Source organism: Thalassophryne amazonica, chromosome 13, assembly GCF_902500255.1.
Source record: "Thalassophryne amazonica chromosome 13, fThaAma1.1, whole genome shotgun sequence".
In the NCBI taxonomy this organism is placed as follows: domain Eukaryota; kingdom Metazoa; phylum Chordata; class Actinopteri; order Batrachoidiformes; family Batrachoididae; genus Thalassophryne; species Thalassophryne amazonica.
This window is the reverse complement of record NC_047115.1, coordinates 30,082,987-30,155,075: the sequence shown is the minus strand read 5'-3', so window position 1 is coordinate 30,155,075 and position 72,089 is coordinate 30,082,987. Positions and strand designations below refer to the sequence as shown.

General features: G+C 40.8%; 1 protein-coding gene and 1 long non-coding RNA gene across 2 annotated transcripts; one reads left to right on the top strand and one right to left on the bottom strand.

Annotated features, from left to right (window-relative positions):
- Window positions 1-13,914: 13,914 nt before the first annotated feature.
- Window positions 13,915-21,587, bottom strand: LOC117523384. Its single transcript, XR_004564489.1, has 3 exons — window positions 21,346-21,587; window positions 15,180-15,181; window positions 13,915-13,925 (listed from the first exon to the last, which is right to left on the bottom strand). It is a non-coding gene; the product is annotated as an uncharacterized LOC117523384 (long non-coding RNA).
- Window positions 20,665-60,490, top strand: add3b (adducin 3 (gamma) b). Its single transcript, XM_034184890.1, is given in 15 exon segments — window positions 20,665-20,886; window positions 23,592-23,819; window positions 25,840-25,990; window positions 29,863-30,014; window positions 34,473-34,553; window positions 41,450-41,599; window positions 41,894-42,037; window positions 44,463-44,561; window positions 47,187-47,360; window positions 49,993-50,253; window positions 50,429-50,545; window positions 54,467-54,556; window positions 55,976-56,099; window positions 56,816-56,923; window positions 59,229-60,490. Coding segments are annotated over 14 exon segments (2,094 nt in total). The 5' UTR covers window positions 20,665-20,886; window positions 23,592-23,618; the 3' UTR covers window positions 59,471-60,490.
- Window positions 60,491-72,089: the final 11,599 nt, after the last annotated feature.

Below are 72,089 nucleotides of genomic sequence, written 5' to 3'. Positions count from 1 at the left end.
AAAGGCAAAAAGGTAAGAATCAGTAGTAGTATCCAAATCATGAGACAAACTCAAGGTCCAAAAACAGGCAAAAGGTTCAAAAACACAATGTGGCAATAATGAGAAACAAAGACTGTGAAAAGGCTGATAGCAAAGACACGATACAACAAACTGGCAAAGACAGAAGAGAAAACAAAGGGCTTAAATAACACAGGTGATGAGGGGAAAATTAGGAACAGGTGTGAGAAAACATTCAGGAAGGAGGCGTGGCAAACAGAAGGGAAAAGACACACCCAGACCCAACCCCAGACACAAGACAAGAGTGTGCAATAAGAAAAATACAAGGCAAAACAAACCTGAACACTAAGCAATGAAAAAAACACAAACATGAACATAAAGCAGCACAAAACCCCAAACATGAATACAAAGAAAAGACAAAACCCCAAACATGAACATAGTCCCACATTTCATACATACGAGGTCTGTTAGAAAAGTATCCGACCTTTTAATTTTTTTCAAAAACCTGATGGATTTGAATCACGTGTGCTTGCATGAGCCAACCTTGAACCTTCGTGCGCATACGTGATTTTTTTCATGCATGTCGGTTGCGTCATTTGCTTGTAAGCAGCCTTTGTGCGATGGGTGTAGTCTCATCGTTTTTTCTTTGCAAGGAAATGGCGGAACGAGTGGAGCAGCACGACTGCATCAAATTTTGCCGGAAACTGGGCGACAGCCAGGTGGAAACCATTCAGATTATTCAGACGGCTTACGGTGACGATCCTATGGGCATCACACAGATTAAGGAGTGGTACAACTGGTTTAAAGACGGCCGCACAACGGTGGAGAGCGCGCCGCGCTCCGGTCGGCCATCAACATGCTGAAATGACCGGATCATTTCCAAAGTGAACGCTGTGATGATGTGGGACCGTCGTGTGACTATCCGAGAAATTGCAGAAGAGGTGGACATCAGCACTTTTTCAGCACATTCCACTGTGACAGAAGATTTTGCCATGAAAAGAGCTGCAGCGAAATTCATCATCACGAAGCTGATGGCGCAGCAAAAGCGCCTTCGTGTTGAAGCCTCACAGGACAGGTTGTGACATGCCCACCTCGTCCACAATTTCTCGGATAGTCACATGACTGAAAAGCCACTGAAACCCGTCTGAATCTTCCGAATGGTGGAAGAGCTGGGCATGTCACAACATGTCCTGTGAGGCTTCAACACGAAGGCGCTTTTGCTGCGCCATCAGCTTCGTGCCGGTGAATTTCGCGGCAACTCTTTTCATGGCCAAATCTTCTGTCACAGTGGAATGTGCCGAAAAAGTGCTGATGTCCACCTCTTCTGCAATTTCTCAGACAGTCACACGACGGTCCCACATCACCACAGCATTCACTTTGGAAATGATCTGGTCATTTCAGCATGTTGATGGCCGCCCGGAGTGCGGCACGCTCTCCACCGTTGTGCGGACGTCTTTAAACTGGTTGTACTGCTCCTTAATCTGTGTGATGCCCAGAGGATCATCACCGTAAGCTGTCTGAATAATCCGAATGGTTTCCACCTGGCTGTCACCCAGTTTCTGGCAAAATTTGATGCACTCGTGCTGCTCCAGTCGTTCCGCCATTTCCTTGCAAAGAAAAAACGATGAGAGACTCCACCCATCCTCACACAAAGGCTACTTACAAGCAAATGACGAAACCGACAGGCATGAAAAAAATCACGCATGCGCACCAAGGTTCAAGGTTTGCTCATGCAAGCACACGTGATTCAAATCCATCAGGTTTTTGAAAAAAAAAATAAAAAGGTTGGATATTTTTCTAACAGACCTCATACTATGTCCTGGTAGTCAGGAGGATGTGTGTGTGTGTGTGTGTGTGTGTGTGTGTGTGTGTGTGTGTGTGTGTGTGTGTGTGTGTGTGTGTGTGTGTGTGTGTGTGTGTGTGTGTGTGTGTGTGTGTGTGTGTGTGTGTGTCACTGTCCAGTTACTTATGCACCTGACGATAGATAGATAGATAGATAGATAGATAGATAGATAGATAGATAGATAGATAGATAGATAGATAGATAGATAGACAGAAATGCTTCTAGAAACAATCTCCTCAACAATCTAACTCTTAATTGGGGAACTGATGCCAACACCTTGCGTTCCACTGTGCTGGCATTATGCTACTCTGCAGCAAAATACTGCTCTCCGGTGTGGGAAAGGTCTTGCCACACAGGGAAATTGGATGAAATACCTCTTGCCATTTTATTGCAGGAGTGCTGAAACCTACATCCCTTCCATCACTATACTGGCTAGCAAGTATTGCACCACCTCCCATCCATCAAGACGTTCACTCCAGGATATAGAAAGTTCTACAAGAACAAGACCCAAGACATTCTCTATTCCATTACCAAGAGATATAAGAAGAAGACTCAAGTCCAGAATGCGTTTCATGGTTGTACAGAACCTGAACCCTAAGGACTCTGCCAAATATCAACTAGACCGATGGAAAACTCTGAAATGGGGATGGGTGAACTCAGCCAAGTGCCCACGTGACCAGATAGATAGATAGATAGATAGATAGATAGATAGATAGATAGATAGATAGATAGATAGATAGATAGAGAGAGAGAGAGAGAGAGAGAGAGAGAGAGAGAGAGAGAGAGAGAGAGAGAGAGAGAGAGGTAGGGTTTGTAGTGGTTCCATTTGTTTCCAGTCCAGTCACATCTGCTGCTCCTTTATCTCTAGAACCTCCTCTGGCTGGGTTTCTTTCTTTCCTGCAGGCAGGCTGTGAGAACAGACAGCCGCTGTCACCGAGGAACTGAGGGACTTTTGCAGAACAGACGAAAACTGGGAGATATTTCTCTTCTGGGAAAACAGATGACCCTCCTCAAAGTGATAATGTAAACAGATATCTCACAAGTGGTGGAAAGTGGGAGTTTGAGCTAAATTGTGACAGGTTCTCCTTCAGGAACTGTGCTAAACCCACCAATATTTTAAGTTTTATTGCTTTAAAAGATTTTTTTTTTTTTTTTTAATCTGTCAAGCCAGGCTTACACTGGAGCTGAGATCAAAGCCTAATGAGTTGTCTGGCATGGTTAGATTTAATAATGTGTTGAGCTTTTAAACTTTCGGATGCTGATATGCGATAAAAGAGCAGCTTAGGATCAACGGGAATAGGTTTTGGCAACACATTTTCCACATTTCAATGTAAAACAATTTTGATTGATAATATAAAATGGCAAGTAACGGCTGAGGGAATGGAGCCTCTTTTTCATTCAAACTCCTCTCTGTGTTGTTTGTGGCTCTCGATCCCAGTAGATCTGGCCTGTCTGACCAGTTTCAGCTATCCACAGCTGCTTTCCATTAATGTCAGCCTCTCGAAACATTACACTGAACAAGCATTTGTTGATTTTAGATGTGGGCAGGGGCACGCAGGATTTCATCATGTGTGTACTTCGGGATGTGAGTTATACACAGCCATACAACTGAAAACACAGGTCATGACCCAAACCGTTTCACCCATGAAATGGTTGTTCCTGTTATCTTTCACAATTGGTGTTGTTTTATGGTTATTACATATGATTAAGTTTTATCTTGCCGACCCATTAAACGGCATTACTTTACTGCACTAAGCCCAATACTAAATGCAATGTGGATACTTTTCTTCTGTTTATAACCTCAACAAAAATTATAAATGCAACACTTTTATCTTCATTCCTATGGTGGAAACCAGCAGCTTAGGCACCTTTGTTGGTTTCATAGGTTTACTGATCTTGCGTTTGCTGACTATGATGTGCTCTTTGCAGAACCAATGCAATCATGGATAGCATGATTGCAGAGCACTTGACAAACTGAGCGAGGAGTTGTTGTGTCTGGGTTACAGACTCTCCTGGACCAAGACTACGATCTAGACTTTCAACGATTTTCTGGATTCACCATCAGAAAAGTATCTGTATGCGGTGAAAGTGTTGAACGTGTGGAGACAATAACTCATGTTGTGGCACAAACATTTGCGTCTCTGGGTGCTTGGCCTCTGAGATTGGAAGAAGCCGAGGAAAAGTTTAATGAGTCATGAGGTCTGTGGACAAAGGTGTTTGATGATCTTTTTACAGGAAAATGAAAACCCTATCTTTAGGGTCCTGGTGCTTTCTGTCCTACAGGGTGGTTTGTGAGACCTGGATGCTAACAAGTAATGACTGAATGTCAGTGGTGGTGAGTCTCTTTGGAGGATACTTAAGCACTGCTGGAATAGTTTTCTATCAGATGGAGTATTATTTGTATTGTGAGGGAACGCCACCTATGATATTTTAGACATGTGGCACATTTCTCTGTGCAATGATCCAGCACATAGGTGCCTCAGTGTTCCAGATATCAGCAGCTGAAGATCATCAGGAACCCCCGTTTCAGTTAGTTGTTACTTTTGCAAAGTGGGAATGGACTAGTTGACTTTTTGGGCACTTGCCATCTGGGACTTGGGTTGGTTCTATGTTGTGGTGTACGCGTCAATGCATGGCGTCAATGCATGCTCCTAGACTTGACTAAAATGTCCAGTTTTATCCAACTCAGTCTCACGGTGGTTCGGGGCAGCATTACGAAAAGTATGTTAATCTATGGGTTCGTGATGGCGGCATGAAAATTGGCTGCTTTTCGTGACTGGTGCACGAATTGTGGGGTGACGGGGATCTGGGTTATGGTTAGGGTGAGGGGAGGATAGACACCTAGGGGAGGATTATAAATAGCAAAATTTTAAAAACCATGTCACGAAAATCGGGCGCTTTTCATGACGAGGGCATGAAAAAACATGTGAGACTGGGCTGGTTTTATCACACAACACAATGCACAATGAGGGAGTTTGCAATTGACGTGTTGACTGCAGGAATGTCCACCAGAGTTACTGCCCTTAAACTCAATGTTCATTTCAAAAGCCATCTCCAGCATTGTCAGCGGGCCCAAGCACCGCCACATCCAGATTCTTTACCTGATAAAGTAATTTTTTTCAAGGTTGCCTTCACATTTTAGAGTTTTAATGAAAAATCAGCACAGAAACAAAAGTGTTGCTTTTATGTTTTTTGTCGAGTCATGAAAGTTGGTAATATGAGGTTTTGGTGTAACAACCATTGGATCTGTTTATCAGACCACAGAGTTAAGGCAAACTGCACACTAACCCTTGTTCTTCGGCATGCAGGTCTTCCAAAAACAACAGCTACACAAAGCCCGCCTCTTACCAGACGATGAAAATGTGTGCACTGATGTACTGGTGTACTTCTACAAATATCCAAATGCTGGGAAGGAACTGTTCCACTTGTGATGATGTCAGTTGTTTCAGCTATTTGTGTTGTTGCCTCCCACCCTGCTGTGAGCCCATATTTAGCAAAATGAGGATTAACGCATTCCGTCTGAAGTTATCAAAACACTGCCATTGTTTTGGAGCCAAATTAAAACCTCTGTGTGACGATTTCTCTTTTGTCTCCAACCTGTCTTCAAATTCAAAGTCAAAGGTTTGAATGAAAACTTGGCTGGATACAAATAGAACACGTAGATATTTCAGTGCATAGTAGAAGTGTCAAACTAGTAGTCCGAGGGCCACACACAGGACACCAGCTGAAATATTATGGGCTGCAAAAAAAGTGAAACTTTGAATCAACACTGAAAAAAATAATCCATGATTTACATTTACATGTAATCAGAATGTGTCCATATAACATAATTTTCTTAAGTTCTCTCAATTACAAACATGAGTAAACTGTGTTATTTGTACACATTCTGGTCATGTGCAAGCAATGTACCTATTTAAATTATATAAATCCAACAGACTTGTTTTTCAGTGTATGTTTGTAAATGAGAAAACATAAGAAAATTATGTTATTTAGACACATTCTGATCACATGTAAATGTAAATCATGGATTTTTTTTTGTGAACTTTAAAAATTACTGCAATTTGTTACACCTAAATTTATTGTTTTTTTCTCAAAGTATATTATCTTGAAACCTTTAAGTTTAAATTTACTTTAGACTTAAAGGGGAAAAAAATTACAATACGATATGAAAACTTTATTATCCGCTATATAAATTTGCCTTTAGTTTCAGCATAAAAACGTGTAAAAAATAGTGCCTTACATCATTACAGCAAAGAGCCATGACGTTATATCTAAATAAGAGTTCATACTCAACCAGCTCAATCATAAAATAATGTTTTTAAAACCCTTTTCACACTGGGCCAACGTAGAGTTGCATAATGCGGCGTATCGACTATGCCGAGCTTACGCAGCCCTACATGGCAATGGACCCAAAGGGGTCCATGAAATGGATGCAAAAAATTAAACATGTTTAACATATACATGTAAAAATTAAACATGTTTAATTTTTTGTCGATCTTTTGGCGTACAGCAATGGACGCAGTGTTTTATGTAACTCTACGCAACACTACGCTACTGTACACCAGTCGTACCCTGTACGCCAGTCCAGCGAAAAATCCTTTTAGGTTTTTTTTATCAGTATATACCTGCATTGCTATATTTTTTTCATCCCGGTGAACTTTGCTGGCAGTGAAGTTTCAAAACCACAGAAGAAGAAGAGGCAGCTCAAGCTCCCACCCTGCGTGCAACATATGTTGCCATTCCTGCATACTACGCAGCACAATGCAACTCTATGCAGGCCCGGTGTGAAAGGGGCTGAAGTTGGTCTATCTTTCACTTTTTTCAGTAAGTGTTAATGAATGTGTTGATCCTTCTGGTTTGTATGACTGCTGTAAATACCACATTTTTACCTCCACCAAGGGGGTTATGTTTTTCTTCTTCTCTATCTGTCAGTCTGTCACTTGGTCACCAGGATATCCCAAAAGGACATGACCAGATTTCATTGACATTTGGTGGACAGGAAGACCTCAGGTCAGAGAAAGAGCTGCTGTGTCTTCAGATCAAGGGGTGGATCTGACCTTTTGCTGATCTGTGATCCTGATTGCTTAATTAGGCATGAGAACATGACTCCTGTGATCCTGATCAAGTGGCAGATCTTACTTTTGATCCTAACTTCTTTGATCCTAACAGATCTTGTCCTCACCCTAGATCATTAGATCATTTTATCCTGAGCAAGTGAAGGATCATATCTTTGATCCTAATTGCTTTGATTCTGTCCTTGATCTTTGATGTTTTTTGTGTCTATTAGTCCTGATTTATCCTGAGCAAGTGGTGGATCACAGCTTTGATCCTAATTGCTTTGATTCTGACCTTGTTCTTTGATGGTTTATTAGACTGAAAAGTCACCTCTTCTTCCTGACTTTCAACACTAGCTAAGTGGTGTCTGCCTTGGTTTGCTATTTTGTTCTGTATTTTTAGATTTGTTATTCCTTTCTCCTTGTAAATATTTTACAGTTATTGTAATGCTGCTATTGTGAAGCACTTTGCTCAACTGCAGTTGTTTTTAAATGTGCGATATAAATAAACCTGAATTGAATTGAACTGACTTATTGTGAGTCTATTAGTCCTGACTGCACAATCAAAGCAATCAACAATCCAGCGGTAAATTCAGCATTGACAATCAGCAGTAAGAATCAGATCCCTGAGCATGATCCCTGAGCTCCTTTGATCCTGATCCTGACATTGATATTTGATCCTGATCAAGTAACAGCTCCTGTCTCTAATCCTTGATCTTGATTTCTTTCATCTGGACTATCCTGATCAAGTGACAGATCCTTCCTTTTATCTTTGATCTTGATGTCTTTGAGTCTGATCCTTATCCTTTGATGTTTTATGCTGATTCCATTGGTTCCCTGATTGTGATTCATTTGATTTTATTGATTCGATGGCCAACTTATGCGCTCTTCTATTTTGTCAAAGAGACTGCAAGCAGTTGTTTTTTTGCTATTTGTGAGTCATGTGTGAAGAGGTCAGTGAATCACGTTCAGACAGACCACAGGTATCTTTAACTAATGAGGAAATATAATGGACTTTTATCTTGTGCTCTAATTGCATGTCAAGGAGGAAATATACCGAATATTTTTTCACAATGACAGCATATGTTTTCTCTGGATGTTACTGCACTGGCACCCATAGGTTTGGAACACTCCTTTGTGTTTTTCACAAAATCTGCACATCGCAAGCAAACCTCTGCCAAAGTCAATAATTACACTCTCTCACACTCCTTATAATTTTGCTTCAGACAGAAATGTCACAACCACAATAGTTACCATAGTAACTGAGCTGATGCAGACAGTTATTTATTTTTTTTCTGAAATATTAGTCATCACAGAAATGTAAATGCTGGGCTCTGAATGTTACTTTCATTCAAAGCAAGCTCTGCTCTCCGGGTTCTTTCCCACAGTAATGTGTGATAATGTGTGATATATACATGACAGCTGAGGCGGAATTTCAGCCATCCTCCTCCTGTCAACTTCACTTCAGTGAAGGTTGCAGAAAATGAGGTAAACTGATCTTTCATCTTTTACCATTTACTCCAGTTAGAAAAGCCTGAGATTTGTTGGCGAATACTACAAACATAGTGGCAGAAAATTATTACTGAGTTCATCACAACTTATCACAATCAAAAGAAGTGGGTAAAATTTGTAAAGTTTGTTAAAAAAAATTATTAACAGACTTGTAAATACAAACAATTTGGTTCTGTATGGTAAATCTGTCTGAAATAGAAATGAATGAACATGCATGAAGGAGACTAGTGAGGTGAAGCATCAAGAGACCAAGCCAACTTTGTTACCAGGGAGGTGATGGTCTAGTGGTTAAGCGTTGTGCTTGAGACCAAAGGATCCTCGGTTCAAACCCCAGCCTTATTGGAAAATCACTAAGGGCCCTTGGACAAGGTCCTTAATCTCCAAGTTGATCCTGGTGTGTAGTGAGCAGCACCTTGCATGGTACCACCCTGACATCGGTGTGCAAGTGGGTGAATGTGAGGCATAATTGTAAAGCACTTTGAGCATCTGATGCAGATGGAAAAGTGCTATATAAATTCAGTTAAGTTCAGTTATTGTGTAAATTTTGTCTAACACCAGTCATACAGGTTCATGCGGGAGTGGAACAGGAAAGGTTTTGACAGAAGGCACATGGGAGACTCAATCCTAGATTTGATCTATTTTCTTAAACAAAAAGTCTTTGTGTTATCTGTAAAGCTGAGAATCGACACTACAAGCACATCGTTGTTGTTTCATTTCAGTTCCACTGTGGTGGTGCACAGAGGCAAAATTACAAACTGACTGGAGATACATACATGCATACAGACATAAAAACATATAGACCTACATATAGATATGCAATCATGCATCTGTATTCATGCATACAGATATGCATGCATGCACAATATATTACATAATACATATAGTACATTCATATACTATATATCCCTACCTCAACTTTCTGCAGATAAACTGTGCATGCAGACTGGAGTAATCACTTCAAGACACTTTTATTTCTTCACCACAATATCTCTGATTCAGCACCAAATTCTTTTGCACAATTGATCTGACCACAATTCATCCAAGTGCTCTTATTGCCATTCTTTGAGCTGTCAGGTCTCACACACATTTGCTGCAGAATTACAGTCCTTTTCCTTCCACTTTAAAAAGAGGAGAACTTTCACCTTTTCTGCTCCAAAACGGATTTTTTTTTTTCTTTCCATATTTTCTGAGTCTGTTGTCTCTTAGTTTGTGGAGAACTAGTTTTAAAATACATTTAATTCACAGTGCTCTAAACAGTGGCGGCGCCAAGGGGGGGCAAGCCCCCCCAATAATTCTGCCAATAATGTGAATAGCGACTGACATATTTGTGGATCTCAACTGCAGTTTTGCGCTGAGAATGTCTCAATATTGCGTAACTGAGCAAAGTGATGAATGTGTGTTTTCGGTGATCCACTAATGCTGAATCACCCTTCACAAACAGAATTTTCAGTTTTGCGAATAAACATTTATTTGTAAAAACCCACACACAAGTTACAAATCAGAAATTTGTGTTTGTGGATCACAAAGCACGTGTACAAATCAAAGGATATTTGTAAACCACCCTGTGTGCATTTGCAAGTATTAATGAGACAAATTTAACTCCATACTCCAAAAATGTAGGTTTCCTAAATATTTATTATGGCCACTCTTAAAACTTCACTTATCTTTATAATTTTATTACTGGTAAATTTTAGAATTGATTTAGATGAGATATACTTATTATCTCACAGGAATATATCACAATTATCTTGGAACTACTTTTTGCGCAGGAATTCATCGAGCATGTCGGCCGCAGCCGCGCACTAACACAGAATATACAGAAGCTGTATATCGTTGTTCGGCCAACTATATATTGTTCATTTCAATGACATTTTGTGGAGCCCCTCCAACTTTTACCCCAACCCCCCCTCAGCCTCCCCAACAAAAATTTCCTGCCGCCGACACTGGCTCTAAATGTCAGCTGTGATGCTACAGTCATGTTTGTTGTCATTTCCATCTCATTATTTTTTTGAGGTTGTGCATCATGTCCTGTCACTTACTGTATATTCTTTTAATCCCGGTGTTTCATAAGTGTATCGATGAATTATACATATATAATTACATATATATTTTTATTAATTACATACATACGTATATTTTTCCTATTGCACGTTTCTTGAAATTTATCCATCCACAGAAGAAAGTTTTTTTTTTTTCCAGTGGAGTAGCTGGATTTTAACGAGACAGTTGCTCTTTTCTGTGGACGTCCACATCCTAAGCAGCGATGTGAATGAGACGTCGACCAATAACATCTAACATTTAGTCAATACTTCCAACAGACACTGCCCTCGCTGAAGAGGTCAAATAGTCACTGAGAATGCGGGGGCTGCTGGATGAGAGGATGCTGTGTGTCTGTGCGCATGCCGTGCACTCGCCTGTGCATGTATGCAGACATTTGTGATTTTGGTGGGATCTCTGCCAATAAGAGGGAGGCAGGGTTTGGAGGTTTGAGGGGTCACGCTGCTCTCTGCAGTGAGAAAAGTCTGCTTTTCATTACATCAACCCATATGTCCACATTCTCTGCTCCGCCTCTCCGACTCCACTGTTTCCTGGAATTGTTATGTCAGTCAGTGATCCAATACTTCTCTCCCACTGCCAAAATCTCCTCCAGAATCTAGATTTTTGTGTTAAGTCTGTGATTGCGTATGATTAAAGGGGCAGTAACTTCATGGGCTGATGGCAGCAAAGTCCTGAAAAAAGTGAAACTTGGACTAACTTGAGAAAAAATTCCTGTAAAGGATCCCACTTAATTTATAATTTTCTCACAAAGTATATTTAGAATTCAAGGTTTCAATGAGAAAAACTAATAAATATAGGTGTAACAAATGACAGCTTTTTTCTTTTAAGTGTACACTCAAAAAACTGAACTCAATTCAATTATGAGCAGGATTTCCATCTAATAAATATATGTAATCCCAATTAAATCAAATTAAACAAGAGCAATCAGAGATTTCTGACATCCGCCAAGGGTTGACGAGGACTCAAAATAAAAGATATGTGATTCACATTGTGACCTGGACTTTACCTGGATCCAAAATCCACAACAGAATGCAATAATTGCACACTGATCCAGAATGGTCCAACTGATCAAGATGTTTCAATCTGATATTGAATTCACAAGCTGAAACAAAATAATGTCTTCCTGATCTTGGTTTTATATTGTGAAGTATGTCTCTGATGCAGAAGCTGCATATTGATCCAGATCACTCCCAACATCCAACACTCACAGGGTTTTATTTTGTATAATATCCATGTGTGATTAAAGTTTTGTCAAGATCCATCAAGCAGATTTGAGATGATGCTTGAAATGGTGCAAAATTTCAGAAATGATCCAGAATCAGGCTCTTGAGCCCGATCCCCTCCAAAATGTAACGGCCTAATATCTATTTGTGGTGAATATTTTTGTCTAAATCTGTGCAATAGTTTTGACGCAATGCTTAAAAGCCTACAAAGTGAAATCTTGATCCAGAATCCAGATCCGGATCACCTCCCGAATATATTGGAGTCTTCCATGGCCTAACATCTATCTGTGGTGAAACTTTTGTCTAAATCTGTGCAATAGTTTTGATGTAATCCTGCTAACAGACAGACAGACAAATAAACACTAATGATTTTATTACGTCCTTGGCGGGTGTGATTTTCTTGCATGGATGTACTTTATTTGAGTTGGGGCTACATATATTTATTAGATGGAAATCTTGCTCATAACTGAATTGAATTCATCCAATGGGTCGTTTTTTTTTAGTGTATCCACATGTCACTTTTTCAGAGAACATCTGATGTTCTGCAGTTTCTTGGGCATTTGTAGCTGCAACACTTTTTGGATTAACTGATCTGTAAGGAAAATAAATGATGGTGGGAAAACATACAGGTTCCCTACTCTGTGCAATTTTGCATTTACTTGATCTTTTTAACATTAATCTCATGCGGGTTCGGAGGAGGGGGGGGCAGAGGCAACACCTTCAAAGTTGTTTTTGAGTCATTTTATCGTCACATTTTCTACACAAAATAGTAACATGTAGATATCGATGCAGGGTTACCTTCTTCATAACAAACAGAGCCCAATCGTGACGTTTTCTGAGGCCGTGATCTTGACTAAAATCTACCAAAAGCACAAGATAATGGCCAGGCTAAAATGTGGTGCCGCCAGTTTCTAATGACATGATTTTTAGGAAGACGTTACATTTTAATGTCCTTCTGTGTCATTTGACAGCAGACATGGAGAAGATTTTGTTTAGCCATGGCAACAAACCTAATTATGTGTTGATGTTGTCCATTCGGCTGCTCCCGGTTTTTGTTCGGGGTCGCCACAGCAGATACAGCCAGATCCACATTGGTAACTGGCATATGAACAAACCTAATTATGTGTATTATGTGTATATGACGGGTCCCTTCATGGGACAAACAGCTGTTTAAATTTCTTATTGAAATAAATTTTGTAACAAGTGACAGAATTGTGTGAATTTGTTCCCGTATTGGCATAAAAGAGTAACAAATTCATACAACTAAGCTGATATCAGACCCAGTCTTCCCCTTCTGATAATCTTAGGGATGCACCGACTATCGTGATGATGCTAAAGATAATCTTATCATATATTCCTGCTATGTGTGGTGTGTTAAGAGCGCTGTGATTTCAATTTTCAATTTCAGTTTATTTTCATTTATATAGTGCCAAATCACAACAAGGTTGCCTCAAGGGTTAGTATGGTCTAACCTTACTAACCCCCAGAGCAACAGTGGTAAGGAAAAACGCCCTCTGAGGAAGAAACTTCAAGCAGACCAGACTCAAAGGGTTGACCCTCTGCTTGGACCATGCTACAGACACAAATTACAAAACAATTCACAAAATGAACATACAGGAAATGTTTCTATGAAGGCTCTCAGTTGTCCAGGTGGTTTCCATAGTAGAGAAGCTTGAATCTTCGACTGGACTGGGTTTCTTGATGCGAGGACATTTCGCTTCAAATCGCAGAAGCTTCATTTGCGAAAATTCTTGCTCTGGTAGTCTGACTTCTGTCTTGACCCTTGTAGAGAAGAACAAACAGAAGCCACAAAAGCTGGAGTTTTAAACCTAACTAGAACCCTCCTACCGAGAGGCAGACTGCTATTGGCTAGTGACTAAACAATTGCTTTAATTAGCACCTATTGTGCTCTAGTTAGCACCCTCCTAATGACAGGGTAGCTGTCCCTCCTAATGATGGGACTGACGTCTCTCCTGACGGCTCTCCTGATGCTTTGTCCCCTGTTTACAATGGGGTACTCAGGTCAAGCAGTTTCAGTCTCTTGTTCATGGTAATGAGTCATTCACATCATCAGGAGAGCCATCAGGAGAGACGTCAGTCCCATCTTCTCTACAAGGGTCAAGACAGAAGTCAGACTATCCAAGCAACCCAGTCCAGTCGAAGATTCAAGCTTCTCTACTATACAGGAAATGTTGCCAGTGCACAGGATGACTTCCGGAAGAGATACCACACCCATCTCTGGATGAAGCTGCACCTCGAACAGAGAGAAAAGAAAAAAGTAGAATCAAGCACCAGAAAGACAACAAATACAGTGTAATTTGTCAGCATTAAGCAACAAGAAAAACAGAAGAAATACTAAGGTTATCACCGGCCACTAGCCCCCTAAGCTTCACTAAAAAACCCAGGTTTTAGATAAAGTTGAGGCCGCAGCCTGCTCCATTTACTAATTAAATGAATTAAAAGAGTTAAAAGCATAGAAACATACTATGTTAGTATGCTAGCCATATGAAAGGGAAAATAAGTGTGTCTTCAGTCTGGAGTTGAAAGTTATAGAATCTGACTGTTTTATTGATGCAGGGAGATCATTCAACAGAACAGGGGCACAATAAGAGAAAGCTCTATGACCTGCAGACTACTTATTCACCCTAGGGACACTAAGTAGTCCTGCACTTTGAGAACGCAGAGCCTGGGCCGGTACGTAGGGTGTAATTAGGCCAGCTAGGGAGGGAGGTGCCAGTCTGTGAACAAATTTATAGACTCGTAGCAGAACCTTAAAATCTGATCTCACTAGGAGAGGATGCCAGTGAAGGGATGCCAAAATGGGTGTAATATGGTCAAACTTTCTGCTTTGTGTCACAACTCTGGCAGCAGCATTTTGAACCAATTGGAGAGCCCTAATGCTGGACTGTGGTAAACCAGAGAATAGAATATTGCAATAGTCCAATCTTGAAGAGACAAATGCATGAATCAGGGTCTCAGCATCAGCCATAGACAGGATTTAATGAATATTCACTATATTTCACAGGTGGAAGAAAGCAGTCCTCATAATATCTCTAATGTAGCAGTCAAAGGACAACGTAGGATCCAAAATTACCCCAAGGTTCCTCACTTTGTCAGTGTGATGTATGACACACAAGCCTAGGCCAAGCGTTAATTGGTCAAATTGATGCCGATGTCTCACTGGACCAAGAACCATCATTTCAGTCTTACCAGAGTTTAAAAGTAGGAAGTTGCTAGACATCCAGCTTCTCACCGATGCAAGGCAATCTTCTAAGGATTTTATGTGAATGAGATTACCAGCAGTTATTGGCATGTATAACTGAGTATCATCAGCATAGCAGCGAAAGGTAATCCCAAAACGCCGCAATATGTGCCCAAGGGGTGCTATATAAAGGGAGAAAAGCAGGGAGCCTAAGAGGGACCCCTCTGGAACCCCAAATTTCATGTCACTAAGGTTAGAGGTAGTGTTATTGTACAAAACACAGTGAGAACGACTGGTCAGGTATGACGTCAACCATGCAGGGCACTCCCAGTAATCCCTAAATGATTCTCCAGCCTATTGAGTAGAATATGGTGATCCACGGGATCAAACACAGCACTGAGATCTAACAGCATCTGCTGATCTCAGGTACTATGTGACTCTTATCTGCTCGGAAGGATGTGAGGAGCGCTCCGACCGCATATCAGCATGTTGGATTGTCTTGGTCGTTACACAGAGCAGAGCAGCTGCAAATTAGCTCAGCTTCTGTGATTTTGCAAAATTTATGAATTTGCAATGCAAAAATATTTGGAATTACTGAACAATGTGACATTTGGCACCATTGTTGGCCCCATTTTGGCACAGAATATCTAAACTTGATGCCAACTCATTTTCCTCATATTTTAAAAGGTTTGATGCCAGTTGGTACAAAGTAAATGAGTAATTTATAGAACAATATAATATAATAAAGCTTTACTTAATCAACTTGAAGAAATCCAGAATTTTAGAAAAGACATCACTGTATTATCATTAGCAGCACTGCTGGTCGACTTAAATCTAACCAAGTTCAGTTATTTATTAATGCATGTAATATTTAATTTATCTAATCTTTACATTATATCGTTGTACAAAATTTGTTGAACGTTTTTGCACTTCCGTGTGTTTCTGGGTGATATATTCCTGAAAGCATTGCAATTCGTGCACATCTCTCCTCTTTTAGGGACATCTGTGTTGCACTGTATTCTGTTTGAGCAAACATCCTGTTGGGAATACTTCGATTGGAGACACTTCTGGAGGAAATGCTTGTTTTGGCTTGGAAAGGTTCTTTTCTGATGTAACTTTGCCTCTTGAAGCTGGCTCCAAAAGCAAGCAAGAGCATGTTAAAATATCAAACGTTCCAGCAGAAATACACGTTTACAGCATAGTACAAAAAACAGTCTTGGTCTCTACAGCTAGTTTCCTCATTCATGACAGCTGTACAGGGAATTTTTATATAACTTGTCTGTTTAAGCTATTTTAAGATCGAAAGTTATGAATAATTAGGGGTGTGGCCACGTATGTGAAGGGATGAGGACTGTTAGCTTCTGAGGACTCGCCAGTGTTTGTGCTCTCTGAGCATTGCAAATGTCTGAGATGACATGGCTTACTGAGCAGTTAATTGTACGAATGATCTAAGAAATTGGTTCTCCAGTATTTCCAGTGAGTGAAATTTTTTAATTTTAATTTGTATGTTAGCAGTAATTACAATGCGTCTGGAAATTAGTCATTTTATGTTACAGCCTTATTCCAAAATGGAGAAAATACATTTTTTTTCAATCAAAATTCTACTCACAACACCCGATAATGACAACATGAACAAAGGTTTGTTTTTTTGTTTTTGGGGGGAAATTTATTATAAATAATAATAAAAAAAATCACATGGACAATACTTTTCTCAATACATTGTTGATGCACTTTTGGCAGCAATTACAGCCTCAAGTCTTCTTGAATATGAGGCCACAAGCTTGGTGCACCTATCTTTGGGCAGTTTTGTCCATTCCTCTTTGCAACACCTCTCAAGCTCCATCAGGTTGGATGGGGAGTGTCGGTGCGCAGCCATTTTCAGATCTCTCCAGAGATGTTCAATCAGATTCAGGTCTGGCCTCTAGCTAGGCCACTTAAGGACATTCACAGAGTTGTCCTGAAGCCACTCCTTTGATATCTTGGCTGTCTACTAAGGGCCATTGTCCTGCTGAAAGATGAACCGTCATCCCAGTCTGAGGTCAAGAGCGCTCTGGAGCAGGTTTTCATCCAGGATGTCTCTGTACATTGCTGTATTCATCTTTCCCTTCAGTCCTGACTAGTCTCCCAGTTCCTGCTGCTAAAAACATCTCCACAGCATGATGCTGCCACCACCATGCTTCACTGTAGGGATGGTGCCTGGTTTCTTCCAAATATGACACCTGGCATTCACACCAAAGAGTTCAATCTTTGTCTCATCAGACCAGAGAATTTTGTTTCTCATCGTCTGTGAGTCCTTCAGGTGCCTTTTGGCAAACTCCAGGTGGGCTGCCATGTGCCTTTTACTAAGGAGTGGCTTCCATCTGACCACTCTACCATACAGGTTTGATTGGTGGATTGCTGCAGAGAAGGTTGTAAAGATTCTCCTCTCTCCACAGAGGAATGCTGGAGCTCTGACAGAGGGACCATTGGGTTCTTGGTCACCTTCAATTTCAATTTATTTTCATTTATATAGCACCAAATCACAACAAAGTTGCCTCAAGGCACTTCACACAAGTAAGGTATAACATTGCCAACCCCTAGAGAAAGCACACAGACGACAGTAGTAAGGAGAAACTCCCTCTTATGATGACACCTTCCTGACTAGTCTGCAAAAAAATATGAGTTAATCATTCATCTGATTTCACGTGACCGAGCTTGTTTGCCTTAGTTACATTGGTAACCTTGCGATTGGTGTGCGTATTCCACCTTCATTCATCTCATTCGGATCATGGTGGTCTTGTCTTCACGCCACTTCTTCAACAATTTATGGGTTGGCCGAGAGTTAGGTGGAGTCTGGCACAACCAAGATGATGGCATTTGGAGCTGCCCAATTTGAGCTTCAAACCCACTCTTCATAAAAACTCTGAGTGGTGTCACAGAGGGTTGGTCCTGTATGGATTTCATCTATGCCAATATTGATAATGATACTGCTTACCAAAACCAATGTACTTATCTGAATTCTTATTGATACTACTCTCTGCAATTTCAATGCAAAAATAATAAAATAGTTTAAGAAGGTAAACATTAAATGGTTCTTTAATTGAAAAGTACTTCTTAACAGCCAATAGATCAACTTGAAGAAACTCCGACAGCTGCTTGAGTGTCGTTATCTACAAGAAAACAGCTAATGTTAATGGAAATAAAGTGTTTCAAACACATCAGCCTTGGTTAAATGACAACTTAATTTGACTTTGAGAAAAATTGGTTGAATTTAAACTTTTGCGTATGATGCTTATGTAGAGGATATTTAGAATGGATATTGGGTGTAGATAAGATTAAATTAGATTAGATAGAACTTTATTGATCCCTTGGGAAAACTCCCTCAGGGAAATTGAGGTTCCAGCAGCATTGTATAGCAGCACACAGGGTAAGAAGCACGCAGAGTATCAAAAGTGAAAGTCAAAAAGAAAAACAGTTTGCAAATATAAATACATTATAGAAATACCAGACATACTGATCAGTACTGGTTTACTGGCTGCTACTGTTGTAGGGTGTAAACAGTGCATGGTAAAAGTGTAGTAGAACATTATGAACAATATGAACATAAAAAAGTGACTTCAGGACTTGGGATGCGCAGATGTAATTTTGCACAGAGCAGGGGGAACATTTTCCAGATCAACAGTGGACATCTGGGTACAATATGTAGTTATCGGGATCTACCATTTTCTGAACAGAAGCCTCTTTTTGATTCTCTGCTGCAACATAAATCCAATAATATAATAGTAGTTAATACCAGTCTTGCCTGCTACTTATTAAATTGGGCCCAATTTCCTCATTTTTGGAATCAAGACACAAATTGGTGCCAAAAATGTACAGTTGGAGGCCGCCCTTATTCATGAATAAAGTGGTGCAGACAGTGCACGGTTGCACAGAATTTATCAAATGCCACGGCCACACAGTACCATTGGTTAAGATGTGGTACTCTATGCAATACCAATCATTTGCAAGACTATGTGTCATATGTGTACGATGCAGGTGTTGCACTCTCTGAATGCCCCATCTTATTCTATTGATCTTTATTACTCCATACATCTGTTCTGTGTAGTATGCCCACCAGATCATACTTTATTTGCACTCATGAATCTGGATGGGGCTGCACACTTCCTAAATCTGCACCAGCTGCCTACCATTCTTACAAATTATATGGTTATATGTGGCTTAGTGGTTAGCACTTTTGCCTCATAGCAAGAAGGTCGTGGGATCACCTCCCACCCGGTCCTTTCTGTGTGGACTTTGCATGTTCTCCCAGTGTTTGTTCCCTCTGGGTGCTCCGGCTTCCTTCCAAAGACGTGCGTTAGGTAAATAGGTGAATGTAAACTGATCATATGTGTTGGTGTGTCTGTATAGGCGCTTTTCTACTTCACAAATGTGACATATGTGGCCCTACGATAGACCAGTGGCCTGTCCAGGGTGTACACTGCCTCTAGCCCCTGACTGCTGTATAGGTTCCAGCACCCCCATGATCCATAATTGGAATAAGCTAGAGGAGGGCGGATTGATCCTAATATCGATAATATCGATACCAACGCTGGTATTGATATTGAATGATCCTCGTGTAAGAAGATCGATACTCAAGCTTTTTTCTCTCCCGCACGCTCTGACTGCTGTGCAAGCAGATTCATCAAAGTCTACTCTCTGTCTGTAAGAGCAGCGCTGTGCTGTGTCACACAACACGGAGCAGTGCACCCTTGTATTGTGGTTTGTCAGCCTTCTACCTCAGGAGATTTTGTTTTAAGTTGTGTTGAGTGATATTTTTTAAACAAAAATGTTGATTATGATAATAAAGTATTTTGTTGTCATGTACAATGTTTGGCGAAATTCATTCCTAGGTCTTTTGGATCCTTTGGATCTATGATTCTTAAATATTGAAAAAGTATCGGTATCAGTATCGGTATCAGTATTGATATCGGCGATACTGGGCCTGTATTTACTTAGTTGGTTGGTTGTCCATTCGGCTGCTCCCGTTTTTGTGTTCGGGGTCGCCACAGCGGATACAACTAGATCCGCATTGATATTTGGCACAGGTTTTACGCATGTATTTACTTGGTATTGGATCAATACCAGAATTCCCGGTATCGCCCACCTCTAGAATAAGCCATTATAGGAAATGAATGAATGGTTTGGGGTTACAGTTCGGATAAGGTTTAGGGTTTCATTTTTGTGAAAAACTATATAAAGTTTGAAATTACAACAATGCTTCTGCATCCGGATACTGTTTGTGCACTTTCATAAGTCTTGCACAGTAAAAGAATTCCAACATGGCCCAGATCTAATTCTGGAATATTTGTGATTCAACAACACATCCATGTCTGGATTTTTTTTTATTCCTCTTCCAATGTCCTCCCTCCATTGCCCATGTCTCAAACAGTCCCAACATTTACGTATGTGTTCAACCAAGGAAAACTGAATAAATTCATGAATGGTTTTGGTGTATTTCTTAATTTGAAGAGTAAAATTCCCTTCCCTCCCAACTACTTGCTTCTTTCCCCTGTAACTCCTGGCAACACTGGTAAGTTATTTATGAAATTGTGTCAAGCATAATTAAAGAAGACAAACAAACAAGGGGGGGGGGGGAATAAAAAAGTGGGCTGCTTTAAAGCAGACTGTGTTATTCGCTTTGGGAAGAGAAGCACCTCCAACCCGCAGCCGCCATTCCTTTGTCCCGCTGAATAAACAAGGCCCAGTAGGTGGATAAGTGAAGTCACATGTTCACTTTTCCTTTTTTCCCACACAAACACACCCACATCCTCCTCTTCTCTCTGTCTTCTCCGACTCATTTAGCACCACAGCGCCTGTTCTGCTCCGTCTCTCGGACCAGCACCGACGCTTTTTTTTCCCCTCCACTATGCATCTGGAATAAACTGCCGTTAGCTTCACGTTTAATCCGCACTTCCGGCGCCTCCGACTCGACAAATTCGACATAAAATCATAAATCAGCATCTGAGCACTTTGTTTCAGGTACAGTATCACTTTTTTAAAATTGTGTTTTATTTCTTATTGTTGTTGGATAAAGTTGTAGTCGCTTTTCCCTCAGAATTCCTTTTTGTTTTTGTGGAATAACAGGTGACGAATAGTAATGTGTTGCCATGTGACGCGGTTTAAAGCAAAAATTTAAAAAGAAAAAGTGTTGACTTTCGGGCACACACAGCCACAGGTAGCACAAAAATGTGCTAAGTGCTATTCAGACTCCTTGATTTAGACGAGGAAAGCATGTATTTGCTGTTGACAGGACTTTGTAAAGTGCATAAACAGTCGGTGCCAGCTTTCACACTTTTGTGGCCTCCATCTGGAGCAGAAAGTGTTTTTTGTGCTGAAAGTGTGTGGATTTTGTTGTTTATATTCACTGTTTTAAGAAATCTTTCTTTGCAGTGTTTGTGTTTTGAATGTGCACCAAAGGTCACCCCTGATCCTCCAAACTAAAGCAAATCTGTTTTCACAGTTTGGGGAATATTTGCAGTGATTTGGTAAGCAGTTGCACAAGTGAAGCTACGTCCACATTACTGGCTGAAGTGGTCAGAGTCAAATATTTGTTTTGGGGAGGTGATGGTTTGGACGTTAGAGAGGCGGGCTTGTGGTTCGATACCCCATCAGATGTTCTCGATCCCCAAGTTTCTGTCAGTGTGAACATTAGCACTCTGTATGGATGAACGTGAGGCATATTTTAAAGCGCTTTGGTCATCTGCATCAGATGGAAAAGCATATAGAAACGCACACTTTACCATTTTTGTGTTTATTTATTTACATGCATGCATGTGACATCGATCTGGGACAACTGTAGATTGATAGAGCACATTGTCCATTAATGAAAGGGTTAATGGCTCATTCCCTGGCAGTCTCCTTGCGGAAGACACTGAACTGTGTGAGTAAATGTGGGTTCATAGTGAAGTCACCCCACTGAGAACTTGCCCCAGGTGAAGTCACCCCACTCTAGTAACACAATATTTCAGTTCTGATATGTTCATGTAATAAATTATTTATACGCACCAGTGGAATAATATACTATTCTTAATCAAGTTTTGCTAGTGATATGATGCAGGTTGGGGAATGTAATTGTCAGGTAAAAGTCCAGTAATGAGAGAAGCAGGGAGCACTGCCCAGTTCTATACATCACACTGTAGCAGGTCCATAACTTTAAACTAGTCATTCTTAATTATATAAAAAAAAGCATGGATAGCTGGACTGGGGTGACTCACCTGGACTGGGGTGGCTTCACCTGGACTGGGGTGGCTTCACCTGGACTGGGGTGACTCACCTGGACTGGGGTGGCTTCACCTGGACTGGGGTGGCTTCACCTGGACTGGGGTGGCTTCACCTGGACTGGGGTGACTCACCTGGACTGGGGTGGCTTCACCTGGGGAAAGTTCGCAGTGGGGTGACTTGCTAAACTGTAAATGTGTTGCTCTTATTATTTCAATTCTCATTTTATTTTTTTCTTTTTGCAAGCGTAGGAGACAGTTTATGATTTGTGCATGTCGTGTGAACACACGTGATTTATTCTTTATTGGATTTGTACTTGTATATGTCTGATTTAAATCTGATCCCTGATAATGTGACTGCTTTGACGACAGTCAGAACATTCAGGCCGGGTCACATTTCTCAAAAGTATCTCAAGCCAAAAATGCTCTTAGTCTTAGTGTAAGCCTGCGGGGTAAAATAATAGTAAGATTTAAAATGTTGGCTTGCAAATGGGACCCTGATCTTTTCTGAGTGGAGTAGACAATTGAGATATTTTCACATTGATTTGGACCCACTCTGCATAAGTTCTCCTAGATGTGGTTCATATCTGGATCATTGGTGATGTAACTGCTGTGAGAAGCCTTGAGGGGAAACAAAGAGATCTGTCAGAAAAAAAAGTCACTTACAATAATTCAGTATGGCTATATGGCATTGTTCACATTACCATCAGAAGCGACTTGTTTGTGGGGGGTTTTCTTGCCAGATTTAGATGACTTGGGCAGTATGGTGGCTTATTGGTTTGCACTGTTGCCTCACATCAAGAAGATCGTGGGTTCAATTCCCATCAGAGGCCTTTCTGCATGCAGTTTGCATGTTCTCCCCATGGTTGCGTGGGTTCCCTCCAGGTACTCCGGCTTTCTCCCACATCCATAGACATGCAGGTTAGGTGAATTGGAAACTTAAATTGGCCATTGGCGTGCGTGTGGGTGCGACTGTGTTTGTCTATATGTGGCCCTGTAGACTGGTGTCCTGTCCAGAGTGTGCTCCACTTCACTTCAGGGAAGTTTGGGGTTCCCTGCTGGAGCATTTACCCCCGCAACCTGGTTTCGGATAAGCGGTTGAAGATGAGTGATGAGTGAGAGTCCTCAGAAAAGGTTTCATGTTAAAAAAAATAGATTCAGGTAATTTCATATAGTAGTGTAAATCATGCAATATATGCAATATCATACTAATATATATATAGACACAAAATCAATTACAATCAGTTTCAGCAGACAGTGTGAATGTAGCAGCAAAATGAATTATTTTGCAGCACTGTACTTGACATTTGAAACCAATCATACGGCATTGTTCTCTCTTTTGTCTTGGTCCTTATAATTAAATGAATCATCGCTGTGTCTGTATCGTTTCTGTTCGAGCAACACTTGTTGCCTTGACAGCCTGAATATGAACTCAGCTGCAGTATTTTCTTCTAATACACATTCCAGAAGAAGAGCGAATCAAACGCAGCCAATATGAGTGTGGTGGGGCTGAGGCAGACAGCGGCGTCCCTGACCCTATCCCTATCCAGCAACGACCCCAAGGAGCCCTACATCCACCGTGGGGACGAGCAGGACCGCGAGCCCATCCGCGGCAGGACCATGTCACCGGACCTGAGGCAGGATTTCAACATGATGGAGCAGAAGAAGCGAGTCACGCAGATCCTGCACAGCCCAGTATGTAGCTTGCAGCTCTAAATCAGTGCCCTCCTACACACAAGCTTTCACTGTCTCTCAGTGTTTTGAAATTCAGGGCAGCATGCCTTCAGTTCACTGGAATTCCACAGAAATGTGTTTTGTTTTTTGTTTGTTTTTTTGTACTTTACGTGGATTCAAAAGTCATTTTATACATTATGTAGCGCTTTTAGGAGATATGACTGTATCACGCTTGTGTTCTGCAAAATTGTGCTGCTGTCAAAGCTGAAGACCACGAAAGCGTCTGTGAAATCTCACCTGCAGGTGCAGTGAAATATGCTGCAAAATAAAATAAATAAAAATGCATATATGTTTGAAATTTAATTTAATGAAAATATAAGGCTTTATTCTCCTAAGTTTCATGCTCGATATACTCTTTATGTGTTTCTTTTTATTCTACTTGTGATATTATGTCATAAAGACGTGCAGATTAAGCTGTTTGCTCGATGAAGCACGAGCAGGCGCAGTGTAGACACACACAGAACTAATGAAGTATGTGGAAGTAAGTCGAGCCCACACTCATCTGTGATTGCGTAACAGGCCCAACAAGTGGAACTTATCTTGTCGCCATGGAAACCATGGCAGGATGAAGTAGAATGCTTGAGCTTAAGCTGAAGTGCACAGGAAAATAGTGCTTAGCCATAAATTTATAGTCAGGTTTAATAATACAACCCTTTTGCCTCCAGTAGAGCCTTTTCACGTTCATACAAAGAAGTTCTTAGCCATCTTTCTTGATTTGTGTACACTTTAATGAAGAAAGTCTGAATGCATGCTGTGCCCCTTGACAGATCCCAAGGTGCTGCTGGAGGGAGGTTAAGGTCATGTTCTGTATTTAAAAGTAACTGGCATCGTGGTTGAGCATTTGAGTCTTCTCTCTGATTTCTTTATTTTGAAGTCATAATGGGCTTTTTGATTTGGTCCAACAATGATTGGATTCCCAAAAAATAGCCTAAAATGTTCCCTGCACTGGTAAAACCATAGGGCTTGACTATCGATGAGTGGGTGCACCAGTGAGTGGGTTATCCTTCCCAGCCAGCTGATGTAAGCAATAACTCAAAAACCTGCAATGTTGTCGTCTTGTCATTGACCAAATTAAAGGAACATATAATGAGGATAAACCCTTTCACACTGGTGGACTTTGATGGCACAAACGATACAAAAATCCATGTGACCATCCCTCACATCTCTGCCACCTGCATGGTTAGTGGTTGCCGGATGGATTTTTAAAAATTAAGACAACACAAAAGTCCAGTTATTTTCCTTTGATAATGCTGGACCAGAATTTTTTTCCTTCATTCATATCATCATTAGGTGTACTAACACTGTGTAACATTTCACTGAAATCGAATAAACTATTTAGGAGGAGTTGCACTTAAATGATTCATGGACAGGGTGATTCATGTGTAGTTGAACCATGATGTGTGTGGACTCCCCCTTACAGCTCATTGTGCATATGAACCATGAATTAATTGCAATGTTTACATAGTATTGTGAAATGCTGATTTATTGTCTCAGTGATTTCTTTCGAAAGTAATAATTGTGTAAATCCCAATGCAGAGTTGCTGTGAAGTCAAAGCAGTTGTGTATTCAGGTGAGCATGGGGAAAAGCAGTTAAAAGAAGACAGCCTCTGCCACCTTACACTCCACTCAAGGCAGACTGGTGCAGGCTTGATGCACATCAGGGTCCAAGCACTGAAAGAATTTCTCTGAAATATCAAGAGTTGAGGGTGGGCGGCGTAGAGGTGGCTCGGAGACCACTATGACTTTCCCCCGACTTTTGTCGAGTGGTGTGCTATTAAAACAGTCGTTTTTATCTCTGTTGCACCACAACTAAAAATCACTTGAGTAAATTTTTAGTAATCCAGCTAACAGTCCTGCAAGCAAAGACAGAGAGGTACAGAGTTAATAATAGAATAATCAGTTATTTGTAAATGCATAAAAAAAAACAACAACATTGCAGTAAGCGTTGCATTCACTGCAAAACATTTGTGCTTGTTTCCAGGTTTTTAAAGATGAATTGGAAGGCCATGATTCAGGATCAGGGTGACGAAGGGCAACACCATCAGGCCTGCTGGCTTTAAGGCAGATAGCTGACCTGGTCGTGGCCAGCACCGTGGGAGGAGCTGTGGACCTTTGGACTTCACCATCAGTGAGTCACCGGTTTGTGTGTGTGACCATCTCAGTGTTTTCCCCTGATTGGTTCTGATTCTCATTCAAGCATGTGTTCTCTGCACATTATGCCCGATGAATATCTTCATTGTCACATTCTTAGACCTTGTGATACCAAAACAACCCTGAAGCAGCAGAAACGGGTAATTTTGTTGACTCCATTCTTGATTGTCAGTGTTCCTATTAAATGTCCCACATGATCCGGCCCAGTAATTAATGGCAGCTGGCTGCTATGCCAGTTATGTTGCCGTCTGCACTTTCAGTTTCAGCGTGGAGGCCGCCTGGACCTGAAAAGGATCATCTTACAAAAAACCTGTAGTTCGTGGTGAAATGTAAACATGGTTAGTGTGGGAAATGATGGGAAGGTAATAGAGGCAGACCCACCCTTTTTTATATATATAAAGCTGAAATGTCTGCAAAACATTCTTATCCTGTGTGGTTAAAAGCCTTTATATGGCATTACAGTCCAAAAATATCCTTCAGTTTCTTGTTAGGAATTCTGGAAAGGGTTTCTTTTTTAAGTTCTATCTGGGGTACTCATATTCTGTGGAATGTTTATTTTTTATCTCATGGATAGAGAAACAATGCTCTGCACAAACACAAATTCTGACTAAATGTATTTGTCTAATTCCTACTCAAAATATCAATGTACTGTAAATATAAGACAAAGTGGCTTCATGTAAAATTTCAGGAAGACAGAAGAACTTGATTTTCAATAAAACATCTTAAAAATCTTGTCAATTGAAACAGTCTTTAGATCATCTTGTTTTGAGTAATATCCAGTGGTGGGCACAGCTAACCAAAAAGTTAGCTTCAATAACAGATAATCAGCTAACTGAAATGTTATCTTTTATAAAGCTAAACCGATAAACCACCCAAAAATTTATCGGAAGCTACAGCTAACTGATAACTTCTAGTATTGTCTCCAATACACTTGCAACTACTATCAAGCTGATTTTGAGTTTTAACACCACGATCGCTTCTGGTAGCATCAAAGGCGACCACAGACCCAAACAATGAGTCAGCACTTCTGTCTTTGTGCATCCTTCTCCCTGCTGGAAGCTCCTGTTTACTACGTAGCTTGCAGCAGAGACGTACTTGAGAGGAGCAGTGAAGCTCAACACTCTATTCAATAACAGTGTCGCCATAAGGCGGAGGTCATGCAAAATAAAGCAGTGCTGACTTATGGTTTGGATTTAAAAATAAAATTAATACCGATAGAATAACTCCATTAATGTCAATTCTGTCATTTGTACAAAGTTGAAATATAAAATATATCTTTTAATGTTAAATAATGCACTAATTCTCAAGTTTTGTAACAAACACAGACAGATATGAAAGGGATTACGGGTAAAATGTGCCTCCGCTAAACACTGATTGGTTGACTCATTCATTCTATGTAAAAACCAACACGTTAATGTGAGGTGTGTGTTGGGTGTTTACATATATAAATATGCATTTGTAAAATATGCCATTTTTTAATTTGTAAAAAAAAAAGGCATTTGTACGGAGCCCGCCTGGGGACATGGTGGTTCTTTTTTTTTTTTTTTTTTTTTTTGGCCCAGATTATTGCATTCCCTCTTAATAGTTTTTGTGTTCCCTCGCAGTAACTTAATATCATACTAAAGCTCATGCCTATCAGAGCACACAGTGTGTGGAATCAGGTGGGGAGAGACTGAACGCATATGCGCGTGCACACACACGCACACAGACACACATACACAGCAGACAGCAACAGGATTCACGACAGATGAGGGAGTAAATTGCCACACCTTGCACAGCTGTAAGACTCCATATGAAATATAGTTTATTTATACAGCAGTGGTAGTAAGTAGCAACACCTGTTAGTGTGCCTTATGAACGTTTATTTTCTTTTCTTTTTTTTACCGTCCTCTCGTGAATCCTGTTGTTGTCTGCTGTGTGTGCCCATGCATATGCGTTCAGTCTCCTCCCACCTGATTCCACTCTCTGTGTGCTCTGATAGGCATAAGCTTTAATATGATATTAGGTTATTGTGAGGGAACGCAACAATATTGCATGGGAAGGCAATAATATTGCAAGGTAATGCAATAATAATGCGAGGGAATGCAAAAATATTGCGAGAGAAGGCAATAATCTGGCCAAAAAAATTAACCACTATGTCCCCAGGCGGGCTCCGTATATTTGCAAAAAAAAAGTCAAGTTGTAATTAAATAACCGTCTGATATAACCGGTGTAAATAGAACCATCTCCTGGCGTCCAGATGCTCATACTGCCATGAACACTACTGGCCAGTAGATGGCAGTAGAGACTGTGAAAGCTTGCCAAAAAAAAAAATTTCCAGATAATCCGTGTCTGCTACGTTTAAGATGCGTACAAACACAATAATGTCTATAAACCCATAGAATATATTCATGAGAGTTTTAGGCACAGTATACAAAGAGTTTAATGCTGTTATCTGTGCAGAGCCTGATCAGAGCGTCTCAAATGCATTTCTTCTGTCATGAATGTACTGAGGTACCCATAATGCACCTCTCGACACAGAATGTCCACACTAAAACCTTCAAAATTAGTGCATTACTTTAAAACTAAAACATATATCTGATATTTCACTTTATAAACCTTCAGACGTGACGTTAATTTAAATAACTTGTCCTGAAATGAGTTTGGTTAAAATTCTAACCATAAGTTAAAACGGTGTGCCTCTGGATGATTTGGGTGATATTGCCAGCGTGTCAGTATGGGGCTCAAAAGAATTTTTTTTTTTTCTCATTTCTTTTCTGTGACCAGTTCTCCTTTGCTTACAGAGGATAGAGTGGTTTCTTCTGGAACCAGCTCTCCTCTGTTTGCAGAGAATGTAACTGCGCATCTACTACAAAACTTCTAACAGGTAAGTACTCAACTGATTTTAGACTTAATAAATGTTTGCAACTGTTAAGCTTCGTTTACCACGTCTGCAAAAATATGTTAGCGGTCTAAAAATTATTGGACCAAAACTTATCGGAAGATAATTAATCCGATGATTTTCAAAGTAGAAAGGCTAATCCAATATTGAAAACATTATCTTTGATAATTAGCGGATTAGCGGAACTGTACCCACCACTGGTAATATCTGAGATTAAAACAAGCTTTATTGACTCGCCATGAGATTTTTAAGATGCTTTGTTGGTTGGAGAATATGTAACACTTCCTAACACGAGTAAATTAAAGCTTACAGTGAATTTTTACTTGTTGCTCTATTTGCTAAGTGACTGTGTCTCATATTAAGTGTAGATGAGATATTTTGACTGGAAATTAGACTGATACACTTGGTAAGATTCTCATTTTTGTTGTTATTGAAGCATCAGGCTGCTTTTCCACTACAACAGGAACTAGAAACAATAACTGTACCCTATGGGACTGTTGCTAAATATAGTACTGGTTACAAATTGTGTTTCCACCTTCTTCAGTGGAACTTGCACATACTTCTTGGCAGTAAAAACGGACATGTGTTCAGTTATCGTAAGAAGGGCAATAATCGCTTAGATCCTGTGACTGCTACAGTATCTTGCATCTTGTATCATGTATTGCAGTACAGGTTGTACGTCACAGACAGACCATTGCTCTCTTGTATGAAACTCGCTAACAAGAAGCAGCAATGTTATGGCGATCGTGAACATGGTGTGATGTCCCTACACCAATATGTAGGGGTGCAACCAGTCAGAAGTCCTGTCCCTAGGGTCATGCTGTGTCTGGTCAGTACTACATGTCAACAATAACCAGATATTGAAACTGGACCTGGACGCTTGGCCATTGGAGAACTATTATATCTGGTTTGAAGTGCCAAAAGTGGAAAAGCATCTATATATGTTACTGATTCTGATGTGTCTTCTACCAGGTTTGGGAACGGTGACTCCAGTCAATGATCTGTACAGCATTGAGTCTCCATCTTTCACCAAAGGAGAGAAACAGAGTCGCTGCAGGCTGGCCAGCCTCTACAGGCTCGTTGACCTCTTCAACTGGGCTGGTTTTACAAGCGCCTACATTACTGTGAGTCCAGACTCATGATCACACCTGCTGACGTATCTTGTGTGAGGTTCGTGTATCTTTATGTGAGCATGTTGTTCTCTAGAGGGCTTGAAGTAGACGACTTTTTATTTATAGCTACAACAGTTTTTGAATAGGAACAGTTCTCCCATAGCACAGATCTGATACACTATGTGAAGACCGCCTGAGATGTCAGAATGTAAAAAAATGGCTTTTTCCCTAAAGAGAAAACCTAGAAGGTAAGTTTTTATCAGCCCTCATACAGATTTTTTTTAATTTTCAAGAACAGTTTTCCTCTGTGGTTCAATTTCTTCTGCTCCCTGCTTCACGAAACTGAAAACCGACTTTAAAGAACATTTCTTCTGAGCAGTGAGACTTAGAATACAGTAGTCTCATTGCTGTGAAAGGGGTTTTTTCCACTCCTAAAAGGAGGGAAACACAAGGCATCAGCAGGGCTGGATATACAGTACATACCGATCTCCAAATCTCCTCTGAGAGCTCCAAAATACAAGCTGTGTAAAAGTACACAGTAACATTACGTTTTAGAAGTCTGTGGTACATGGGAGAAAATGTTGCTTCGTTAACTTTCATTACTCTTGCACTATAAAACTGAATAATTTGGCAGAACCCAAACAAATGGTGGTTTGGAGCCAGTGATCTTCTGATTTGTGAATAATGTTTTTTGTCAGCTGAGTTGCAGGCACTGATATGGTTGTCCTAACATATATTTCAACTTTTTAATTACTAATAAATCTAATGCCATCTTGAATACTTTACTTTGGGAAACTTTAAAGGCTTATCTGAGCGCCAAGATTATTTCTTATTCGTCTTACCTGTCCAGGTCCAGGAGAGCTAGACAAAATGACCTTACTACAGAAATTTTAAAACTTGACCATCAGTATGCCCAGAAACCTTCTCCTGAGGTTTCTAAGCAACATTTTACTTTGCAACTTTAGTTTGACTTGATCTCGATGAGGGAAGCTGAGCATTTGTTACTACAGTCTTGTGGTAACTATTATGAATAGGGTGATAAAGCTATACTGGCTTTTTGGCCCACCAACTCAGACATCATGTTGCCACCCACCAAATTGTACAAATAAAAAATACATCTGGTGCTTTCACATCTGACCCAACTGAAATTAATTCTGTTTTTAAAAATTTTTTGTCACTCTCTACACCTCAGAGTTTCCTCCCAACTCTAAAAATATGCAGCAATTCCTGATGACCTACAAATCCCTGCAATTGATACTTTAAAAGCAGTAGAAGTTGATGCTCCCCTTAATCTGGAAGAGATTTTATCCTTGATTAAATTGTTACAGTCAGGCAAATCCCCTGCCCTGATGGATTCCCTTCTGATTTTTATAAGAAGTTTCATATGAAATTACCTCCTTACTCTTGTCAGTTTTTGAGGAATCATTGGAACAGGGTTCTCTCCCCACAATGTTGAGACAGGCCTCCATTTCATTACTGCTCAAGGAAGGAAAAGATCTGACTTCCTGTGTTTCCTATAGACCTATTAGTCTCCTTAATGTGGATGTGAAAATTTTGGCCAAACTGTTAGCGTGCCGTATGGACTGAATCCTCCCTCGTATTATATCAAATGAACAGACTGGTTTTATCAAAGGAAGGGATTCCTTTTTAATATACGTACCCATTTCAATATACTGTACTCCAAACACCATAGTAATCTCCCTGAAGTGGTAATTTCATTGGATGCTGAAAAAGCATTTGATATTTGATTTGAATGGAATAGGAGTACCCTTTTGCAGTCCTGAAGAAATTTGGTTTTGGTGATAGATTTATTTCTTGGATTCATCTCTTATATACTTCCCCTTCAGCTTCTGTCTGCAGTAATAATGTACATTAAAGTGTTTTACTCTATCACCTGGTACATGCCAAGGTTGTCCCCTCTCCCCTTTACTTTTTGCTTTAGTAATAGTACCACTATCAATAAGTCTCAGAACGTCTTCCTTATTTCTGGGCATGACTCATGGGACTACAGAACAAAGGCTTGCTCTGTATGCAGACGATTTACTTTTATATGTCACAAATCTACCCTGCCATTTAACATCTATCATGGCAGTACTCTAAAATTTTGGCTCTTTTTCTGGATATAGGCTTAACGTACAAAAAAGTAAATGCTCGCCTATAAATGTAGCTGCACAGTGACTCAGACAAACTGATCTTTCTTTCCATCTGACTCATTCTGGTTTTAAGTATTTGTGAGTGGATGTAACTGGTTCACATCAAGCTCTGCAGGCCACAAATTTTATTCCTTTAATATCCAATAAGGTTAGCTTTTCAAAGATGGGTTAATTTACGTATGTGTTTAAGATGTTATTAATATAGTGAAAATGAATGTTTTACCCAAGTTTTTATGCCTTTTTCAGTGAATTCCTTTGTTTTTACCAAAAACCTTTTTTAAATTTATTGATCAAATGATTTACATGGAGAGGTAAAACTCCAAGAATATGTAAATCATCATTACAAAAATGTCGGCTCTGTGGAGGTCTGTCTTTACGTAATTTGATGTTTTATTACTGGACAGCTAACATTCAAAAATGCATTTACTGACTAAAAGAGTAAAAGTTCAGCCATTTTGGATTTCTTATTTTGATGTTATCTCTCACGTTCTTGGATTCAGGCTGGAGCCTTGTTCGCTGATCACTATTTGTGGAGTTCCTGGAGTCCCCACTGTGTCCTTTACGAACTCACAGGTGGATGCAATTGCTTTTACCTCATTGCTAGCACGACACAGAATATTATTATCCTGGAAAGCTCCACGTCCCCACCCATTTCTTTCTGGTTGAAAGATCTCATATTTTGTTTTTGTTTTTTTGTTTTTTACTTGGAAAAAAATCAAGTTTAGACACAGAGGAAGGGCTGATAGGATTTTAAAACTGTGGCAACCTCGTATCTATTATCTTGGATCTCTGAAAACTTTTGGACCTGATTAAGCTGATTGGTGTGTGTGTGTGTGTGTGTGTGTGTGTGTGTGTGTGTGTGTGTGTGTGTGTGTGTGTGTGTGTGTGTGTGTGTGTGTGTGTGTGGTGGGGGGGGTTGTTATTGTTTCATGGGGCCTGTGGTTCATATGTTAGGATTGGATGTTCAAGTTGGAGCACGTTTGATTTTCTTTTAGTTGGGTTTGTACTTTTGAAGATGATGTACTGGTGTTTTGTCTCTTGTTTTAAAAACAAAAAAGATGAATAAATGGTTTTAAAAAAAATATTTCTTGTAAATCTCTTCCAAATCTACCAAATGTTGGTCATAGCATCTGATTCCTTGAATTTCTTCCCCTCAGGGGTTGAAATTATAAATGGTTTCCAGACAGCATGAATTTTTGATCATATTGGCAATATCATATTATGAATCTCTTATCTAAATGCTAAGGAATAAAATTATATTGGTGCCAAAGAAAATTCTTTTTGTGTCTTAAAGCTTAAAAAAAACAGTGGCACTATACCTTTACAGAGGTCTTCAACGTATTCCAGAAAGGGCCGAGAGGATGCAGATTTTCTTTGCAACATTCCACCAGATGGAATCTGTTAAATCTGTGAAATCACCTGGTGGAGTGGGTGGTTGCAAATTAATATCATATTCTAACTGAAAAGTGTTTCTCAAACTATTTAAAAATAAATAGTAGTTCAGGGGTGGCCAAGTTCGGTCCTCGAGAGCCACATTCCTGACACTCTTAGTTGTCTCCCTGCTCGCTCCAACACACCTGAATCATGAGCTTTTCATTGGATTCAGGTGTGTTGGAGCAGGGAGACAACTAAGAGTGTCAGGAATGTGGCTCTCGAGGACCGAACTTGGCCACCCCTGTAGTAGTTCATTATTAACTGAACTCGTATGTAAATTATTGTTTTTGGGGGGATATTTGGGGAGTTACATGGTCCACAAGAATTTTTATTTATTTATTTATTTTTAGGTTAAGTAGTCCTTGGTCTGAAAACTTTGAGAAACACTGCTTTAAGCAGATCTTTTCCCAATATATTCCTTCAATCCATTTAAAAATAAATCAAAGATGAAGTTTCTTATCACGACAAGGCTAGTGGCATTTACTTAAATTAAGTCACGTGATTTCTTGAAAGGACTGTTATAATTTATGGACCTGTCAAAGATGCTTCTTGAAGAGACAGAGAAAAGGAAACAACAACATATGTAAGTGGCACCAGTGTATAACCAGGAAAGAAAGTGATTTATACTCTGGAAAATACGGTAGTTAATCCATTTATAATAAAAAGAAGATCAGTCAGATTTTTAATCTAAATAAAAGATGATTACACTTGCTTAGATCTGCAGTTTTTGCAAGATCTCTCTTTCGTTATAGTGATGACTGCACAATTGATCATGATCAGTGAAGCTGAAATAAGATGGATGAATACAGGTTTAACAGTTAAGTTGCTGGAATTTACTGTGTGTTATTAAAGTCTGTGTGAATGATGTTTTTCTCTGTCTTAGATGCGTGTCAGCAAAGAGCAGGACCACGTCCTTATCAGTCCACGAGGTCTATCCTTTGCTGAGGTTACAGCAGCAAATTTGGTAAGCATATCATTGTTTATGTAGACATATTCAGCTTTATTTGATCAAATCTCTGTCAAAAGTCACTGTAAATCACTGTATGAATGCAATACATCTTAATAACAAAGGAATAGGTAGTGGGTACGCAGTGAGAAACATGACTCCTTATTTAACTGGAAAAATCTGCACACATGTAACTAACGGCAAAGTTGTGTCAGATTCAACAGATGACAGAATTGACTTTGCATTTCAAATGTAAGCTAGAGTTGGCAAATTTGTTTCAGAATGAATTAAACTTCCTACATTCCTTTGAGCTTCAGTGATCAAACTGAATTTTTCTGACAGTTTCTGTGCCGCACAGTCTGTTTCAACAGAGTTGTAATGAAGCTGTGTTTTCCAGTGAGGTTGACTGTTTTAATGTGTTCAAATAAAGGCTATAATTTAAAGGGTGAAATGTCACCATCCGTAAGTGAACTATATAGTTCTCAGTTAAAAGCAGGAGCCACACATGATTGAAATTGTTAAACATGTATTATATATAGTGGCTTAGTGGTTAGCACTGTTGGCTCACAGCAAGAAGGTAATGGGATCGATTCCACCCTGGGGCTTTTCTGTGTGGAGTTTGTGTGGGTTTCCTTTGGGTGCTCCGGCTTTCTCCCAAAGACATGCAGGTTAGGTGGAGTGGAAACTTTAAATTGTCCATAGGTGTGCATAGGTGGCCCTGCGACAGACTGGCATCCTGTCCAGGGTGTACCGCGCCTCATACTCTATGACTGCTGGGACAGGCTCCAGTACCCCTGCGACCATTGGAGTAAGCATTTGAAGGTGTGTGTGTGTGTGTGTGTGTGTGTGTGTGTGTGTGTGTGTGTGTGTGTGTGTGTGTGTGTGTGTGTGTGTGTGTGTGTAAAATGCTGCGATGAGGCAAACCTTACAAAGAGTATGGATGTACGCATATTTGGACTGTCAAGACTCCCAGTCCACGTTTCTTTGATTTCTGTTGAGCATATAATCGAATGTGATATTAAAGCCCCTATCACACCAGGGCCAACATAGAAGTGCGTACTGTCTACGCTGAGTTATGCAGCTCTATGCCAAGTTTAAACAGCTCTACGCAGAGTTGTTGCTCCCAACACAGCGTTTCTGTGTAGGCTCTCAGTTGTCCAGGTGGTTTCCATAGTAGAGAAGCTTGAATCTTCGACTGGACTGGGTTGCTTGACGCGAGGACGTTTCGCTTCAAATCGCAGAAGCTTCCTCAGCTAAAATTCTTGCTCTGGTGGTTTGACTTCTGTCTTGACTCTTGCAGAGAAGAATAATCAAGAAGTCACAAAAGCTGGAGTTTTAAACCTAACCAGACCCCTCCTACCGAGAGGCAGACTGCTATAGGCTGGTGACTAAACAATAGCTCTAATTAGCACCTATTGTGCTCTAGTTAACACCCTCCTAATGACAGGGCAGCTGTCCCTCTCCTGATGGCTCCCTTATCGACTCTGCTGATGACGTGAATGACTCATTACCATGAACAAAAGACTGAAACTGCTTTGACCTGAGTACCCCATTGTAAACAGGGGATAAAGCGTGTCTCAGACCCCCTCCCCAGTTAAGGCTAGGTTTCAAACGTTTCACAAAGAATGCCTCCTTGACCCCTCTCTCAAACCATTTCTTCTCTCTGGCTAATATTTTAACTTCCTTGTCCTCAAATGTGTGGTTAGTGTCTTTAAGGTGGAGATGAACTGCAGACTGAGGTCCACTGGCGCCCTCTCTGCGGTGCTGGTATAGCCTTTTGTGTAAAGGTTGCTTAGTCTCACCTATGTAGTTTTCGTTACAGTTTTCCTGACATCTGATAGAATACACTACATTGCTCTGTTTGTAACTAGGGATCCTGTCCTTAGGGTAAACTAATTTCTGTCTCAAGGTGTTAACCGGTTTAAAGTAAACTGGAATTTTGTGCTGTCTGAAGATCCTCTGTAGTTTTTTCCCTACTCCTGCTAAATAAGGGAGAGACACTCCTCTTCTTCTTGTCTCCGTCTCCTGTCTATCTGGTCTCTTTGTTCTCTGGGACTTCTGCACTTTGTCCAGGGACCATCGTGGGTACCCGCATACTGTGAGGGCTTTCCGGACAAGTTGTTGTTCTTTAGCCCTTCCCTCTGCAGTTGTGGGCACCTGTAGGGCTCTGTGTTGAAGCGTCCTGATCACCCCGAGCTTGTGTTCAAGGGGGTGGTTTGAGCCAAAGAGCAGATATTGGTCAGTGTGAGTTGGTTTTCTGTAAACCCCTGTCTGGAGCTGCCTGTTCTCTCCAATCGTAACATCACAGTCCAAGAAGGCTAAATGGTTGTTTCTGGCATCCTCACGTGTGAACTTGATATTGGCGTCCACCGAGTTGATGTGTTCTGTAAAGTCCTCAACTTTCTGTTGCTTGATTTTAACCCATGTGTCATCAACATATCTGAACCAGTGACTGGGAGAGATGCCCGTGAAAGACGTCAAGGCTGTCTTCTCCACTTGCTCCATGTACAGATTGGCCACAATGGGGGATACTGGAGACCCCATTGCACAGCCATGAATCTGCCTGTAGTAATTCCCCTTAAACAGGAAATATGTGGTGTTAAGACAGATCTCCAAGAGCTGGCAGATGTGGTCTGGTGTGAGTTTGGTCCTTTCAAGTAGAGACACATCCTCCAGCAGTCTCTGCCTCACAGCTGAGACAGCCTCAGCAGTGGGGATGCAGATGAACAACAAAGTCACATCAAAAGACACAATTGTTTCATCTGCCTCCAGCTGCAGGTCCTTGATCTTGTTCACAAAATCTTGTGTGTTCTCCACATGGTGTTCTGAGTTACCCACTAGAGGAGCCAAAATCCACTTGAGGTGCTTGGCCACATTGTACATGATGGAATCTGTGCTACATACAATAGGCCTGAGTGCCACTCAGGCCTATTGTATGTAGCCTTGTATTGTATGTAGCCTTCTTGGACTGTGATGTTACGATTGGAGAGAACAGGCAGCTCCAGACAGGGGTTTACAGAAAACCAACTCACACTGACCAATATCTGCTCTTTGGCTCAAACCACCCCCTTGAACACAAGCTCTGGGTGATCAGGACGCTTCAACACAGAGCCCTACAGGTGCCCACAACTGCAGAGGGAAGGGCTAAAGAACAACAACTTGTCCGGAAAGCCCTCACAGTATGTGGGTACCCACAATGGTCTCCAAGAGCTGGCAGATGTGGTCTGGTGTGAGTTTGGTCCTTTCAAGTAGAGACACATCCTCCAGCAGTCTCTGCCTCACAGCTGAGACAGCCTCAGCGGTGGGGATGCAGGTGAACAACAAAGTCACATCAAAAGACACAATTGTTTCATCTGCCTCCAGCTGCAGGTCCTTGATCTTGTTCACAAAATCTTGTGTGTTCTCCACATGGTGTTCTGAGTTACCCACTAGAGGAGCCAAAATCCACTTGAGGTGCTTGGCCACATTGTACATGATGGAATCTGTGCTACATACAATAGGCCTGAGTGCCACTCAGGCCTATTGTATGTAGCCTTGTATTGTATGTAGCCTTCTTGGACTGTGATGTTACGATTGGAGAGAACAGGCAGCTCCAGACAGGGGTTTACAGAAAACCAACTCACACTGACCAATATCTGCTCTTTTGGCTCAAACCACCCCCTTGAACACAAGCTCGGGGTGATCAGGACGCTTCAACACAGAGCCCTACAGGTGCCCACAACTGCAGAGGGAAGGGCTAAAGAACAACAACCTGTCCGGAAAGCCCTCACAGTATGTGGGTACCCACGATGGTCCCTGGACAAAGTGCAGAAGTCCCAGAGAACAAAGAGACCAGATAGACAGGAGACAGAGACAAGAAAAAGAGGAGTGTCTCTCCCTTATTTAGCAGGAATAGGGGAAAAACTACAGAGGATCTTCAGACAGCACAAAATCCCAGTTTACTTTAAACCGGTTAACACCTTGAGACAGAAATTAGTTCACCCTAAGAACAGGATCCCTAGTTACAAACAGAGCAATGTAGTGTATTCTATCAGATGTCAGGAAAACTGTAACATATACTACATAGGTGAGACTAAGCAACCTTTACACAAAAGGCTATACCAGCACCGCAGAGAGGGTGCCAGTGGACCTCAGTCTGCAGTTCATCTCCACCTTAAAGACACTAACCACACATTTGAGGACAAGGAAGTTAAAATATTAGCCAGAGAGAAGAAATGGTTTGAGAGAGGGGTCAAGGAGGCATTCTTTGTAAAACGTTTGAAACCTAGCCTTAACCGGGGAGGGGGTCTGAGACACGCTTTATCCCCTGTTTACAATGGGGTACTCAGGTCAAAGCAGTTTCAGTCTTTTGTTCATGGTAATGAGTCATTCACGTCATCAGCAGAGTCGTCAAGGGAGCCATCAGGAGAGGGACAGCTGCCCTGTCATTAGGAGGGTGTTAACTAGAGCACAATGGGTGCTAATTAGAGCTATTGTTTAGTCACCAGCCTATAGCAGTCTGCCTCTCGGTAGGAGGGGTCTGGTTAGGTTTAAAACTCCAGCTTTTGTGACTTCTTGATTACTCTTCTCTACAAGAGTCAAGACAGAAGTCAGACCACCAGAGCAAGAATTTTAGCTGAGGAAGCTTCTGCGATTTGAAGCGAAACGTCCTAGTGTCAAGCAACCCAGTCCAGTCGATGATTCAAGCTTCTCTACTATCCCAACACAGCAGTATGCTGAGGACTACACGAGGAGGATGCACTGTGTAGAGCACTGGACGCAGAAAGCACGTACGTTTTAAGCAGGTCTGCGCAACACTGCGCTACTGCATGCAAGTCTGCGCAACACTTGGCTATTGTACACATTCAGAAACTGAGTGCGTGCATCCAGAGTCAGCTGGAGGAGAACAGGTGTAGCGCGCGTGTGGCTGCGTGATCCACGCAGCCCGCAGCGCCTCTGTGTGCTTACAACAGGTGATCGAACTGGTGGACGTGTGTGTGCTCAGAACAGGTAATCGAACTCATGAATCCAGTAATCCAAAGAAACAGCAGGTCTTGGAAAAAAAGAGCAGACACAGCGCTCGCACTCTCTCTCTCTCGCTCTCTTTAGAATGCTGACAAAAACAGGATATTTAAGTATGCTTGTGAGTATAAATGGCAATATTTTCTACTTTTTTGGGCGGGGGGGGCACAACAGACACTGAACTTTGTGATCTGTTTCAGGCAGACAGGGCTTTACCTGTTCATTTCAGTCCAATGTACCATCACAGTCTGAGGAGCACTGTATCCACATAAAGCTCCTGATTTTGGAAAATGACATCTGAAAATACTTTTAGTTCTTTGTTTTGGCTGGAAACGTAGCATTTTAAAACAAGTCCCTGACAGTTCATTTCAACCTGGGGGGCTGTCAGTGTCCTCTCCGTGCGCAGGCTTGCTTGCTGCAGCTTGTCGCTACCACGGTGATATATGTTTTTATTTATGTCCACACAAATATAGCAATCAGACACGCGCTCCTCACAGTGGACAGTTGTTTGTCCATAACTGTCCAAACACAGTAGGTGTTGTGTAGCTGGAATGTCCAGAATGACAGATCACCACAGCTGCTTCTGTCGAAAGCCATGCCTCCTGTGAGTGGAGAGCACACACCCACGTGTCAGTGTGTGTGTTTGCAAAGTCACACTCATGGGGAACTTAGACATATTTTACAACAGTACGACAGTGATTGTCTGCAGTCTGTTGTCATGCCAAGAGTGCGACTGGCCACACATTTTCTAAGTGCCATGCGAGCGGTGTTAGGTGTTTGTGCGTGTCACCTGGAATTTGGCCGGCGCCTGCCACGAGAGGGTGCGATGGGTTCACACAGCAGGGACAACATTACATGGTTTACACACGATTTCTGCATCATGCGCACTAAGTGTGCACTTCGTCCAAACTTCGCACTATGTGTGAAGGGGCCCTGATGCGCCATTATGGTTAGGCTAAGAGAACCAGTAATGAGGCTTCTGATTGGCCATCATGGCTATACATTTAGGGTTATATCGCCACCTGCTGCTTTGGCATGCTCTTGACCAGTGGTGGGTACAGTTGCGATAATCCGATAACAGATAATTATCGAAGAAAATGTTTTCATTATCGGATTATCTTTTTAGATAACTTTAAAAACCATTATTGGACTAATTATCTTCCGATACATTTTTGTCTGATAACTTTTAGACCAATAACATAGTAAACAAAGATGAACAGTGACAAACACTTTTAAAATTTAAAATCAGTTGAGCACCTACCTGTTAAAAGTTTCCTAACAGATGCATAGTTCTACCTTCTGCAAACAGAAGAGAGCTGCTTCCACAAGAAGCCACTCTATCCTCTGCAAACAAAAGAGAACTGGTCTCACAAAAAAAAAAAAATCATTTCCTTTAATATCATACTGATACGCTGGCAATATCACCCAAGTCATCCAGAGGCATACATTTTTAACTTATGGTTCAAATTTTAACCAAACTCATTTTGGACAAGTTATTTAAAATTACTGTCATGTCTGATGTTTTATAAAGTGAATATATCAGATATATGTTTTAGTTTTAAAGTAATGTGCTAATTTTAAGGTTTTAGTGAGCACATGCTGTGCCCAGCAGTGCATTATGGGTAGGATAGTCTAATCTCAGTATGTTCACGACAGGACAAATGCATTTCAGACACTCTGTTCAGGCTCGACGGACAGCAGCATTAAACTCTAGTGCCTAAAACTCTCGTGAATATATTCTCTGGGTTATGAAGTTAATTTTTTGGTTATCTGTGCCCACCATTGCTCTTGACCTTTTTTCACATGGACATATATATTTTTTCAAACTAAGATGTAAAATCTCCATTTTCAGAAATACCTGTGTACATGTGGACTTAAAAGCCCTAATGCTTCTGTTTCTGTGCTATGCTTAGGTGAAATTAAACATGATTGGTGATGTGGTGGACCAGGGCTCTACTGATCTGGGGATTGACCATTTTGGGTTTGGCCCCCATGCTGCGATTTATTCCATGCGCCCTGATGTGAGATGTATCATCCACATACACACTCCTGCTACTGCGGCTGTAAGTATGCTCCAGGCCACTATTAAAGGAGCTTTGTCTTAATCAAAGCACAAAAGCTGCAGTTAAATTCTTATTCAACACCAGAGGAAACCAGCAGCAGCCTCCTGTGTGCCTTCTTATTTTGAATTCAGATGCCTTGTGATGGCTGCTGTATATTTCCTTTGATGTTCAGCTGTAAAATGTTAACCGTTGCCATATTAAATTTTTTTTTTTATTTGTGCCCAGTAGCAAAGCAGTCCTCAAAATAGATGTTTGCTCGTGATGACTACAGTCATTTTTATCCCATGTTAACAGGTGTCCTCGATGAAATGTGGAATACTGCCCATTTCCCAGGAGGCTTTGCTTCTGGGCGATGTGAGCTGCGTTGGTTACCATGGTAGCCTGGATAATAAAGAGGCAAAGGTGGAATTCCAGAAAGCTCTGGGCCGGACTGCCAAGGTACTGTCAAAGGAAATGATTCTGCTGCTTTCACATGGAATAGAACTGCATTTTAATATGTGGTAGGAAAAAATAATTTTTATGCTGTGCTTAAATGAAAAGATTATATTAATAATATACGTCTTCTCAAGAAAAGTGCCAACAACGTCATAGTTGAGCATAAATTAATTGCTCCGAATGATAACAGGTCATCCAAATGAATTATCACAGCTTCTTGTTAGATGTTTTGCATAGACTGCATTGGCAGGACAAATCCTCTGTGACATCACCAGATGTTTTATGAAGAGCAGGTTTGAAGCTAAAATGGGGCGGTTTCAAATGTTGCGGTCTTGGCAGTGCTTGTCTCCGCCTAACTGCCAGCCATCTCATAAATGGGTAAAGAAGTGGAGTGTGGGCAAGACTGGCATGACCTTGGTGAGACAAATGAAGCCCAAACACGAGATTTTTTCAAGATTCAAGCAACTTTATTGATCCCTAAAAGGGCAATTCATATCACACCCAATTACCTCAGGTTGAGGCAATGTGAGTGTGGGCTAGAGGTGGGCAGATCGATCCTAATATCGATAATATCGATACCAATGCTGGTATTGATATTGAATGATCCTCGTGTAAAAAGATCGATACTCAAGCTTTTTTTCCTCTTCCGCACACACTGACTGCTGTGCACGCAGATTCATCAAAGTCTACTGTCTGTCTGTAAGAGCAGCGCTGCACTGTGTCACACAACACGGAGCGGCGCACCCTCCCCCCTCTGGTCTTTTGTTGTTGTGCCGTTACGTGGCTCAGTGGCGCCAGCCAATTATGTTGTGGTGTGTTAATTTTGTTGTATTGTGGTTTGTCAGCCCTCTATCTCAGGAGATTTTGTTTTAAGTTGTGTTGAGTGATATTTTTTTAAACAAAAATGTTGATTGTGATAATAAAGTATTTTGTTGTCACAGACAATGTTTGGCAAAATTCTATCCTAGGTCTTTTTGGATTCTTTGGATCTATGAAGCTTAAATATGAAAAAGTATCGGTATCAGTATCGATGTCGGCGATACTGGGCCTGTATTTACTTGGTATTGGATCAGTACCAAAATTCCCGGTATCGCCCACCTCTAGTGTGGGCTGCAGCAGCTTTCATGCCGCGCAACCGAGCTTGGGGGTGGAGTCCCAGCCTGACCACCACCCCTCTATCTCATAGTTACCATAACAAACAAAGCTTTGGCTAACAGCTTAACACTGGTTCAGGGGTTTGCGGCATATTTTTGTGGACTAGATGGTGGTTGGGAATGAGAGCAACAGTAGTAGTTTGTAAACCAGTATGAATGCAGTAACATGCTTTTGGAGGGTGGTATGCATTTTCAGAGGCCCGACGGAGGGACTCAGCAAATGCATACCGCACGACAACTGCATGTTATTGTATTATTATCACTTACTGAGATACACAACACGTGGAATCACATTAACAGTATTTGATGTCATTTCAAAACGCATGACACCCAGCAAATGCATACATAAAAAGTTGGCTTATTTTAACTTTTGTCGTGTTGGCTGGTACCGCGCTGCTCTCCAAATTCGACAGGGCGTTCTCGTCAAGCTGACTGCTTTGGCTGCTGTTCATTGTCGGACTATCCATGATAAAATCATCCAGAATATCCGTATTGGGACCAACACACACTTCTGCAGACAATTCTTGGGTTGCGCATGCTATGGCGTCATCACTTTATGCACAGTGGGCGGGTATGACAGGTAGTGTAAATGTAAATCTATGCTACCGGCCCAGCAACACCTCAGTAAGTGATAATAATGATCAGTATGTGTGGAATTTATATTGTGTATTTATATTTGCAAACTGTTTTTCTTTTTTACTTTCACTTTTGATGCTCTGTGTGCTTCTTACCCGGTGTGCTCCTATACACTGCTGCTGGAACCTCAATTTCCCTGAGGGAGTCTTCCCAATCGATCAATAAAGTTCTATCTAATGTATTCTAATCTAATCTAATCTGGACAGCAGCTAGCAGCAACTGTGAGTGACGCCCTGAATCTTCTTGCTGGCACACGCTACTTGTCACTCAAAGTCACCACGCCCCTGATTATTCATACATTTTGATATGTCATTACATCATTATGTGGACCTAATACGCCAGCTTGGGTTGGATTTCTGGTCACACTAGCTGTCTGTCTCCTTGAACAAGACACTTCATCCGCATTGTCCCAGTTCACCCAACTGTAAATGGGTACCGGTCCCAGCTGGGGTAGTAACCTGTGATGGACTACATTCTCTCCAGGTGGAGTTGTGGACTCTCATCTTCTTCACACTACAGAAACCAGAGATTAGCGCTGCCCATCAATGACATCTGGGCCTGTGTAGGGTTACATCATTACAGGATAAATTCCTTCCTGAGCTTTTCTTTTTATTTATTTCTTTTTTTTTTTCCACCAGGTGATGGTTCTGAGGAATCACGGGCTGCTCGCTCTGGGAGAAACCGTAGAAGAGGCTTTTCACTACATGTGTCACTTACAACAAGCTTGTGAAATCCAGGTATGATTTTAATGTTCCTGCTAATTCTAATTACACCATTCAGCAAGCATTTAAAAATTTTTGAGCGTGGTCTTGATATACTTTTTGACACGTTTTCCAAGTTTGCGGCGTTGGCTGTAGTGTAGGATTTCAGTGCCTACACTGAAAGTCGTGCTGATGTTTTACGATCTGTGGGCATGAACAAAGCTAAATCAAACGTGTGACGGACAGCGCTGTTGCCAGCCAGCACCAGATGAATCCCTGCGATGTTATTGAGGCAGTCCAGTCACTTTCTGTTGTGAGGCATCACCCCGCTGTGTCTGGCCTGCATTACTTCTGCTTTGCTTTTGACCTAAATTGACAGCTCAGTGTAGTTACAGTACAGTAACTGTTTCTTTTACATGAAAGACCCACACATTCACAAATGGACAGTTTCTGTCTGCATCGTAACTTTTCATAAGCACACACATACATTTATCGACCTGACTAATTCAGCTTTGGAAAAATATGTGAAATTGACGTATTTTCCAGAGGATAACTCGCAACTGTTTTGTTTATTTTATTTATTTATGCTAGTTTAGAAGGTCCTGCAGCTGGTATGACTTATAAAAAAAGAAATCATCATCTACATTATCAAATCAAATCAATTTTATTTATATAGCGCCAAATCACAACAAACAGCTGCCCCAAGGCGCTTTATATTGTAAGGCAAGGCCATACAATAATTACGGAAAAACCCCAACGGTCAAAACGACCCCCTGTGAGCAAGCACTTGGCGACAGTGGGAAGGAAAAACTCCCTTTTAACAGGAAGAAACCTCCAGCAGAACCAGGCTCAGGGAGGGGCAGTCTTCTGCTGGGATTGGTTGGGGCTGAGGGAGAGAACCAGAAAAAAGACATGCTGTGGAAGAGAGCAGAGATCAATCACTAATGATTAAATGCAGAGTGGTGCATACAGAGCAAAAAGAGAAAGAAACACTCAGTGCATCATGGGAACCCCCCAGCAGTCTAAGTCTATAGCAGCATAACCAAGGGATGGTTCAGGGTCACCTGATCCAGCCCTAACTATAAGCTTTAGCAAAAAGGAAAGTTTTAAGCCTAATCTTAAAAGCAGAGAGGGTGTCTGTCTCCCTGATCTGAATTGGGAGCTGGTTCCACAGGAGAGGAGCCTGAAAGCTGAAGGCTCTGCCTCCCATTCTACTCTTACAAACCCTAGGAACTACAAGTAAGCCTGCAGTCTGAGAGCGAAGCGCTCTATTGGGGTGATATGGTACTATGAGGTCCCTAAGATAAGATGGACCTGATTATTCAAAACCTTATAAGTAAGAAGAAGAATTTTAAATTCTATTCTAGAATTAACAGGAAGCCAGTGAAGAGAGGCCAATATGGGTGAGATATGCTCTCTCCTTCTAGTCCCTGTCAGTACTCTAGCTGCAGCATTTTGAATTAACTGAAGGCTTTTCAGGGAACTTTTAGGACAACCTGATAATAATGAATCAGTAGGAATAAAAATAATATTAACTATTTATACAGGACTTTTCCAGCAATTCAAGCAGCAAACAAAATAAAATAAATCATAAAAGCATACTACAACATAAAGAGCTGGTTTTAAAATAACCTCATGAACTTGTGTTTTTATTAGTGTTTCCAATGCTCTGGGACCACATTCCTTGTCCATTTGATGATTTCCTTTGCCCTGTATCACACAACATCCAATATGTGTCTGTCACACATTTACTTGTCCATCTTGCTTATTTTTGGACTTTAAAAGCCCTTATGTTTAATAACAGCACAGGCTGTGGTGTGCACATGTGCTACACAGAGTTTTTGCCTGTTGTTCAACTCGCACCATTCAAACACTGTTACAAAGTGAGTTCCACACACAGAAAAAAGCACAACATAAACACGGGAAAATATATGCCATGTTGTCCACTATCATCCACTTTGCTGTGTGTGTGTGTGCGTGTGTATGTCAGTTTTTGTTTTGCCATAGAGGTGTATATAAGAAAGTTAGATGATCAGTGTATGGTTTAATTTTACAAAGTTACATTTAGTGGAAAAACATCGGTACTTTTACCTCCACGGGGATACTGTCTGTACTACCGGACACCTTTTAATGACATATTTGTCTGTTCATTGACAACAAAAAGTGGTTTACTGCAAGTATTTTTAGCTTTCCCTGTGCCATTACATTAATAAGCCGGTTAGCCTGTGATGACGTTTGCATCCCAAATCAGTCATGCGCCAATTAATTACGTTTTTGCCCCAAATGAAAAGATGACCCCCCCCCCCCCCCCCCCCATGATGTCAACAAATAGAACCTGGGTTGAAGAATGTCAAAATGCTAAATTAACTGCAAGGTAAAAGTTTATATAGACTATAATCAAACACTTACTCAAAAATGAACGTGTTACCATGGTAATGGCCAAAACCAATAAAATTCATGCATTACTGAGGTCTCTGTAATCTCAAAGGATTGGGTGGAGATGGTGAAATTGTCCCATTTTTCTGTTGGAGCCATTTGAGCATTTCTCCTGATGTGCTCCATCCCAAGCTGACATCAGGCATCGTAACTCTGCACAGATGTGTTTGTTTGGTTATTGTTCCCAAAAGTGAAAAAAATTTGAAGAGTTGTTTTTTTGTTAAGGTGAGCGCTTTGAGATGCTCCGGTGGTGTGGACAACCTTGTCGTGCTGGACAGAGAGACGTTTAAACCCCTGACGCAGGGAGTAGCCAGTAACGGGGTGGTGATGGACAGCGACGTCAAATGGAAAGTGGGCGAGGCGCAGTTTGAATCCTTCATGAGAATGCTTGATAACCTGGTGAGTGAACCCTGACCATCGCCCCTTACCCATGATGCTTTGAGCTTCCTGACACAGGCACTTCCTCGGGGAGTGTCTGATTACAGAGTTCACAATGAAAGTTGGCTTTTGTTGTTGTTTTTTAACTTTGAAAACATTTTATCACTGCAATAGCAAATAGTTTTTAAAATTCATGTTTGACCACCGTGCCTGTCCTGAACATGGCGTGCACTGTCGCACTCTGGAGATTTCTGTGCTGTGCTGCAGTTCAGTCAATTTAACCCTCGCTTTTATAGCCCGAGTCCTGGTGTGTTCTCTGAACACAAGATGTCAGACCGTATCTGTTTGAACGTGCTGCAAGCTGAAATCAGAGCAGCTTGCAGGAAGCGCTGGCTATCTGTGCTCATGGCACGCTCAGCCCCGCCTCGGTTATATAGCTTCCAGATGGTAAAGCATGTTAAAAGCACACAGACCACATAATCACTTAGCGTGTCGTCAATTTTGGAATCATATTTGGAATGTTCTCAAAGGCTGTTGAATTGGGTGCAGGTGCCAGCACATTCACTACAACTGCTTGTAAATCCTTCCATGAATGAAGGTGGAAATGGTGGTTAAAGGAGATTAATCAGTGTGGAATCCTGAATCCAGAATAAATAAAAAAAAACAGCATCATATCCAGCTGGATTAAAACTCAGAGATAATAAGTACAGGTAAAAGACAAATTACAAGCAGTCAAAGTGCTTTTTATAGGAGCAGAAATTTGACAGAGATGTATGTTACTTCCTTAAAGCTACAGTGTGGAGGATTTAGTGCCATCTAATAGTGAGGTTTGCATTAAGGTGTTGCTGTGCTGGTCAGGATATTGTTTCCCTTCATGCTTTTCCTTCAGGCATTCATGCTCCCTTTACTTTTGTCATGAGCATTACTTATGATCCTCCAATTCACACAAATGAGGGTTCTCAAAATCCTTAGCCTGCACTAGCAACCAATGATTTTCATGAATTTTTCTTTGGTTATCCGATTGCGCTGAAAAATGTGAAAAGCAGGGTAAGCATTCTTTTTGGGCTACTGTATCAACATGGTGTGCAACGTGGCAGCCTCCATAAGGGGTCCTGCTAACATATAGATATGAACAGCTCATTTTACACTTATGTAAATGGCCCAAGCAGAAGGTTGCCCCTCTGAGTCTGATCTGCTTGAGGTTTCTTCCTAAATATCATCAGAGGGAGTTTTTCCTTACCGCTATCACCTGTGTGCTTGCTCTTGGGGTTGGTAAGGTTAGACCTTACTTGTGTAAAGCACCTTGAGGCAACTTTTTTGTGATTTGGGGCTATATAAATGAAATAAATTGAATTGAAAACACATCACTTCATTATTACAGATAATAAACAGAATAATAAACAGATGATTATGAATATTGTGTTGTATTTACAGTATGTGCATAAACAGTCCTAAATTCTGCACACTGTAGCTGTAAACCAAACAAAGACTTCTATCAAGAAGTCAGCATTATTTGTGAAGAGGAAATGTATCTACAAGAACCAGTGGCCTTAGTGGCCATTGGAACTTTGCGATTAGCCACAAGGCTCCATAAGTAGCATGTAAACAAAAAGCCTACTTCACAAGCCCAGGTGTGTCCCACTGTGCCAACATTCTGATTTAAACTAAAAGATTGACTGCAAATTATCATGTTAAAAGATGCCAACATGGCTTGAAATAGAAGGTTCGCTGGTCCTCACCTGTATGTAAGAGAAACCAAAATATTCAGAGCTGAATATGCAGTAATTTTTATGGAGTCACAGATGGAAATTTTATGGACCCACTCACTGACTGACTGACTAACTCCATTCATCCTATACATGCCCTTCCTACTCTTTACCCTACATGTGATAAGATTATTCCCTACAGCAAACCCAGACAAGTATGTAGTAGTATATTAAATACACTGTTTTTAAAAATCAGTCATTTATACTGATTTTTTTTTCTATTTATTTTGCTGATTTTTCTGTGCATTTTTAAAATGTAGAAAATATAAAAAAAAATTACAAAAATAGACTGAATTTTTATGTTGCTTGCAAAATAACATGGAAAAACTCACAAAATAAGGTTGCTTTTTTGTATGCATCAGTATTTGCCAACTTTGAATCATTTTGTTCTCATTATATGGCGATGCAAAAAATAAAATAAGCATAATAATAATTCCCCAAACCCATATGTAAAACTAAAATAACTCTCTCCTGATGTCTCAGAAGCTGTTGTTTTTATTGCATCATTTATCTTGGTGTAACTTGCAATACTGGCTATGAAAACACAAAAATCTACATTTGGATCGGAAGGTACTGTCATTATCGCTTCGTTTGTTCAATATATTGTTCATGGCACGCACTCACAAACCAAACTTTTATCTTTCCACATGGACTTCTGCATAAGTGTGGCTTGTGTACACAGTGTTTTTTAAATATTTGTGAAGCCTGTGGGAGCGTATTCTGGGTGGCCCGTGCATCTCTTTAATTGCTTTTACAGTTGATTTTTTTGTTTTTTGTTTTTTCTTTGTGTTTATGGAGACGGTGATGGAATCCTACCCTATCTATCAGAGGAATACCTATTTAGTTAGTACGCTGGACTAACCCCAGCTCTCTGTGTGGCCTTTCAGGGATACAGAACAGGATACCCATACAGGTACCCCATTGTGCGTGAGAAACCTCGCTCCAAGAACGACGTGGAGATTCCTGCCACCGTGTCCGCTGTGCCAACAGAGGACGATGATTCTTGTCTTCATAGCCCCTTCAAGGTTACGATGCAGAAGCAGCAGAGAGAACGTACCCGGTGGCTCACTTCACCCAACAGCTACTTGAAGGTCCACATTCCTGAACATTCTCCCACCGGAGACGTCAGCCCCAGGACTAAGACTATGGTACAGTGTTTTGTTTTTTTTTCTGTGAACCTGAAACGGGTAGTTTAATCATCTGCTCCTCATTGTTTTGGCCTGAAGAACCCATAACCCTGGTTGCTGCCATTCCTTTGTGTAAGTGTGCCCTCTTCTGGCAAGTTTAAGGTATTTCACTGCTTTTAATCCCCTTTCTTTTCAGTGGATGAAATCTTCTCAGCCAGGCAACAACAGTGGCACCCCGATAAAGATTGAGGACCCGAACCAGTTTGTCCCACTCAACACTAATCCCACAGACGTTTTGGCTAAGCGGAACCGGGTCAGTCTAGATATCATTACACTTTCAAAGCACTTCCCCCCTCCTCATTAACACTTACACTGGTGACGAAGATGGCATGACACCCAGCAGGATGAAAAACAAGGTCATCGAAGGTCATCATGGTTGTACGCTTTTATGTTTTTGTTTGTTTTGGGGTGTGTGCTTTATTTATTTATTTTCATTGTTGCTGTGTGGTATTACAGCCCCTGGCAAAAATTATGGAATCACCGGCCTCGGAGGATGTTCATTCAGTTGTTTAATTTTGTAGAAAAAAAGCAGATCACAGACATGACACAAAACTAAAGTCATTTCAAATGGCAACTTTCTGGCTTTAAGAAACACTATAAGAAATCAGGAAAAAAAAAATTGTGGCAGTCAGTAACGGTTACTTTTTTAGACCAAGCAGAGGGAAAAAAATATGGAATCACTCAATTCTGAGGAAAAAATTATGGAATCATGAAAAACAAAAGAACGCTCCAACACATCACTAGTATTTTGTTGCACCACCTCTGGCTTTTTTAACAGCTTGCAGTCTCTGAGGCATGGACTTAATGAGTGACAAACAGTACTCTTCATCAATCTGGCTCCAACTTTCTCTGATTGCTGTTGCCAGATCAGCTTTGCAGGTTGGAGCCTTGTCATGGACCATTTTCTTCAACTTCCACCAAAGATTTTCATTTGGATTAAGATCCGGACTATTTGCAGGCCATGACATTGACCCTATGTGTCTTTTTGCAAGGAATGTTTTCACAGTTTTTGCTCTATGGCAAGATGCATTATCATCTTGAAAAATAATTTCATCATCCCCAAACATCCTTTCAATTGATGGGATAAGAAAAGTGTCCAAAATATCAATGTAAACTTGTGCATTTATTGATGATGTAATGACAGCCATCTCCCCAGTGCCTTTACCTGACATGCAGCCCCATATCATCAATGACTGTGGAAATTTACATGTTCTCTTCAGGCAGTCATCTTTATAAATCTCATTGGAACGGCACCAAACAAAAGTTCCAGCATCATCACCTTGCCCAATGCAGATTTGAGATTCATCTCTGAATATGACTTTTATCCAGTCATCCACAGTCCACGATTGCTTTTCCTTAGCCCATTGTAACCTTGTTTTTTCCTGTTTAGGTGTTAATGATCTCTTTCGTTTAGCTTTTCTGTATGTAAATCCCATTTCCTTTAGGCGGTTTCTTACAGTTCGGTCACAGACGTTGACTCCAGTTTCCTCCCATTCGTTCCTCATTTGTTTTGTTGTGCATTTTCAATTTTTGAGACATATTGCTTTAAGTTTTCTGTCTTGATGCTTTGATGTCTTCCTTGGTCTACCAGTATGTTTGCCTTTAACAACCTTCCCATGTTGTTTGTATTTGGTCCAGAGTTTAGACACAGCTGACTGTGAACAACCAACATCTTTTGCAACATTGCATGATGATTTACCCTCTTTTAAGAGTTTGATAATCCTCTCCTTTGTTTCAATTGACATCTCTCGTGTTGGAGCCATGATTCATGTCAGTCCACTTGGTGCAACAGCTCTCCAAGGTGTGATCACTCCTTTTTAGATGCAGACTAATGAGCAGATCTGATTTGATGCAGGTGTTAAGTTTTGGGGATTAAAATTTACAGGGTGATTCCATAATTTATTCCTCAGAATTGAGTGCGTCCATATTTTTTTCCCTCTGCTTGGTCTAAAAAAGTAACCGTTACTGACTGCCACAATTTTTTTTCTTGATTTCTTATAGTGTTTCTTAAAGCCAGAAAGTTGCCATTTGAAATGACTTTAGTTTTGTGTCATGTCTGTGATCTGCTTTTTTTCTACAAAATTAAACAACTGAATGAACATCCTCCGAGGCCGGTGATTCCATAATTTTGCCAGGGGTTGTATATTTTATGTGTGTGTACCTTGGATATGATCTTGGCATCTGCAAAATGTAGGTGGTCCTCCAGCCTGCAGGTAATCCTTTTTGGGAGTTGGTGACAGGATTGGCACTTCAGCCACCTTTTAAAAATTTCTTGCAAATTTGATAACTGAAAATGGAAGGTGAAGGTGATGGGGAAAAACCATTGTCAGCCTCATCTCTGGAGAAGAAGAAGAAGCCACAGGAGAACAATAACGATAGTCAGCGTACGGAGGGAGTGGCAGTTGGTTTTGTAGACCAGCTCACTCCAGTGGTGCCGGGTGTTACCCCTGTCAGTGACTGTATAGCTGTTGTCTCCAGTCTATGCTCCAACTACGGTGAGTGATGTTTTGGTGAGGGAAAACTTTTATTCAAAGCTTCACTTGTGATTGACGACTGCCACAGAGGTGACACTTTATTGGTCACGTGTGATTTCCATGGAACCGACGGGACTGGCGAGAAGGACTGTACTGGCCTGCATGGATCTGAAAACCGTGGTGAAAATGGCTCAATGCTCCTCACCTTTGCAAAAAAAGCTGGGGGGGGGGGTGAGTTTCCAGATCCTGGTTTAAATGGCCGCTGTGGTATTCAAATATTGGTGGCGTAGCTAAGGTAATTGACCATGTCCTTGTGAGAAAACGCAGTAGAATTCTGCAGAATTGTAAGGTCTACAGAAGTGCCCTACTTGTGAATTTCAACAACAGACTTGTTGTAGCTTCCTTGAGGATTTAGTCAAAGTCTTGGAGACTACTGTCTGCTCAAGATTAAATCTAACCAGACTTCAACATCAGACTGTGTATTAGGAATTTGCATCCCACCTGGCTGGAGGATGTGCAGAATTGGACAATCACCAGCATAAATAACGGCAGTGCTGCTCTGCACCCTGTGCTGATTTCCACAAAGCATTTGATTCAGTTGATAGGGCTGCTCTCTGGAACATCCTGAAAGTTCATGACAACCCTAAGTTGCTGGACATCATAGCCAGGCTATACACAGATACTGTGATTCTGACGTCTTCACAGTCAAAACTGGTATTCATCAGGGGTGTACTCTGGTTCCTACACTGTTCAGTGCTTGTGTGGACTGGGTGCTGGGTAGGGTTGTGCAAACCACTGACTTGGGTGTTTTTGTTGGCAGGAAAAGGTTTACTGACCTTGTCTTTATGGATGAGGTTGTGGTCCTTGTTGAATTAATGGACACCCTGATTGCACCACTTGAGAAGCTGAGTAAGGAAGCAGTATCTGGGTTTGAGATGGTCTTGGATTAAGACTAAGATCCAGGCTTTTAATGACTTCTTGGACTCAGCCTTCAGAAGTGTATCTGTGTGTGGTGAAAGTTTTAAAACTGTAGAGACATTCCCTTGTCTCAGCAGTGGTGTTCATGTCTCTGAGTCCTCAGTCTTTGAGACTGAGAGACACCTAGTAAGAGCTTATGGAGTCATGAGGTCGCTGGACAGAGTTGTTTGGCGATGGCAGTATCTTTGCAGGAGAATGCCATCCAGGACTCAGTGTGGTTCTGTGGTGTCATGGGTGTGGTGAAGGGTGACACCAGCACATACTCCCTCCCACACTTTACTTCCTATGGCATTATAAACCTGTAGGGCAGGAATTCAAATCCAGCTGTGTTGTTGTATTTATTTCAGTCAAACTCAGGTTGGATTTTGTCTTTGCTACAGTTTTGGCTCCTGTTTTTCTTTTCTGCTCTCTTAATGATTTGGGCTTTTGTGTAAGTGAAAAGGCATAACCAGTTCAAGCATTAAATTTCCAGATATTTTTCTTTAATGTAGCTTTCTATACAGAAATTCTCCTTTTACTGGTTGAAGAAGACTGGTATAATCGTTGACATTGTAATTGAATTTCCAACCAAATTATTCTTAAACCTGATGCAATCATTTCATGCAGAAATATGTATTTAATTTGCAGAAGTTTTCTCGAACTGTGAATAATGTGTTATGCAGTTATTACACAGATAACTGAAACCTGGTTTAGCAAGAATTTATTTAACTGTTTTTATTTAGATAAGAGAACAACACAGAGGAGATCAGATGACTCCAGGGCCAAAGTCTCAGTTGCTTGCAGGCATCGTTGTGGACACCATACCGGGTCCAGTGAGTATACGGACCTTTAGCCACTTTGAGTCACTCCTGGTATACGTCACGTACAGGGCCTCCTCAGCAGTGGCTGCTAGCTGCTGTGGACTTGACAGTTTCTGAGATAATATGGCTTGCTATGTGGTTAATTATACCAACAAACCATCTGCTCCAGTATTTCTGTTGTGTGAAATCTAAGTATTAATTCATTTGTATGTTAGCATGAATTAGAGGTTATTGATACCTTAGTGGTGTTAGTTCCACTGGTTACTGACGCAGTATTTCTGACCTAGTGTTTAATAGCCTCACCCTAGATGTAACCCACCGACTCATCAGTTGAATTCAATTTCAGTTTATTTTACTTCTTTCTTTTTTTATATACAGTGCCTAATCACAACATGAGTTGTCCCAAGGTGCTACACATGTGTAAAGACTAACCACCTTACCCACTCACTGAGCAAGCACATTGGCAACAGTGGGAAGGAAAATCTCCCTCAGATATTTTTGATTGTAGGAAGAAACCTCAAGCAGACCAGACTCAGTGGGGTGACCATCTGGTTTGACCGTACTAAGAATAACAAAATAACAAATAAAACTACAGCACAACAGAGAGGTGTCAAACATCCAGAGACAGAAATGTTACAGTTAATGTTGCAATGTAGTAAATGTTACATATAGCGTCCATAGGTTTCAAAAGCCAGTAGCTCAAAAGATGTACAAGAGGCAAAGTGGCCTGCCACCAGTAACTATATGGTAAGCTTTGATGGTCTCAGATGAAACCCACCTAGAACAAGAAAAATGGAAAGATGGAAGCCACTTCTTAGTAAAAGGCACATGGCAGGCCACCTGGAGTTTGCCAAAAGACACCTGAAGGACTCTCAGACCATGAGAAACAAAATTCTCTGGTCTGATGAGACAAAGATTGAACTCTTTGGTGTGAATGTCAGGCGTCATGTTTGGAGGAAACCAGGCACCATCCTTACAGTGAAGCATGGTGGTGGCAGCATCATGCTGTGGAGGTGTTTTTTAGCAGCAGGAACTGCTCAGTGCGGAAGGTTCCCGGTTCAAACCCCACCCCTGCCTCATTTTTCCATGTAATGTGGAGTTGTGTCAGGAAGGGAATCTGGTGTAAAACCTGTGCCAATTCAACATTCAGGTCCACCTCACATCTGCTGTGGCAACCCGAGTGAAAACAAGGGAGCAGCTGAAGGGACTTAGTGGAATAAGGCCGTAACATAACAAAATGTGGAAAAAATGAAGTGCTGTGAATACTTTCCGGATGCCCTGTGTGAGTGATATCATGGAGGGTTTGTCCAGTACTATATGTACAGTCTATATTATTTAAATTTTCCTCTCTGAGCATTTTGTATAATCTGAGTTTTCTCTTCGTTACACTTTTGGTGATTCTGACTTGTTTTATACTCTTGTTTTATTCAGGCTTTCATCATTGAAGACGAAGAGGTAACTCGCTCTCTTCCCCCGAATCCTTTCAGTCAGCTAACAGAGAAGGAGTTGGAGGAATACAAGAACATGGTGGAGAGAAAGCAGCGAGGCCAAGAAGTGCAGTCATGTCGACAGCAATCAAACCCTGTCTGTGTCAGGAGACGTTGTTAAAAAGTCTCACAGCGAGGTAGAAAGTCTGAATTTAGCAAATCTGCAGAATTACAACTGAAATTAAAGTTCAAGATAATAAGAGCTTATGGCACAAAAATCTGAAGTGATTCTAATATGATTCAGACTCCGTTACATCGCATGAAGTCTGAGCGGACTTCTTTCCCTTTATTACACACAGTCCAGTTGACGTGTGTGTGGTTCTCACCTTTAGAAGTTGGAACTGTGTTGAGTGAAATAACACTCCTGCAAAAATGCAATTAGTCGAAAAAAATTGTCAGCCTGTGGTTTTCACTCTGTGATTTGTGAGGACAGCTAACGGCAGCGGTGAGAGACGATCTGGAAGTCATTGGTCTTGTCAGGCAGCGCGTGTCTCAGCTACGATTTTAGACGTGGCAGAGCTGTGTGTGCAGGAGGGGAACATTTATACTCCATAGTTTTGTTTTTACCATTGCTACAATAATATGCCAATCTTAGAGCCCAGGCCCTAAGAAAGTATAATTACACTCACGTTACACCATCACATTCACGTGTTGTACCATCGTGTTAAATGGCTTCAGTTTGTGGTTTGTCTGGTGCAGATGGTGAAGCAGTAAAGTTATCAGCAGTAAAATCTTCGTTCACTGGGACATACTGTCGCTGATGACAGATTTGTGATTTCTGCAGATGATGACGACGATGGCGATGATACCACAGATGCAGATGAGATGACCACATTTGACGGCTCCACAATTTCCCTCTCGCTTTCTCCCATAATGACACCAGCTAAAGAAGGTAACAGCAAATTATTTTTCACAAAAAGGTACACACCCTGCTATGTCACAACCCAAAGTAGATGTTTGGACCGTTTTTATTGTGTGAATGTTGTTGTCATATTACTGCCAACACATTAAACAATTATTTCTGCATTGTGTCACCATAGATGATGCATAAAATGTCTATTCAGCAAGGATTCTTGACATTCTTTTAGTTTGATCCTCCGTACAAGTTGACGTAAAACCTCGGATGTCAAAGAACTATGTCTGGCAAGTCTGACCAAAATCATGGGATTTTACACAAATATGATGGCATGGGTTTATTTGCTGTGGCGTCGTCATTTGTTCTGAAAACTAACATAATAAAATGAATGGTAGCCAACATAGTAAGAAGACAGTAACTAATACCAGTGTCAAAGTTCACCAAACTCACAGTTCCAATCTGATGATGGTGTTAAGTCACAGATCGGATCATGAAAACTAAAATGTAAAAAGAAATACAACTTTAGCATTTTTAAAAAGAACCCTCTGGGGCCCGAGGGCATTTTTTGGACAGCTCACTCGCCTGGCATAAATGGTTTTTTATTGCTGTTAACAGCTCTCCCTGCATCCCACAATCAAGTTTTATGTCTCTTTTTTTTCAGGACAACCTGTGCTTTCAGAATATATATGTTTTTGTTGTGTTTTATAAGTGTAATAAAGGTTTACAATCAAAAATAGGCAAGGAAAAATAAAGTAAAAAATAATTTTCCACACACATTTATTCAAAACACACAGCAAACTATAATAAACAACTGTTTTGACCATTTTAAAGGTAATTTGAGGTCTTGTGTGAAAGGCTGTACAACAAAAAGGTTCAAACAATAAACACAAATGCACATTTTGAACAATATATACAAAATGGTCTATGCATTTTGTTGTCCATTGATATGGTAAACAGTGCTTTACGCAGAGAAGGCAACAGAGTTATCCAGTAACATTCACATGCAAACTAGTGGAGCAATCCTGATAGTTACTCACTCTTTGTTTGAGCACGTGAGATTGTCATCAGAGGCTCTCCGCGCGCTCCTGCTTTCACTGATCACTGTGCGTAATGGCGCAGGGCACACTGAGTCCACGGGGCTAATCAAACGGGCCAACTAGTAACATATCACTCCTGAAAACGATCTTTGGCTTTTCACGTGAGGTAAATCTGCCCTACAATTGGATTTTGGAAAACCATGTGACGGTGAACCAATTCCGATTGGATACTCACATTGCGCATGCCATCACACAGCTTCTATGAGGAGTACAAAGATGGTTGATGGCTGGCTTGAAAGTCTGCGGAGTTAACTTTTCAGCAAAAAAAAGTAAGTTCCTATCTCATATCATTCAAAAGTTATTTATAATTTAGTAAAGCTTGGCCTTAGCTGTCATATACGACGGTGTCAGCCCCAGAGGGTTAAAGAACAATGAAAACAAGTTTTCCAATGATTAAATAATATGTATATACAATTTAATTTTTATACTCAATTACAATATGAACAATACAAGCAAATAATCCCTGTCAGCATCATAAAAAGTAATTTAAAAAATAAATAAAGCAGGCCTGAGTTGATAACTTCAAATTCTTTTTCAAAAAATGTCACTCTGCAAAAGTATTGTGGGTAAAGATAAGAACAGATGCTTGCAGTCATTTTTAGAGAACATGTTCAGATGGTGCAAATACAAATTTGGGGTCACTGAGAAACTGGGTGAAGAATTTACTTTCTACTCACAGTCTAATATTGAGAGTTGTTCTGTCATCGGGGTTGAAAGTCAAAACAGGACTTTCCAGTTACTTTCAGGAAGCAAAAGTAGTTCTCGGGAAAAGCTGAACTGGATTGAAGTGAGTGACTGAGTCATTTAAAACCAAAATCTGATGCCTGGTCTCAGTTGTTACTGAGATACAGTGAGGGGCTCATTTCATCAGGGATGAAGGTCACAACAGATCACTTTCAAGGAACAAGTAAAACTGGCTCACTGAGTAATGTTAGCTCAAAACGTGCTCGATGGCCTCAGTGGTTACTGGGATAGAAAGAGGGGTGATTTTACAGGGGTTAAAATGGGTACTATGGATAATAGTTCAAATGGATCAAAGAGCAGGTCTGCATAATGTCTGCAGACGGACACGAGGAAACTGGAAGCAGTATTTTCATATTTATGGTTGAAACTAAGGTGGAGCAGGTTTCTGTAGTTGTTGTGTTATTACAGTGCCACCTGTTGACCAAAATGATATACATGAATCTTTAAGTTTTAATTGTGATGGTGTCCATTTTCACTGGTTTGGTGTCATCTGTTGACAGAGTCCATGCCCAATGGGAAAGACCACCTGACAGAGCTGGAGGAGGAGCTGAGCATCGAGGTGTCCAAGCTGAGCACGAGCGCCTCTGAAACGGTGGAAATCTCCATAACGACGAAGGAGGGGGAGGGGGAGGCTCAGACCCCCGAGAGCCAAACTAAGAAAAAGAAAAAGAAATTCCACACACCTTCATTCCTGAAAAAGAGCAAGAAGAAGGAAAAGGAGAAAGACAAAACGGAAGCCTGAGAGCCGGAAGGAAAACGTCTGAATTGCCTTCTTAATTTCCAGCACTGCGAAGGGAAGAGAAATAAGGTAGGGGGGAAATGACCCTCATGTAGTCGGTTTCTCAGGATTATTACCCATCCTGCACCTCTTTCCAATTCACAGCCATTATTTTCACAAAGCTCCATAAAACATGGATGTTTTCCTTCTTTATATGAGAATGTTTCGTGAACTCCCGAGGGCTCGGTAAAAACAGATGAGACATGAACGTGATTCTGTATGTCAGTCGGTGTTATTGCCCATATTTTTAATGGGATTTTTTAAAATGGCTATCACAACATAAAAGGTTTTAAAATTCGGGATTTCATTCAATTCTTCCCTATTTTTTTTTTTTTCTTTTTGCACAAGTTCATTTTGAATGTATTCTGGAAGCGATTAAAATTGTTAAACAATTTTATGATTTAAAACTGTTAGTTATTTTCATATTTGTTAGTTAAATAAGTACTTTTAAAGTATTTACATACTGACATACTAAATATTCTGGTTAATAATACATTTAACAATTTGTGTTGGGTATTTTGAGCTTTTTTTGTTTTTGGAGTTGCTACTCGTTATGACAGAGTGACGTTTGCAAAGTAAAAGGTTTTAGTACTATTGATGGCTGTCGATAAGAAGGTTTGACATTTTCAGAAATATATGTTTGGGTGCAACTTGAAAGTACTGAGCTTTGAAACACAGAATGTTAAACTTGATGGATGCTGATTGTGCGTTTACAGCAGTATGTTGTTGGAAAGCATTTCTTCATAACCACTGTTAAAGACTGATAAAATATTTTTGAGGACATCCCAGGCAGTAATGTGAATGAGTTGCTTCCACCCAAAGGGAGAGAATGCTTTTCCTTTGTACATCGTTTTGTGATGTTTTTCTTGAACCGTTTAACCACATTCAAATCGTATAAAATGAAATGTGACAATCTAATATCAGAATTTTTACACTTCTTTTGTCATAAAGTGTTTTATCATCTTTATTAAACTTCTGTTTTAATGAATAAGTTCATCTCGTTGTGTTTATAAATTGATTCTACACAGTCTGATTTCTTCACGGCACTTCATCATCAATTTCATCATCAATTTTATTTATATAGCGCCAAATCACAACAAACAGTTGCCCCAAGGCGCTTTATATTGTAAGGCAAGGCCATACAATAATTACGTAAAAACCCCAACGGTCAAAACGACCCCCTGTGAGCAAGCACTTGGCGACAGTGGGAAGGAAAAACTCCCTTTTACAGGAAGAAGAACCTCCAGCAGAACCAGGCTCAGGGAGGGGCAGTCGTCTGCTGGGACTGGTTGGGGCTGAGGGAGAGAACCAAGAAAAAGACATGCTGTGGAGGGGAGCAGAGATCAATTACTAATGATTAAATGCACTTAGAGAAGACTGATTTAATTTTTTTATTTTAAAATTTCTACAGTTATCACATTTAAAATCAAATTGAAAACAAAGCTGTACAACATAATATAAGTTAAATAAAAACATCAAAGCCAAAAAAAATGGGTTGTGTAAATACTGACACCCTTTATTATAACAAGTGAATCATCACTTTTACAGCCAGTGTTTTTTTTGTTTGTTTTTTTTTGACAAGTCTGGATGAAAACATGAACATTTCCAAATAAATGTCTTTGAGATGAATCACATCAAGCAGAAAACAATAAAACATGGTGAACATGCAAATTGAAGACTAGCGAGGTAAGCTACCCCCCCCCCCCCCCCCCCCCAAAAAAAAAAAAAAATCAGTCACTGGAAAAACTTAACTATACAATTTTGTATGTTGCATCACCAGTTACACATCGTCAGGGTGTAGGGGAGCTACGACCACTACCTTTACACCCCCCCCAGAACTAAACCAAACCACCAACTGTTTTAGATTCCTTATATGACCCCAAAACATAATCAGGATGATAATAAAAATTTGCCCCCAACCAGTTATCCAAGATGGCCACCAAAATAGGGTTTTTTTTTTCCACGAAAACACCTTTACACAACATATAAACAACTTAAATAACACAGAGATTCAATGGGAAGAACGCTGCAGGTCACAGCAAACTCATTTGTGCCTCAACTAAATTAATTCATGGGTTTAAGATTCACAATGGTGTCCAAAATGGCCGCCAATAGACCCTTATCATTAAAATACATAGTAGGAACAAACAATAGACTTAATAATGACAGAAATCATTGGTGTTTTAGTGAAAAAAAACCCCCAAAAAAACCAAAAACTTTTGGCAGTCATCTTGGATGCCATCTTGGATAACTGGCTTGAGGCCAGTTTTTATTTTTGAGAACATCCTGATTGTGTTTTGGGGTCATCTAAGGAACCTAAAAAAGTTGGTTTGGTTTAGTCCTGGGGGGTTGCAAAGGTAGTGGTCATAGCTCCCCTAATAAGCAGAGAAGGATTTTCTGAAAGAAAAAAAAGACTAGAAATTTCAGTGATAGTTTGACAGAAAGCACATGGGTAACTGGAGCCACAATTATATAAAAGTTCTCTGTGCTTCTTACGACGTGACCAGTGATACAAAAAAAAAAATTGCCCAAAGCAGTCTCTCCAATCACAGCTACAGAAGCCTATAATGCTATCAGCGTCACTAGTCTCCCTTGCATAGTCACCCAGATTTTGAGAAATGCCTACTCATGAAAGGTTTACCACAGAGTTCCAAACAGTTTGTATTTCTTAAAACTGCAGCATGATTTATGGCTGTTTTGTCACAGAAATGGAATATAGCATTTATAACCATGTGTTCATTAGTGCAAATTACCTGTAACAATGAATCGACGTATGAGCTTAGAATGATTCCTCCATACCTACATGGGAGGACGCCACTCATGGAGGCCGTCATGTTGCACCAGGACATACTTTATTTCAGAACTGGCAGTGCAGCTGGAAGACTCAATTAGATGGTTTGGATCCTATTTAACAAACAGAAGTTTCTCACTCATGATTGGTGACCTATCCTCCTCTGTTGCCTCGCTGTCATGTGGAGTGCCACAGGGCTCCATCTTGGGCCCTATTTTGTTCTCGCTATATATGCTGCCAGGAGAGTCCATTTTTGCCAGACATAATCTAGCATTTCATTGCTATGCAGATGATCTGCAAATTTATCTGCCCGTGTCTTCAAACAGAGGGGATGCCACCAAACATCTCATGGACTTCATTGGTGATGTAAAACTGTGGTTAGCACAGAATTTTCTCCATCTATATGAGGATAAAACTGATTTTATTTTGTTTGGTGACTCAGTAACTTCTGATTTTGGCTTGTTGTCATCTCACTTTAAATCTGCTGTGAGAAACCTTGGAGTACTATTTGATGACACTTTAAGATTTGATAAACAGATTGACAGTGTGGTTAGAGCAAGTTTTTATCAACTAGATGCATCAGTAGTTGCTCCTGGAAACACTAGCTACTGGTTGTTAGTGCAGGTTAACAAATTGAGAACCCGGATTTTTGTGAAACAGAAGATAATACATATTGCTCATCAGCAGAGCTGGCTTTGTCCTGGGGGTTGAGCTTGAGTCCATTGTAGAGGTGTCAGTCAGGAGGATGCTGAGGAAACTGCTCAGCGTCCTGGACAGCACCTCCCAACCTCTGCATGCCACACTGATGTCCTGTCAGAGCACATTCAGCCATAGAATGAGACCACCGAGGTGCACCACAGAACGCCACAGGAGGTCTTTCTTGCCTGTGGCGATCAGGCTGTTTAATTCCTTCCCCTTCTGCAGGATGAATATATAATGAACAGTGTTATTCAGTTATACAGTATGCAATAATGTCGAACATTTTGTGCAAATGTCTTCCTGTCATTTTGCATAAATTTGTACTTATTGTAAAAAAAAAATTGCTCACTGTTTACTGTTTCTGTACTCTGGCAAAATAATTTCCTTCGGGATAAATAATGATCTTATGTTATCACAAGAGAAGCCAAGGGAGCACAAATTCCTGTTGCCAAATAAACTAAAACATGAAAGGAAAAAAAATCCTGACCAGTAATGACAATGCAATCTGCAACATCACCAGTAGATGGCACTAAATCCTACACACTGTAGCTTTAATAATTGATGTGAGTGAAGTCCAGGGTGTCTTCAACGATTTGGAAATGTTCATGTATTCATCCCTGAAAACTGGCTGTAAAAGTGATGATTTACTTGTGTTTTAAAGGTTGTCATTACTTATGCAACACATTATTTTGGCTTTGATAGTTTTATATAATTTATATCAAGTTGCAAGTTGCAGACATTTGTTTTCAGTTTGGATTGAAAAGAAATCATTTTTTTATTTTATAACAGAGAAGCCTGTGTTCTGTATTGAACGACATAAAGCCCATGAGTTTGCAGACTTTCTATATCCACTGTATATTGTGTTGTTTGACTCCCTCATGCTTGTATTTATGTTACTATTTCTGTCTCCTGCTTTTCCCTTTAAAGTGCCCAAAATTACAGTCACTTTGCCTCAAAGTCATTTGCTTTAAAAAAAAAAAAAAAAAAAAATCACCTTCCTGCTGATGTAATAAATCCTGGATTATGGTTTCGTAGATGTTTAATTGCTCTGTGACTTCTGAAAAATCGCTTCTTATCCAAACTTAAACAGTTTAAAACATGAATGTCTTGTTGGTGTGGGATACTTGTGCATTTTATGTGCAACACAACAATTCATATCCAGTCCTAATGCTGGTTCCAGACAAAATAAGACATCAGGTCTGAATTAAAGCATCCACTGAGGGAAAATAAGCCTCGTCCGCCTAAAACAATGCGCGGCGTTGAGTGATAGCTGACCGTGTGAAGCTGTATAATGAGTCTTCTGCTGTGATATGAATGGCCGTTGCCATGGTAATCCACACTGAGAGGGGTCTTGGAGACAAAGAGGGGATTTGGTGTCTCCAACAGGTGTTCCCATTGGGGGAGTGACGGGGTCTTTACCTCCACCACCCCCATCTTACAAACAGCTCTTACAAGGAAAGGTCAAAGACGGCGATGCATCGAAGGAATGAATATTAATTCGGAAATATGTTGTTGTTTTAAACACATTAAAAGTGACTGTTATTGCCCGGGATTAGTGGGGAAAGCAGAGGCATAATGGAGTCAGTGAGTGAGTGAGTCGGTCTGCAACATTTCCGTCAGCAATTTCATAAAAACTACTGCATGTTTGGCTTTGAAATTTTGGATTCTGACAGCTAGTGAGGCCCAGTGAACCTCATATTTTGGACAATGTTGGCATCCTATAACTGTATTTCCAGCTATTCTTCTAAGTTTAAATAGGAATGTTGGCCCAGGCAGACACATGTAAAGTAGGTCTTTTGTTTGTGCGTGATTTATTAACCTCCTAGGGCCTGGAATCCACATATGTGGACATGACATTTTTGGTTGTCTAGACCATAATACTGAGTTTTGTTTCATGAGAACCTCCGGGTCTTAGGAGGTTAAGTCTTATTGCTATTCGTAGGGTGCAGGGGTGGTGGCCAAGTAGTTAGTGCACTTGGTTTTGGTCCAGAAGACTCCTGGTTCAAAATCCAACCCTGCCACATTTTTCCATGTAATGTGGAGTTCCGTCAGGAAGGGCAACCAGCGTAAAACTTGTGCCACATCGGTATGCAGATCTACCTTGGATCTGCTGTGGCGACCTCAAGTGAAAACAAGGCAGCAACTGAGGAGACTTACTAATGCTATTCGCGGAGTCCTGGTGACCACTAAAGCCTCGTTCTGACTTTCATGGATATGCATCCTGGAAGGTCATGTCATGGTTTGAAACCTTGTCTATTCCTTGTAAAGCCTTTGAGGATCCTGGAGGGTGTCCATGGTGCACTGGGATATTCCATCATTGTGCAGTGGTCTTGATTTAAAGATGATGGAATTTTCAAGGTGATTGAAAAGAAAATTTCCATTGCATTTCTATGGAGCCCATAACATTGTTGTATATGACGTGACATCCTCGGTAAGTTTTCCAGAATCACCAAGGTTGTGCTAAAGTTATACTACAGGCATTCTACAGTTTTTGCACACGCCACTGGTGCTTTATGTCATCAAACCATACAGTAGGTCACATTATTGAACAACTGTACATTTTGCACACCGGTTTGTCACGTGATCGACCATAACCTTCCTGGGATGCAAATCCATGAAAGTGCAAACAGGACTTAAGGCTACTGTTGCTTAACAATAAGAACTTAATTTTCTTTTGTCACATTTTCCATTTTTTTTCACTTTTAGTACGTTTGCCTTCCAGTAGGTACCCGGTCTGAGGCCACCTGTGCAAACATTCTTCTTGTACACCCTAAGTTGCATCAGGAAGGCCATCCAGCACAATGCTTGTGCAAAATCAACATGCAGCTCGATACCAGATCCAATGTGGGGAGACTGAGCAAAAACAGAAGTTAACAGAAGAAAAAAAAAAAAAAATAGAAAAACAAAGGACTGCACACAAATATGTTTGTTTTTTTGAGTATGAATAATTATTGTCAGCAATACTGTATATGCAGTGAGCTTCAAGTGACCAAATATAGACGAGCAATATGGGTTTTTTATATGCAACTTCATATTTTGACTTCATCATAAAGTCAATTACACTGATTGAGCACAAATTTTTACTGATCAACATGAACTTTTGAAAAACTCTCAATCCATTTTGGTAGCAGAGATATTGTGGTAAGCATAGTTTTTGGGTGATGTTTTGTTTGATCTTGACCTTTGACCAATCGGTTCCAATAGTTAATCATCTGGAGACTTTAACTCAAGCAGTATTTCTTGCTTGAACAATGTTGTATGTGACAAAACTTAACACTGAGGTCTTCAGTGCACCAACAGTGTTACAGATAAGATGGAGCAGGTAAAGCTTTCTTTGCACCTGCTGGAGTGTCCTGTTGCAACCTCGGGGCAAACGCAGCGCACACAGACGTAACATCTATTTTGTTTAATTAATCACCTAAAAACCCTCATGTGTCCCTGCTGTGCTGGACATTTGGCATCTTCTTTCATAAAAGCACACAGTGTGACTTTGCCTCTTCGGTGACAGCTGAGCCACTGGTGTAATCCGCAGGGGAACTTTCCACTAGTCCAGGAGTCCACTAGTCCCAATCCTAGTATTAAGGAGAGCATGTTGAAGTTGTTTTTACATTTATGATCGGTTAAGCAATGTTACAAAAGTGGGACAATTAAAAAAAATAAAAAATGAATTATGGTGAGTTACCATTGTTGTTTTTCAATTTAACAGATTATAGACAACAGTACGATAAAAGGTGATTGATGGAGTATATCAACAGAATCATGTTTTTATTTTTGTAAATTGAACAAAAGTGGATCTGGTTTGTTTGCTATTTGAAAGTATTAGATTTATTTGTGAACTTTAAAATCAGTTTGGGGTTGTAATATACACCATCAAATAATATAAAGAGATTAAGACCAGTGGACGGCAGGATTAGTGGACCCTCCGCGTTTCCAGTGATGGGCACAGTTCAGCTAAACAGCTAATTAGGAAAGCTAACTTTGTCATTAGCCATGGTGACTATTCAATATTCCAAAGGTCCATTGGTCTGTAGGTCCATCAGGTTGGACGTGGAGACGGCATAATGCTCGATGGAAATGCCCAAGTGGCGCAGGAGTGCAGGCAGATGCCCGGAGCTTTAGCACTTCCCTGCTGCCAGACCAGAAGTCAACCGAGGACGTGTCACAAAGAAACTTTCAAATCCTGCGGACGATTAGAGAACGGAAAGATTTCGCTGCAGTTTTGAACAGTATCTTTGGGCCTTCAGAATACTGGATAGTCACTGCTGCATGCTTTTAGCCTGCTAGCTAACTAGCTGACTGGCCTTCTGTAGGGACCTTCGGAATAATGAGCCCCCCCCATGATGGCTGTTACCAACACACATGCTTTTAGTGATAGCCTTTACAGCTTAACTTTTCAGCTAACCTTGAAAACCATAAGTGGACTAGTTAGCTTACTACATTAGGTTCTGCTAACTTTAAGTCAGCTAATATTTTTCTGAATAAAGTTTAATGGTTAAAAACATTTTTAATGCCTAAAATCATGCATGTCTGTTCCTGTTGGAGCTTAAACAGGAATCCAAAAAAGTAAACTGACATCACACGAAGGCAACAAGCATCACCTCAAGGACATGGAGGCGTCACGTCACAGATTATCAAAATTACTATCTTCCATGTGTGTTTATTTCTTAATATTTATTATCCATTTAATAGTTTTCATGCTGTGAATAAACTGTATGTTGATTGAATTTTATTTAATTATGTACATCCTGATAATCATCTGTTCTTGACATGCTAAACCTCTTTGGAAACCTAAATGTTTATGCTACAACATATTCAAATTGCAGCTTTAAGATCTGATTTTCTGGGTTTTACAGCAAAAAAAAACATGCTAATGCTAAACTCATAGTAAGTGTTAGCTATTAGCAGATGCTTCAGTTCAATCATTTCTAGGTTTACCGATTTAGTGTTATCGCAGTTAACTTTTCAGTTAGCATATTAGCGGTTATTGAAGCTAGCCTTCATTTTAGCTGCAACCAGCCAGTTGTCCACATTTCAGCGTCTAGGTGTATCAGTTCTTTCCAGGCGGCTGAAATAGACTCCATGGGAAGGTGTTCTCTCTCACAGGCGTCCGTTACAGGCCTGGTCACATCTGCAGCGGGCCAGCCATCTGTGCACCCATTGTCTCAGAGGCACAACACAGACATGCATGCATGGCTGCCCTTCTAAAGGCCGTCCCAGTCCCCGCTGTCCTCCTCCAGCCCTCACAGTCTGGCAGAAAAATGACTTCTTAATCAATCAAAGAGAACACAAACATCAGGCTCAACATGAAATCAATTTAAAGATTCGAATCCTCCCTTCACTGAACAGATAACATGAGAGTTACTTTACACTTTCTGTGAGTTTGGGGCGGTTTGACTGTCAAATGAATCAAACAATGATTTTTATTAAACGAGCTCCACGGGAGGGGCATGGGCCAAGACAAATCCCATGAAAGAAGTCGTAATAACCACTTTTTCAGCAAGCTAGTAATAGTCGCCAAGTGTCTTCAAACAGATATTAAAGTATGTAGCCAAAAATACGCTATAGGCTCAGTGCACTAACATGACCTCAATTCTGTGTTTTGCCATTTCCCATAATGCAACACATCTCTACGCAAGAGCACATGCGTGTGAAATCATTGGAAGAGTTCAGTATGTTGCAAAAGAAACATACTGAACAAAAGTTACTGGCAGTTGCGGTTTGCCTTGCCAACAGTCCCCAAAGCTTTGACAATCTCTTAGGATAGTCATATTCCTGAAAGACCTGATCAATGTGAAGAGAATTATGGGTAATGACAAAAACCGCAAAAGAAACATTGGATTAACTCTATAAATTAGACAACTGCAACTGTATTTTAAAACCATGAGCACCAATCTGCCCCTTTCTAAATACAATGAACACTTAAATGGTGACATAATGAACTATTAAATCACTGGCCACTTTAATAGGTACACCTGTTCAATTGTTTGTTAATGCAGTTAGCTAATCAATCAATCACATGGCAGCAACTCAGTGCATTTTTGGCATCGAGATGTGGTGAAGATGATTTGCTGAAACTGAGCATTAGAATGGGGAAGAAAGGGGATTTAAGTGACTTTGAATGTGGCATGGTTGTTGGCGCCAGATGGGCTGGTCTGAGTACTCTGGAAACTGCTGATCGACTGGGATTTTCACACACAACCATCTCTAGCATTCTCTGAAAAAGAGAAGACATCCAATGAGTGGCAGCTGTGTGGATGAAAATGCCTTGTTGACGTCAGATGAGAAAAGACAGACTGGTTGAATGGGCGACTGCGTGATGCTATAATGTCAACATGAACTAACATCTCTGAGGACTGTTTCCAACACCTTGTTGAATCTATGCCATAAAGAATTAAGGCAGTTCTGAAGGGAAAAGGGGGTCCAACCTGGTACTAGCAAGGTGTACCTAATAAAATGGCAGGTGATTGTATGTAGCAAAATGCAAGCAACTTGGGATGTGGAAACCATACAGTCTCCAAATATTTCTGTGGATAACAATGAATACCTGATTGAATCAACATGTTACAAACGTCATGAAACTGCTGATCAAATGACACAAACGAAAGTTTGGAACAAAACTGAAATCGACTCAAATAGCTCCTCCTACCCTACAAAGACATATACAACCCCAATTCCAATGAAGTTGGGATGTTATGTAAAATGTAAATAAAAACAATACAATAATTTGCAAATCCTTAAACTGATAAATTTTGTTTTTGCGTAAATATTTGCTCATTTTGAAATGGATGCCTGCGACACATTTCAAAAAAGCTGGGACAGTGGTATGTTTACCACTGTGTTACATCACCTTTCCTTCTAACAACACTCAATAAGCGTTTGGGAACTGAGGACACTAATTGTTGAAGCTTTGTAGGTGGAATTCTTTCCCATTCTTGTTTGATGTATGACTTCAGTTGTTAAACAGTCCGGGGTCTCTGTTGTTGTATTTTCCGCTTCATAATGCGCCACACATTTTCAATGGGCAACAGGTCTGGACTGCAGGCAGGCCAGTCTAGTACCAGCACTCTTTTACTATGAAGCCACGTTGTTGTAACACGTGCAGAATGTGGCTTGGCATTGTCTTGCTGAAATAAGCAGGGACGTCCCTGATAAAGACGTTGCTTGGATGGCAGCATGTGTTGGTCCAAAACCTGGATGTACCTTTCAGCATTGATGGTGCCACCACAGATGTGTAAGTTGTCCATGTCATGGACACTAACACACCCCCAGACCATCAAAGATGCTGGCTTTGCACTGGTAACAATCTGGGTGGGCTTTTTCCTTTTTTGTCTGGAGGACACGGCGTCCTTGATTTCCAAAAACAATTTGAAATGTGGACTCATCAGACCACAGCACACTTTTCCACTTTGCGTCTGTCCATTTAAAATGAGCTCTGGCCCAGAGAAGGCGGCAGCATTTCTGGATGTTTTTGATGTATGGCTTTCCCTTTGCATGGTAGAGTTTTAACTTGCACTTGTAGATGTAGCGACAAACTGTGTTAACTGACAATGGTTTTCTGAAGTGTTCCTGAGCCCACACGGTAAGATCCTTTACACAATGATGTTGGTTTTTAATGTAGTGCCGCCTGAGGGACTGAAGGTCACGGGCATTCAATGTTGGTTTTCGGCCTTCCTGCTTATGTGTAGAAAATTCTCCAGATTCTCTGAATCTTCTGATTGTATTATGGACTGTAGATGATGGAATCCCTAAATCCCTTGCACTTGAACGTTGAGAAACATTGTTCTTAAACTGTTGGACTACTTTTTCATGCAGCTGTTCACAAAGTGGTGATCCTCACCCCATCTTTGCTTGTAAACGGCTGAGCCTTTTGAGGATGCTGCTTTTATACCCAATCATGACACTCACAATTTGTGTCCTCAGTTCCCAAATGCTTATTGAGTGTTAAAAGGAAAGGTGATGTAACACAGTGGTAAACATATCACTGTCCCAGCTTTTTTGAAACGTGTTGCAGGCATCCATTTCAAAATGAGCAAATACACTCAACAAAAATATAAACGCAACACTTTTGGTTTTGCTCCCATTTTGTATGAGATGAACTCAAAGATCTAAAACTTATTCCACATACACAATATCACCATTTCCCTCAAATATTGTTCACAAACCAGTCTAAATCTGTGATAGTGAGCACTTCTCCTTTGCTGAGATAATCCATCCCACCTCACAGGTGTGCCATACCAAGATGCTGATTAGACACCATGATTAGTGCACAGGTGTGCCTTAGACTGCCCACAATAAAAGGCCACTCTGAAAGGTGCAGTTTTATCACAGCACAATGCCACAGATGTTGCAAGATTTGAGGGAGCGTGCAATTGGCATGCTGACAGCAAGAATGTCAACCAGAGCTGTTGCTCCTGTATTGAATGTTCATTTCTCTACCATAAGCCGTCTCCAAAGGTGTTTCAGAGAATTTGGCAGTACATCCAACCAGCCTCACAACCGCAGACCACGTGTAACCACACCAGCCCAGGACCTCCACATCCAGCATGTTCACCTCCAAGATCGTCTGAGACCAGCCACTCAGACAGCTGCTGAAACAATCGGTTTGCATAACCAAAGAATTTCTGCACAAACTGTCAGAAACCGTCTCAGGGAAGCTCATCTGCATGCTCGTTGTCCTCATCGGGGTCTCGACCTGACTCCAGTTTATCGTCGTAACCGACTTGAGTGGGCAAATGCTCACATTCGCTGGCATTTGACACATTGGAGAGGTGTTCTCTTCACGGATGATGTGAAGGAGATGTGTTGCACTGCATGAGGCAAATGGTGGTCACACCAGATACTGACTGGTATCCCCCCCTAATAAAACAAAACTGCACCTTTCAGAGTGGCCTTTTATTGTGGGCAGTCTAAGGCACACCTGTGCACTAATCATGGTGTCTAATCAGCATCTTGGTATGGCACACCTGTGAGGTGGGATGGATTATCTCAGCAAAGGAGATGTGCTCACTATCACAGATTTGGACTGGTTTGTGAACAATATTTGAGGGAAATGGTGATATTGTGTATGTGGAAAAGGTTTTAGATCTTTGAGTT